This window comes from Pinus tabuliformis, chromosome 2_1 (genome assembly GCF_031772625.1).
Source record: "Pinus tabuliformis cultivar Carrire ecotype Pingquan chromosome 2_1, CPIR1, whole genome shotgun sequence".
NCBI lineage: Eukaryota > Viridiplantae > Streptophyta > Pinopsida > Pinales > Pinaceae > Pinus > Pinus tabuliformis.
In genome coordinates, this window is record NC_142299.1 from 344,492,845 (window position 1) to 344,564,933 (window position 72,089).

At 39.6% G+C, this 72,089-nt stretch overlaps 1 protein-coding gene across 1 annotated transcript; it reads right to left on the reverse strand.

Annotated features, from left to right (window-relative positions):
• Positions 1 to 5,596: 5,596 nt before the first annotated feature.
• On the reverse strand, positions 5,597 to 57,717 carry LOC149200269 (putative ATP-dependent helicase At3g02060, chloroplastic). The gene is made up of 8 exons (XM_089399545.1): positions 57,650 to 57,717; positions 45,865 to 46,026; positions 45,590 to 45,676; positions 44,910 to 45,083; positions 6,745 to 6,789; positions 6,383 to 6,553; positions 6,046 to 6,231; positions 5,597 to 5,766 (listed from the first exon to the last, which is right to left on the reverse strand). Exons 2-8 carry the CDS (start codon positions 45,997 to 45,999, stop codon positions 5,665 to 5,667), a joined length of 900 nt encoding a protein of 299 aa, XP_089255671.1. The 5' UTR covers positions 46,000 to 46,026; positions 57,650 to 57,717; the 3' UTR covers positions 5,597 to 5,664.
• Between the last annotated feature and the right edge of the window lie 14,372 nt (positions 57,718 to 72,089).

Consider the following 72,089-nt stretch of genomic DNA (forward strand, 5'->3'; position numbering starts at 1 on the left):
TTTGGAGAATTTTTAGTGAAGCCATAAGCCAAGAAACCTACATATCATCCTATGTTTCAAGTAATGGCCCTGATAATCCTTGACACATTTAGGAGCAAGCTTCAATGTTTGAACTAAGGGCATCTCATCCACAAGGCTTTCTTAGACATCAAGGAAGTACTTGTTGGGATCAACCTAATAGCAAATTAGGTACTGCTCAACGATTTTTTTGACCAAACAAAAGTATCTCTAAAAGAAGTTGATACACCTTTTCCCACCACTTTAGATGGAGAAATTTTTGGAGTTGCAATACATTTTGAAGTGCCAATTACAACTTTACTGTCTCTTGTAGTATTTTCACCCTCAAAAACTCTCTATGCAATAAATTATTTTCTACTATAAATTAATTTCTAAAAACTACAAACAGAAAATACTTCGACACCTTTAACCCAACAATTTGCAACAAAATTTAAAACAAAAATTTACTTCGAAAAAATCAAACAAGACAATAAAAGAAATCAACCCTCCAACTTTTCATCATTTAATTTCTCAGAGAAATCATGGTCTTCCTAACTAGAGAAAATGACCCTCATAACTTACAAGCAAATTACAACAAACCCTGAGATAAATTCTTCAAACAAAATCCACAACCCACCCAGTGTCCTCAAGCCCATGTGCAACTACACATGCGGCCTAGAAAACCTTGCCATGTTACACATGCAACTTGTACAACTACTTGGTCTACATAGAAAAACACTCTTAGCTCAAATGTGCGAAATCCTCACTGCAGAAAAAATTGATGGCCATCTCAGACATGCAAGTCCTTGCTAATTTCTTCAGCTACAAAAAATTATCCTTCTATGTTTTTCCTTCTTCTTCAACCCTCGTGAATGTATCTTAAAAAACATACAATATTACTCTAGCAAATTATTTAGAACTTCTCTTTCTGAATTTCTCTCTCACTTGTGTTATGTCTTCAACCTCTCCCTCAGGTTGTTTTTACAATTCTTCATAGTGAAATCCCTAATCTCCAAAGTAATTGTGGGATGGGATTAAATCTTAGATTTCTTTGTTCAACAATAGAGATTAGATCTAAGCTACATAAATAATTAATTGTTTATTCTTATAAAAACATATTTTGAAAGTCTACATTAATCGAATAATTAATGAATGTACTTTTCCTAAGTTAAAACTTAGGAAGGAGACCATATTAGTTGCTCCTCTTGAACAACCACCTAAAGAGGACTTCTAGATACAAGACCTTCCAAATGTATAGAAATCAGCAATGGCGAGAAGGCTATCCCAACATAAACATCATTAATTGACAATTAATGTATTCAATGTACTTCCTTAAATGCATGTTTAACAATAAACTCAATTATGTGAAATGATTATTCCAGGTTCCTTTTCAACTAAAGTAACATCTACCTACTCCATATTGTGCCAATATGAAACAATTTATGAATAATCAAAAACTTATTTAGAACATAATTTCCAAACTTCAACCCAATGTCAACTTAAATCACTTCAAAGAAATTTAATTACATAATCAATCAAAAATCATGATTTCTCTTTAAATAGAAAAGACAAAACAATCACCTTTCTTTTTGAAGGCAACTCATTGGAGATAGTGAAAGAATACAAATGGCTTAGAATTGACTTCCAATATAAATTCCATTAGAAAACTTGTAGGGCGAAAATGATATTGGGATGATGGAAAAGGGCCTCATACTTACTCCAAAACATGTCCAGAAAAGTTGAACTTTGGGATTGGAAAAAACCAAAAAATACCTTTTTGGTTCGCTGATCACACCAATTGTACTCTATAGTTGTGAAGTATGGGGAAGCAACATGTCAACTTAAAACGGGAGACACCTAGAAAGAATCCAGAAGCAACTAATTACTAGCAATCTAAAAGTTGAAGCCACAAGACTGTATGAAATTCTTTTAGCCAAAGCAAGTACTTTTTTGCTAGAGGAGACAACACTAATCAGGTTAATAAGTTATCTAAAGAAGGCTGAAAACACGGATAACCAATGATGGGCCTATATCACTATGGAGGAGTTAGACCGTAGGAAGAAAACATGGATGAAGCAAAACAAAAAATGGTTAAGTGCAGTATCAAACTACATGAATGTCGTAACACCAAGGAAGAAATTAAAAAATTGTGCTCAAAATGTTTAGGACCTCTATGTGGACCAATCACAGTGGGCATAAAAAGACATTATGTCAAAGAGTTTAACCCAACTTGTGACCATGGTGAGAAAACATATTAAGGGAAAATCAAAGTTGTTAGCTGCATAGCCTGGGACAAGATCACATCTCCTTAGATGTGAGACTGATACAAAGTACCCAAGGAAGTTTGGGAAGAGAGAACTTGCATATTCCACAATAAAGGTGTGTGGGAGACAACATGACACTAGGAAGAAATTAAAAAAACTGTGCTCAAAATGTTTAGGACCTCTATGTGGACCAATCACAGTGGGCATAAAAAGACATGTTATGTCAATGAGTTTAACCCAACTTGTGACCATGGTGAGAAAACATATTAAGGGAAAAGCAAGGTTGTTCGCTGCATAGCCCACAACAAGATCACATTTCCTTAGATGTGAGACTGATACAAAGTACCCAAGAAAGTTTGGGAAGAGAGAACTTGCATATTCTACAATAGAGGTGTGGGAGACAAAATGACACTCTATCATGAAATGTGCCGCTTAAAGTATATCCATTAAAACAGCGTAAAGGTCCACAACATCCACCATCTAGAGGATAAAATCAACCAGATTATTAGCCTTCTAGTCAAAATCCATATAGCAGAATTGACATCCAAATAAAAATGAAAGATGAGTTAGGGCGGTTATTTTCTTGGTCCCTGTTCAGCCTAGTGGACATCATTAAAATCAATCAATTAATCGTGGATGCGAATGAATGAATATGCCAAAATGATAAAACCCTCCTGCAAAATACCAAAGGACGATGACGCCGTAAAGAGAACCCTGAAATAACTCGACGTTTTACCGCCTGGTACTTCCCAACGGAGCCATTTCAGTCACGACACGACCCTGTACGGCTCACGAGTACTGTTTGGTCCATTAGGGCCAGGAGCTCTTAGTGATATCTATAGCCAGCTCGCCAATGGAATAATTAATCTAATGGAAAGCGAAACCAGAAGCTCCCGCTGAAAAGAAAGGGCATCAACTATCGCTGCCGAAGGTTGGAAAGGGTGATCTTAGAACCCGAGCTATAGCGAACAAAATGGCAATAAAAATGGGCGAAAACACCAGTCGGGTCTAAGCAAGCATGATACCGGGTCCTAATAATAAAAACATGCAATTTTTCAATACAGTTTTGTTAATTCCACAACTTCTAACTAAAAAAATTCTAAAAGCGCAGAAAAAAATTGGCGGGATGGAACCTTCGTAAGAAACAATGGCATTCCACTGAGGCGAATCTCTAATTGCAATATTTCCAGTGAATTTAAAGTTAAGCACGGTAGTACTTGGCGTTATCCCGCGTGGCTGGGATGGTGCCCTATTTACCTCCACACCGGGGTTCGACCCATGGATACATGATGCACTGCTGTTGCAGCTTTTGTAACCATCGAGACTTTGTATATAATGTAAATTGTGTTCTGGCGTTATTATGTGGGTTCGACCCACGGATACATGCGCATTGTAACCATCATTGTAACCATCGAGACTGACTTTGTATATAATGTAAATTGTGTGCTGGGGTGGGTTCGACACACGGATACATGATGGGCTGCGACTGTAACCATCGAGACTTTGAGACTTTGTATATAATGTAAATTGTGTTCTGGGGTTATTATGTGGGTTCGACCCACGATACATGCGCATTGGATACATGCGCATTGTAACCATCATTGTAACCATCGAGACTGACTTTGTATATAATGTAAATTGTGTGCTGGGGTGGGTTCGACACACGGATACATGATACATGATACATGATGGGCTGCTGTCGCAGCTTTTGTAACCATCTGAGACTTTGTATATAATGTAAATTGTGCTTTTGTAACCATCTGAGACTTTGTATATAATGTAAATTGTGTTTTGGTGTTAATATAATAGTTAATATAATGCTTCTGAAAAAAGACTTACCCTATCCTTTTTTTTTTAAGTTAAGCAGGTTAGTGATCACTAATGCTAAAATCTGCTGTAAGGCATATGTGTGCACATAAGTTACTTATGCGTTCAAATCACTAATGCTAAAATCTGCTGTAAGGCATATGTGTGCACATAAGTTACTTATGCGTTCAAATTTACTGCATATCTTGCAATTAGTTATTCCACAAAGGATTCCATTGTTTATATACCATGGTAGGGCAATCTTGCAATTAGTTATTTCACGAAGGACTCGATTATATTATTTGTACCGTCGTAGTAGTCACTTATATACCATGGTAGGGCAATCTTGCAATTAGTTATTTCACAAAGGACTCGATTATATTATTTATGCCATCGTAGTAGTCACTTATTGGTTCAAATTTACTGGAAATCTTGTAATTAATTATTCCACAAAGGATTGCATTGTTTAAACTTTATACCATGGTAGCAAAGTTATGGGGTTCCAATAAGGAAGTATACATTTCATAAACATAAAAATGTGCATTTTACCAAAATTTAGGAGAATTTCAATTTCAATAATGATGTGCATTAAATATAATATAATAATTTATTTTCTGAAAATCTTACAATTAATTTTATATTTATAAGATTTTTTAGGATTTAAAAAGAATTTTATCTAATAATAATATTATTATTTTCAGGTCACAGCCTGGCCAGACACCAAATTGATGTTTTACAGTCCATATTTATAACACAAGGAAGCCTGTCCATGCATCAAAGACATGCACCTTATCAAAGACCTAAAATGCATTTGACCATGCGATGTTATTACTAGACTGGATTGAAATTCCATAAAGAAAAAGCCAGTATAACTGAATCTTGCTACTATGATTTATACTGTGTGTGAAGGCTTCATCCATATTAATTATTTTTGCACTTTTAGAATTTTCTGTGAATTTACCGTATTACAGATTGTGGAGTTATGTAAAGCTGAAAGTTTTAGCTAGCTAAATAGCCTAGACTCTAGCTAACTACTGTTTTGATATCAAGCTTCTCCTTCTTCATTCAGGATTCAGGCTTTTGCTAAATGGTCTAGCTGACACACTGTTTTGATATCACGCTTTCCTTTTTCCTTCAGGATTCAGCTATGCATAACTCCACAACTTCTAGCACAGAAAATTTTAGAAGCGCAAAAAATTAACAGGAATGAATCCTTTGTACACGGTATAAACAATGTCATTCCATTGAGGAATAGTAAACGACATTGAGAAAATCACTAATTTCAATCTTTCCAGTAAATTAACACAAGTAATTTGAAATAACATTACTTCTGCTTTTTGATGGACTTTGGCCACTGGTGGGCATTCCTATTTATATTTAAATTTAAATATAGTTTTTTATGAGAGCACTAACCATAGACAAAAACAAGCATGGTTTATCTTAAGAAAAGGCATCCGCAACAATGAAATAGACATAAAATGCCTAGAAGAACAACTCATGGTAGGTGTAAGAAAAGACATCCACAAGAATGAATTTGAAAGAAAATGATTTATGTGGACAAAATGTGCATACAAATATGGTCACCGTGAGATCGTATTCAATATTTTACAAATGCTGGTAAACAATTGTGCATATCTACCAAGCAGTCAAATAGCCAGTGTAGCAGCCGCTCATTTGGTAGATCCAAAAGTAGTTGTGCCTGCATTCCGAAAATGTTAATAAGTCTCTCAAACTCAGAAGTTACGATTTGGGATTTAAGAAACCATAAAATATGCCCTGATAAAGCCATTTATAAATGTTATTTCAACTAATAAACATGTGATTTAGTATGCTTCTGAAAGTTTTTATAAATTATATCACAACTTTTCACCATGCGCAGTAAGGTAATGGTGGTATATATAACCAGTATAACGCAACAACATAAGATGGTTCAAATTCAAATAGTTTTGGAATGCATCGTGAATGGATACCAACAAACCTTAATATAGTTGTCTTCAAATGTTAGAGAAGAACAGAAAGAATCGGGTGACATGGCTTCTACAAACAATTTGAATGCTTCTTTTGTCATTTGTGTTCTCATTGCAATCGTTTTTCCAGCCTTCAGAATTTGACTAATCCCAAGATCTGCCGCTATTCGTTTCACATAAATCTTTTTCAATAGTAGCTGGCATGCAATCACATTAAAGGAACAATTAGAAAAAGATCTCCAAATGTGGTACATTTTATCCATTTCTGTAGTATGCCTCAACTTTTCCCTCCTCCTGGCTAAATTAATTTTGCACATGTGAATGGTGACCAGTCAATCAATAGTATACCTCCATAGATGGTGGTTCTTTTCCATATTGAAAACGCAACTTTTCTGTGAACTGTACAAGACTCCGTAAATCCTTCCGAGCAGCTGCCTCAGCTTCTTCAATTATTCTTGCTGGATCTCCCAGCTCATCCATATATTTGTAAGGCAAACGAGTGGTTACATCTACATCAAGCTGCCACAGAAAGACAAAGCAACAGAGCAGACATAAGTACCAACCTTTGCAAGCCACCTCTATCCCACAACTTGTCTGGGTTTAACATTCATAGTGTGATTCCAAACTAATGATATTGACAAAAGAAAATAGTTTCAAATTGCCACGTTGATATGTCTCTCTAACCAAGCCATATCAAGTTTCATTCTTACCTCAACATCTTCATATGGTACAGGCATCAATCGATGTTGTCCAACCTGGAAAGCAATCCACAATGCATCTGGTTTAGCTCTAGCCATTTTGACTATAACAATATACACAACCATGGAATTGGAGCTCATATAACATATTGTCAAGTTCCATGAAATAGTAGATAAGATCCAAATAAAACAGACTTACGTTAAATCTTAAGAGGCTTATCACCTCTAATTTTTATGCAAACTCTTGGCAGAAATTCAGTGTTATCCCTTCCCAATCTATTGCAAATATAAATGAACAGAGCCTTGGGAATTTGGCTGTCCATGCAAGTAACATGGAAACAACGAAATAAGAATTGCAAACACACTTTACTTTTTCTTTGTAGTAATGTTTTTCCTTTTTCTTCTGTTCTTCATGCCCCTTAAATATTTGACCTATGAAGTTACAAATTAGTAACTTATTGAGAATATTGTCTGTAATGGCCCCTTTTTGGAGCACTCTGTATTGTGCAGCCCACTTGCCATTTTGAATGAGAACCAGGTGTGGCGAGCAGTTCATATTCAGTGGGTAGTTTATGTTTGCATGGTTTCACTGATGCTTTATTACATTTTAGGGAATGAATGGATCATCTTCCTATTTTTTTTTGGAGGGTTCCTAAATTTTAGTAGGATAGGTGGTGTGAAGGACTTGTCTATGTGTTTGCCCTAGTGCTCTTTTGGACAAGTTGTTATTTGTATAATTGTAGTCTGGGAGATGGAGCTATGATCCTTAAAATGCTTAAAATTTCCTCTCAAAGAGAAAATCCTACATTTAAGGGAAAATAAGTGGAGCTTCAGGTGACCTAAGTTGGTCATATAGTGGCCCATTGGACATTATAATGAATCAACTTTTATGTGACTCCAAGAGTGTAGCCAAGTTATGATGGTTCCTCTGGGCAGGAGCATTGTAAAAATGACAATTGTCTTTGAATTGGAATTCCATACCTTAGGAATCCTAAGCTGTAACGATGTGCCTAATGCATTGTTACGAGTTGGGGAGGGTCTATACTCCTAAATATGCAACTTAAGTGTGTAACACAAGGCTTAATAAAAAGAGGTGAGGCTAAGATTTTGAACAGATTTAAGAACAAGGGGAAAAACTCAGTTGGGCATTTGATTTTCATATGCATCATTTTGAACTCTTCTTGCAAGGTGGAAGCTTGCAAGGTTTGGAGTAGCATTCCCATAGGGTTGAGTGAAAATATGAGGCTCTCAAGCCTGGTTTGGTTACTGGCATAATGCCTATAAGTAATAGATACTACATAAATAAAATAAATAAATAGTCTTAAAATAATAACAGGTATCAATAAATAAAGTAAAAGATAATAATAAATAATAATGTGAGGATAATAACTAAATAAAGAAACTGATTTATTAATAAAGGAATATAGTAAAAAAAGAAGATAATTACTAAATGGAATTAATGGAAAACTTAAATCAAGAAAAGGTTAAAAAGTTGTATGATGACAAGTGGAACCTATGATTGGAGCTTTTTGCATGGATGGACATAAATAATTCTATCTAATGAATGTGGAGAAGGGAGAGAGGTATCTCTTTGCTAGGGAAATGTTGGGAAGTAAGGATTAAAAGTTGGCATAGGTAATTGATTAAGAGCTCGGTGGGCTCTCAGTTGTGTTGACTGAGGGAATGGATGAGAAGAGTCATTCCCCACACTTAGTTGCAGTCAGCTGGATCAAATATTGGAGCACAATGGTTCTGCATTCACCTAATTTGTGAGTTGATCTGGCACTTTCGGGTAATACTCTCACCACTCTTTCCTTGTGTTGATTATGCAATAAGAATGAATCTCTATTTTTATCAGTTAATGTTTTGCAAATTGTTGTGTTCAAATTATGCATGTTAGATTTACTAGTTTGTTATATATGGTATCTAACCAGAGCCACTTGTTCCTCATGATGATTATGCAAAAAGAATGAAACTATCTTTGCTTTATTAGTTAATGGTTTTCAAATTATCGTATTCAAGTGAGGCTAGTTGGATTTGTTGGAAATTTCAGCAATACTGAGAAGGGGGTTGAATCAGTATTGAGCTCCTTTAAAACCTTTTTAAATCAATAAACCAGCATGCAAGAGATCATTAACAAGAGTACATCAAATTCACATGAAAACTCAGTAATGAGATTAAATTGATAAACTCATAATTTATTACATATACATGCGGAGATAACAATCTCCAAAATTTACGAGCTCCAACTCAAAGGAGGCTACAACCCCCTACGATTTTGTCAGCTGCAACTGACAAGGAGCACCAACTCCCTTGGGTTTTCCTGTACCAACAGGAAGGAGGCTACAACCCCCTGGAACACAAGCTTCAACAAAATTGTCCAAAACTGCCTTCCAATCCACTCTAAGTCTGCCTTTAAAATCTCATCAAATCTGTAATTAATCCAGTCTTCAAAACCTGTCAATGCTCATGCACAGTTAATGGGTCCGTGACACTTCAAATCTACTTCCAACCCTGCTCAAATCAGCCTTCAAGTCTGCTCCAAAACTCCTGCAAAATTCTGCACCAAAACAGTATCAAATAGCTTCAAGTTACCTCTAAGACAAGCCGAATATAGAGGTGTCACAGGGCCGAAAAGTTGGCTGCCTCAGAAGTCTGTCACAGGGTTGAATTTAGGCTGCCTCAGAGGTCTGTTACAGGGCTGAAGTCAGGCTGCCTCAGAGGTCTGTTACAAGGCCGCAATCATGCTGTCTATGGTTGGTTGCAGGGCCGAGATTTTGCCTAGAGTACCTGAGTTTCTTCCAATGTTTGCTCCACAAAAATGCTCCAAAATTTATCCAAAAAAACTCTCAGAAAACCCTAACCAGAACAAGAAAACAAGCTTTCAAAACTTCCCTTCAATTTGCTTAACTCCTTGGTTTATGATATATAAAACCTTTGCAGGTCTGAATTTGCTCTGTCTTACTTGACCGAAATACTGGGCAGAATGGGAGAGGGGACAACCTACTTATAGGCCTCATTGACCCCAACAGGGCCGACTTGATATGTGGGAGGGCCAACTTGACTAGGTCCAAAAATTCAATCTTCATCTTGAAAAAATCATTTCTCCTCAACCGAGAGAAGTTAGAGGGCAAGCCATAGCTCGTTCGAAAGGTCTTGGTGAACACTACAAGATGGTGTAATACATTCTTGTGTTTGTCTTGATATTGTCCACCAAAATCTGAATATACTTCAGGTGCTGCTTATGTCCCACTCACCTTTTGACATCAATGAAAACTTTCTTCCAACAATCTTCCCCTTTGTCATTGATGTCAATACTCATGCGCACTCTATCTCCATGCTTCACTTCCTTTCTCTAATTAATTTTCTAGAGCAAACAAGACTCGAACAATTTTGCAAACTGATAACTACTTCCAATGATACAATTTGACTTCTTTAGAGCATAATAATCATTAAGCAGTTACACATGAAAATTTTCAATTATCAACTTCAGTAGAGCAATAGAGATCACAGTACAACAATAAGACAAGAGACACCAAAAATTTAGGTCAATGACTAGGGAAAAACCCCACAAGGGGGAAAACCTAGAAATCTTTCCTTATGAGAGAGAGTTCAATTCATCATTTGTACATCAGTCAAAATAGCATACCTTTGATAAGATCACATAGACAAATACTGACCAACAAGATGACCTCCCACAAGTGCCAAACCAGCCCTCTAACAAAGCATTGATCCTCAACACAAATCTGTCCATAGGATGCAATAGGTCTGTCTACAAAATTGTTCATAGGACTGTCCACAAAAGAGTTCACAAGTTTGTCCATAATATGCCATTAGTCTATCCACAAGATTGTCCAACAATAGACCTCAGATTGTGCCACAAGGCTTCACATTGTATCTCAAAACATGCGCCTAAAACTTTGTATGGTTCCCCGGAGTGAGGTGCCTCAAATCTTCGCATAGTTCCACAAATATTATGGCCTCAGACTTCAAACTCCTTCCACAGTGACAAAGTGCCTCAGGCTCGCAAGTTTCCACAGAGAGAAAGTGCCTCAGGTCTACAAGTTTCCACAAAGAGTAAGTGCCTCAGGCTTGCAAGTTTCCACTAAAGATACATACCACAGATTCACATTTAACCACAAAAGATATATGTCTAAGATCTAAAATGTTATGTAGAGCTTAATGAGAGATTCAAAGTATGTTTTGGAGGAGAACTAATATGCTCTATTTATAGTTGTTCATCCATGCGAATAGGTGCATCTCTTGGGCAGACTGACTTGATCTTGGAGGGGCTGACTTGAGCAGTTGTCGGGTAATAATCCAATAATTATAAAATCATATTTTCTCTTTCATTTTTTCTAATGAAAATACTAAACCGAAGCTACCATTTTTCAACCCTCCCTCTTAGCCAAGGATGTACTTTTCATTCTCTCTCAAGATCAATCTCCTTGACCAATCCATTGGTCTCTCAATAACAACCCAAGGGAGAGATCAAATGTACAAGTCTCATCATAAGGAAAGATACATAGCATCAAACTCATCCCATAAGCCAAAACCCAATGGCATCAAAGTCAGTGCCCTACTGACCATGGGATCAATCAATGAGGCCAAACTCTCCAACCATATGAAATGGTTTCTCAGTCAAGCAGAATGATGCAAGAGAGTACACAAAATCAATCTTCTCGACCAAGTCCATTTGATCTCATAGTCAAAGACATTGACTTAAGGAGGAAGGAATCCTGATCTCAATGTCAAGGGTCAATCTCCCCGACCATATGGTCACTCAATCAAATGCAATGACCCAAGGGAGAGTACTCAAAATCAGTGCCCCTGACCAAGCCTATTGATCTCTCGAGGATCATGACCTAAGGGATCACTTCATGCCTTAGAACCAATCTCACTAGCCACACTCATTGGCTAAGGGAGTGATAATCTTCCCAACCATAATCTACAGCCTCTCAGCGACAGCCTAAGGAAGATTCTCATGATGCTATCAATCAATGTTCCCTCTCCAAGAGGGATTCTCAACCATTCCAGGCTTCTTTTAGAAACAAACTTCATCCGGGGTAGTGGCTTTGTGAAAAACATCAATGCTCATCAATAGAAATGTATTTAAGCCTCACAACTCTTCTTTGGACAACATCCTGGATACTTGATCTCAATGTGCTTCGACAGGACATGAAAGGGAAAATTCTCATAAAACTTTACACAACTTTGATTGTTATAATATATCATGGTCAATTTATATTGATTTGTGGTAGCATCGGATGTGTTATAGCCACAAAATTTGGTGGAGAGTTTGGGGCACATGAGATCTCCAATACCTAGAAAGGGTTTGGGTAGATTGTAAACAGATCAGGAGATATTAAAATAATTAATATTTTTAATGCAGTCCCTAAGTCTAAACTTAAGGAAAATAAAATATTAATGTGTATTAATATGAATCTGTGTTAGAATGGTCCAAAAGACATGGATCAAGCCAGAACTAATCTTTGTCGTTGATTAGGGACTTAATCTTGGCCATTGATATGTCAACAGGAAAAGTATAAGAGTAGGCTTGAGGGTCACTTGGAGAATACACTAGAGTGATCAGTCATTCTATTCTCTAGAGCGGTGTTTGCTAAGAGAGATAGAATCAGTGATCGGGAGAGCAGCTGAGGGGCATTGAGTACAGAGAAACAGAGAAGGCAAAGATTGTGTTGGGAGAGCAGCGCAACAGCCAAGGAGAGTGACGCAGAGCTAGCAAGGGCTCACGCAAGGCCACGCAGAGGCAGCCAAGTGCTGCACAGAGCACCAAAGAGGCCAGCGTGTCTGACGCAGAGGCCAAGGAAGCTTACGCAGGGCCTCCTGGGGCTGACGCGAGCCAAGAAAGGCTGACGCAGGGCTAGCGTGAGACAGAGAGGAGCTAACACAATCCAGATTGGGCAAACGTTGGGGTTGCAGAGCAGTTTTGTGCTAAGGAGCTACTGAAAGGATTTTTCGGGGTTTCAGCTAGGAGATTTCTCTCAAACTGTGAGGTATAGCTACTATGGAAATTCTCTGTTGGGTAGGCCAGTTTCGGCACCCAGATTGTACTCTGATATTGCTTAATATGAAAACCCTAAGATAGGTGCACTGGTTTTCCCACATTGGGTTTTTCCGGGGACATTGGTCCAAAAATAATGTTGTCATGTGGTGTGTTTGTTCTTGTTTCTTTTAGTTGCTGATCTGTAATATGTTGAGCATGCACTGGTGTTTATCTTCAGTATTTACTTTGTAAATAACTTGTTAAAGAAAAATAACAAGCAGGTAGAAATAAATCAGAAAAAGTGCATGAAGGGTTTCTAAAACTAAGTAAACTTAGAAACTTCAACAATTTCAACACCTAATCAAACAAACAAACCAACTAACAGTTTTCAAAGCCAAGCTGCTTCACCACAAGCTGAATAATCAACTACATACTTAGCTCCAATCGTGCTAAGTGCAACAGAGGTCTGCGCAATACTCATCCATCATATCCAGGCTAAGACAACATCCATAAGTGCTCTTCAAAACATCCAAACCAATCAGAATATGCATACCTATGCAACAGATAGTTCAGCGAGCCAATTAGTTAACAGTACCAAGTAAATCAAAGTTTCGCAACTTCTTCAAATTTGTAATCATGGGAGTGTCCGTGGACTCACAGTCCACAATGCCAAACTCTTGAAGGATCTCAACAAAGATTTCATCAATATTTTGTCATGCTTCTAATCTTAAGTAGTCATGCATTAGACCAAGATACTTCAATCAATTCCCTCTTACAGGACAGAGAGGTCATCAACCCCCTAGTCAGAAATAAAAATCGCAAACTCATCTTCAACAATGGATTAGAATTTCTCTTTGTAGAACCAAATAGCCATCAATTTGAGAGTACCATGCACAAGGTGTCTGTCTTGATATTTTTCTCCCTCTTACTTGTTGGAAAATGTAACTATGTTCGGTCTTCAATAATATACTTGAGTCACTATGTAATGTACTCGTCAAAAGAATAAAAAAAGAATTATTATTATTATTGTGACTTATTAAAACATGGGTTTCATGCTTGGGTCACCATGTTTTAGGTCAAAGTCCCCATTGAGGACTTATAGATTTTTTTTTGAGTCTATAGAATTATTGTACATTTAAAGAGACCCTTCTTGGGCTTTTGAATCATGTAAAAAGGTTTAGTATTGAATCAATATGAATTATGGAACCTCCACACCATGTCAGCCTAAGGGAAGATCAAGTCGGCCTAAGAACCTATTTGACCCCACAATAAGCCTATAAAAGGAAGGACATCGAATTCATTTGGTGCATCATTTCTCATCAAGTTCGAATTCTCTCTACTAGGCAGAAGTACGAAAATCTTGTCGCTGGGCAGAAGTGCGAAGTGGGTAGCTGAGAAAGTCTGTTGCTGGGAAGCCGAAGTGAATGCGAGTTTGAGTGAGTCTAAGGAGTCAAGTAAAATGTAAATTTTGGTGGTGATCTCTCTCTGTTTCGTGCTCTGGATTGGGAGATCGAAGTCTTCTAAGTTGGACTGTTGTTGAAAGTTGTTAGTTGTTTCTCAGTTGAAGATGTTGGGAAGAGGTCAATCTTCTAAAAGCTGACTTGGTGTGGAGAGAAGGTTTGGTCTTGGTCTAGGGTGAGGAGTCTTAAAGAATACTATTATAAGGAAGAGCTACTTTGACTGGATTTTGCGCTCAAGGGGGGTTTTGCCCTAGCATGTGCCTACATCTTGTGTCCATTTTTTTATGTATTGTTGCTTTTGGTAATTGCTTGATGAACTAAAGAAAGAAGATATAAAGAATCGTAATAATAAGAAACGTCACAAGTAATTATCAAGATCAAGAAAATCTTTGCTGCCTTTCTGATTTTCCAACATGGGATCAAAGCTTTGGTGAAGAAAGAAGAAAAAGACAGATCCATTCATAGGCACTATCTCAGGGAAGGAATCTATTATACTCAAGGAAGATGTCTAAGTCAATCAAGGGTGAGAACAAGCTTGAAGGAGCATCTAACTTCAGATCCTAGAAAAAGAGGATTGACTTAATCCTCGAGAAAAACGAGGTGCTGGATTGGGTAAAAGGAATTGTAAAGAAGCCTATTGAAGAAGTCAATAATGCCGACAAAGCGAAATTCAGGGATTTAAAATTGTTGGCTATGACTTTGATGGTAGAAGGGATAAAAGATAATCTTGTCCCATTCATAGCTAATATCGATCATGCTCAGGAGATGTATGAAGCCTTGTTGAAGTTGTTAACTATTATGAACATTGGTCAAGTAGCAAGTTTGAAGAATGAGCTGAGGAATACGAAAATGACTAAAGAAGATATTGTGGCAACCTTCTTTGTGAAGATAGTTAGACTCATGGATGATCTTTTGGCCATTTATGAGATTGTTTTGGACAAAGATCACTGCTCTATAAGGATTTCCATCCTCATGGGGTGCGTTTGCAGCAGGTCTCAACAGTTGGAGGAAGCTCCCAACAACTCCCAAAGATAAGTATCTCAAGTCTTTTCAGTTTTAGGTTCATGTCCTCATTTAGTTTTGATTATATTAAATAATAATCACCTTTCTCCCTCTATTGTCTTGACTAGGGAAAACATGTAATGGCCATCTCAAATTATAAGCAGCATAAGAATATTAGCATGCATATGATAGCTACATATGCATGCATCGCATGCACTGCGCTAGTATACATATTAACTTATTATGAAAATTGTCAAGAAAAAGATAAGCGAATTAATTATTGAAAGTTCTAAGTGAATACCTAACTCACATAAATATTAAATATATTGAGTGAGGTACTTAATGTATGTACCACCATCATAATATATATAACTATACAAAATAAAGGGGAAAGACAATGTATTGCACAAAATAAAAGGGAATATAATATATATGGTGCAAAAATAAATTAAATGTAATACATATTATACAAATAGCAAGGGAAATACAATACATAATATACAAAGGAATTATAATATAATATAAAGTCACAAGGACAGGAGTTATAATGTAAACAAGGAATACAATAAGATATGAATGTTTTATTAAAAGGATTTTGTTGTCAACCGTTAACGTAGGTGGCAGATGCCTGCTCAGACTTCAGCTAAAGCTTATCACCTTATATCTTCACTGGAGGAACCTCGAACAAGGGGTCACCATTTGGAGATAGAACATGATTCTATATAAGATGGGAAAGACATTTCAGAAAAGGGGAAAAAGGAACGCTGTGAAATTTGAGGAATAAGCCTGAGGCCAAAGAAATTTGTAAAATTGAGCAATTGAGCCTTTGTTCTTGGAGTTTTGGGCACGAGGCTAGACGACTTTGATTTCAAAGTCCTCTGGGTCTGGGAACCGAAGAGATTGATCCCAAATAGGCAGGGTGGATTCGGTCAATTTGGTAACAGAAGCAGATTAGGAGTAACAACAGCAAAATTTTCCAAACAAAATATCCAAGTAAGTATTTGCATTTAAATTTTTGGTTTCGATTAAAATTCTGGTTAATTGTAAAAATTAGGTCAACTCATTATTGTAAAATTAGGGCATTTCAAAACATCTGAAAGAAGGAGTATCTCTCAAGACAGGGTTAATCAAGAAACAAAGGTATGCTTTGAATACATTGATTGAAAGATTACTCATTTGATGATCTATTACTAACTTTGTTATGACTAGTTGTATTGAATCTTAGTGATTCTTGTTTGGGTGATTCATCTCTTGATAAATCTACCCACCCCACTCATATACTTGATAGACTATGTAGAACCCTAGACAGGTTCTGGAAACCCTAACCAAAGGGTATGCTATTGTGAATGTCTGAAATCCTAAAGTTGATTAGGGATATTGTGAAATGCTAGTTGAAGTTTTTATTGATGATGTCATGTTTGGTATTTTGGTATGATTAGGAAATCCTAACTTGTTAGGGTTGAGTGATAAGGTCTAAAATCTCGAAACCTTGAATTTTTGGTAATATAGGGTTTGTTGTGTTCTACATTGGAACCCTAGCACATTAGGGTTTGGTGGAATGTGTGTTCCACATTGGAACCCTAGCTCATTAGGGTTTGGTAGAATGTGTGTTCTACATTGGAACCGTAGCTTATTAGGGTTTGGTGGAATATGTGAGCATGACCCTTATAATGTCTTAGAATTGATTTACTTGGTATGTGAGTATTTGTCTGATTAGACCCTAGTGTAATCAAGATGATTGTGTGTTTAACTCTTATTGATATTTGTGAAGTTGGGTTTGACTAACACATGATTTGAAATATATTTGCATGATGATGAAATCTAGGCATGTATAGATGTGACCTCTTGGTTGAATCCCTAGCTTGGTCTAGGTCAAAATGTATTTATGTTATTGGACACATGATATGCTCATGTATGGTTATGAATCTTAGATATGTGTGCTGACCTAGTCATTGATGCTCATGAGTCTTAGGATTTAATGAAGTCCTTGTCTGAAATTCTAGGATGATGACATCTGGAAATCTAGGGTATTGTAGCTAAATCCTAGTGAAGTAAAATTGTCTAGTAATTGTTGGAAATGAAAATCTAGGGCTTTGCAATTAAATCCTAATCGTGACATCGTCTAGTGTGAAAAGTAACAATTTGAGGTCTATGCATGAAATGATTGTTGAGATTGTGAAAATGGAATACTAAGGTTTTGGAATTAAACCTTAGTCAAAGTAAAATATCTGGAATATGATGATTTGAGATTTGTATAAAGTTTGGTAAATCTATCAATTGTAGGGTTTTGGAGTTGAACCTTAGTTGAAGTAGAAACCTCTAATGAATGTTAACTATATGATAACTTGAGATGTGTGAAAGGTTTGTTGGTTGAGATTGATGATTGCTAAAATCTAGGGTTTGCAACTAACCCTAGTAATAGTTGGTCATGTTAGTGATTGATTGATGGTTGATTGAAAAATGTAGAGGTTTGGAACTAACCATAGTGGAAGATGGTCAGGTTAATGACTCAGTTGTGATTGACTTTGATTACTTTTGCATCAAATCTAGGATTTGTATGAATCCCTAGCGAGAAGTCTAACATATGTATTTTGAAAGGATGTTAGATTCTTTGTAGATCTATAATTTGAATTGTTTCTAGGGTTTGGTATATGTTGTAGTAAGGTATGTCATACCTTTGGAAGTAACATTGAAACCTTAGATGGAATGACTAGCGTTATGAAGTAGTCTATCTAGGGTATATAACAAAGTCCCTAGCAAAATGTTGAAGAGTATATGTCTCTTGTTTGGGTATTTGATATATATATGAAATGCTTTCGTGATTCTGATATGGCTAACATCATGCTTCTATAGTTTTGGTTGTACTTTCTATTTTAGTTGTGCAGGTACACAATCTTCAACTTGGTGAAGATGTTCATTGATGTGATAAGCATGATGGGGATGATAATAACTCTGATGAAATGGTGGGAAGCCATGAAAGATTCTCCAATTCGAAAAGGAATAAGTTGATCTCCTGAAGGAAGCATGAATAGAAGAGATCTCCCTAAGATTAAGAGGGAGTCTGGATAAAGAGGTGCTTCCTGGTTGAGAGGGAGGGCATAACTTGGTATTAATTGAAGAATGAATTTCGAAGGATATGTTGTTGCATGAGAAAGTAGGAAGGAAAGATATGTGATTGAGGAATCTTCTATCAAAAATTTTGTTGATAGCCCTACTATGGAAAATTGAGAAGCAACAACAAGTTGTTTGTAAGACCCCAGAGGTTTGTATTTGATTATGTACATGTGAAAGTATATTATTAATTGGGATTGTGTTTGTAGTATGTACCATTCATATTCTTTATCTTCAACAATCAACGCTAGATTGCAATCTTCCTTCTTTTTCTTTCCCCATATCATAGTTGGCTTCATTGTCTTTATGATTGAAGCATTTTCTCTTATAAACTTGCAATCATGTGCCTTGTGACCAAGATTATTGCACTTGTAGAATACAATGTTTTGATTCATCAATGGTTCAAATGCATTATAGTTTTTGTTAGAAGATCCAAGAACATTTCCTAATCTACGGTCATTTCTTGCATATCCATAACAATGTTGCATGAACCACCCCCCCAAGTTTAGGAGGCAGATTCGTGTCTTGGATCAGTTTAGGAGGTAGATTCGTGCCTAAGATGGATCCACTGGCTATCCTCGGGCAAAACAACAATTCTGAAAATCAAAACCGCATTTCCTCCCTTTTTTTCCGTTCCTGGGCTTCTAGAACCGTGACGCTTCTGAACCACGGTTCTGAAACGATTCCATAGGCCAAACTACAGGTCCACCACAATTCTAAAAATCACTCACACACTTCCGCGAAGCTTTTTTTGTTGTTGGAATTTCATAACTATTATGTGAGGAATTATTCTTTTTGGACACTCCCAAGATGTCGCCTTGATGCTCCCTAGACACTTTCTAGATGCTCCCTAATGGTAATGTTAAATTCTTAAAGTAAAAAGATGAAAGTGAAAGATTTAATTTTCATCCCTTTACTTAAATTTTTAACACTACCATGAAATGACTCAGGATGTTTAAGAGTGGTTCCAACCTCATCAAACTTCATATGGAGAAAAATAATTTTCATATCCCATTCAAAATTCAATAGACTTATCAATATTCAAGATTTCAGGATCAATGGGAATGTGGCATTTCATTAGATTATATCAAGTATGAGGGAATGTGATTGGCATTTAATCAAGAGCACCAAGCCCTATATGTACCCTAGTGTTGGTGGTGCTGATTGTTGAATTCCTTTGTCATGGCCTTACCAAAAATGTACCCTTCACTCAACTCAAAATCATTGATCATGCATGCTAATTTTTTCCTACCATATTATAAGGCTTGGATTAGGTCGTTTGATCAAAATTGGGCGATATCGAATAATATCCCTAGAGAACCAAAGTAGAGGCAAAGGCTAGACAAGAGGAGAGGAATCTAGATTATAGATGGTTGATGCATCTAGATGGTTAATGCTCGAGTAATTAATCATTGATGTACAATGGATGTCATATCTATCTTGATTTATGTACAAATATGCATGTTTTCATATCTTCTACAACTAATTTGGTATTTTGGATGTTTTTTTGAATATATATACATATATATAGAGAGAGAGAGAGACGCTTCGCTTTCGACGATTTTTGGAAAATGACGCTTCTAATGCTTCGCTTCCAAAAAACGCCCATGCTTCATGCAACAGTGGGTTAACCATTAGCCACCTCTATCAAGATTAGGAACACCTTTACAGGACTTGGTCTAGTTAGATATCAGAAGATGATCCTTGTTTGAAGTATTAATGAGCCCTTAACATCCAAATTTGGTCCACTTAAATGCATATATGATCTTAGTTTTTGATGGATGGTTGCTTTCACTAGAGTTCATGTTGTTCTTGTCAAGTGGTCCATGGTAGCCTTAGCCTTATAGGCACTCACTCCATAGGTACCTAGGCCTCTTCAAAGAGATAGATGGCTTAGCAGATGCAGCATTTAGAGAGTTCAACCTCCTGATGACTTGAGCAAATGTCTCATCTCTAAAAAAACCCTTAAGATCCAGGCCTTCGTTCTTCATGATGACACCATTGGATGCATGCCCGCAGGTTGGCATTAACAAAACCTAATGGGCAGGGCTTCATTCAGAGCCCAGTTGAGGATGGTCTCCAATTGAGAGACTCGGGGGGCTTGTTACACTTGGAGAAGCCCTAACGCTAGAGAGGACCTTGTTCTTCATGATGACACCATTGGATGCAGCATGCCAGCAGACTGGCATTAACAAAACCTCATGGGCAAGATTTGATTCAGGGCCCAATTGAGGATGGTCTCCCATTGAGAGACTTGAGAGGGCTTGTTACACTTGAAGAAGCCCTAACATTAGAGAGAGTAGGCTCTGTTTTGATAGTTGGAGACCCATGGAGCTGACATGATGGCACCCCAGCTGGACTTGGGACACCAGAGGGCGATTTAAGGTGGACACCTTCCTAAAATTTTGGATGATTCCAACATCATGGCACTTTTTCACACCTCATCACAACTAGACATAGCATTTGGAGCACTAACAAGGCATTGTTACCGCTCAAACTAGCAGGGGACCTAAAGGGGATCCCTAAAGGGAAAATGCTAGACCAAGGGCAACAAATGGAGACTTAGCCCACTGTCACCTCAGCTAAGGCGCCCTTCTATTTATGGTTTTTTACCAATGGGAGGAGACCCGGGACGTTATGGAGTCACCGATGACGGATAAATCAATGAATGGATGTGGAGTGACCCAAATAATCCCCTTCCCAGAAGAGTTTGAAAGATGGAGCTTGATTGCTTTCTAAGCAAGATACAATGTCTTCTAAGAAAAGGAAGGGAGTGTTGGAATTTCTATGTCTAACCCATTAGAAACCCTTCATGTACTTCTCTGATTTATTTCTGCCTACTTGTTATGATTAATTAACAAGTTATTTACCATGTAAATACTGAAAATAAATAAAAGTACATGCTCAACACATTACATATCATCAACTGAAGGAAACAAAACAAACACACAAGTGACACCGTTTTTTTGAACCAATGTCCCCGGAAAAACCCAATGCGGGTTATACGGTGCAGCTATCTGAGGGTTTTATTATTAAACAGTTTTTGAATACAATCTGGGTGCCAAAACCAACTCATCTAACAGAGAATAATCTCGGCAATAGTACCTCTTAGTCGAAGATAGATGTTCCGGCTGTAACCCCAGATAATCAATTTAGTAGCTTCACAGCTCCAATCTGTCCCACAAAACCCTAGCGTCAGCCTCTAGGGACAGCGTCAGCCCTTTCAGGCACATCGTTTTCCCAGCGTCACTCTGGCTTGGCTTGCATCAGCCTTTGGAGGCGATGCATCAGCCCTCTTGCCCTCTATGTCACCCATGCTAGCCCTCTAAGGTACTGCGTAGCTCCTAGCTGCCTGTGCGTGAGCCCTCGCTGGTTCTGCGTGAACCCTTGGCTAGTTTTGCGTACCTCACTCTCGACTACTGCGTTGATCCTCCTGGTGTTATCTCTGCCTCTCTGCTTTTCTGTTCACTGCCCCTCAGCTGCAACTTTGATCACTCTCTCAACTTCCTCAACAAACCCAGCCCCAGAGAGTCGAAATCTTGATCAACTTGGTGTGTTCTCCAAGTGACCCTCAAGCCTCCTCTTATACTTTTCTCATTGACAATTCAACGACCGAGATTAAGTCCCTAATCAACGACTAAGATTAGACCTGGCTTGATCCATGACTTTTGGACCACTCTAACTCAATTTTATATTAATTCACATTAATATTTTATTTTCCCTAAGTTTAGACTTAGGGACTCCATTAAAAATATTAATTATTTTCATATCTCCCAAACTGGTTAGATTCTGCCCAAACCATTTATGGGTATTGGAGATCTCATGTGCTTTAGCCTCTCCACCAATTTTCGTGGCTAGAGCACATCCGATGCTACCCCAAATCAACAGGGACGATTTGAGGGTTAGGTTTATGGGATATGACTTATGAAGGAGTTTCTTGATCCCCAAAATTCTTGTTCAATTTGGTATCCCGGATGGTTCTTGAAGAATTGTCTTCCAAAGGAACGAGACCACACGGGACCAAGTGGACCCAGTCTAGGTCAAGAGGAAGGAGTTTAGCAACCAATGGTGTCCTTAGCCTAGACAAGGTAGGGGAAAGGATCAAAGAAAGAATATTCACTTAAAGGTGTTGAATTGATCCAATAAGGTACTAGCCTTTGGGATGCTAGGGAAAAGTTTGATCTCGGAGCTAGGGCTTGGATTTTCTCACAAATCGATTGTTGAAATGGCCTCAAATTTGGAGGAGGTCTTGAAGAAACACTAGCACAGGAGGGGCTAAGAGATCGAACATTTTGGAGGGCTAGTTCACTAGGAAAATGATGCCCTACGTGACCCAACTTGGCTAGACCCAATAAAAGGTGAAAGAAATTGGTTTAAGGTGACCACCTTCTGGTAGATCAATGCCTTAGTCTTGGGGGAATGGAATCTATGATGAAAATGAGTGAGGACCTTTGGTTCTTGGTTGAGGCCTCAAGACTACTTTGCTAGCCTTCTAGGTTAAAGAGAAGCAATCTTGTAGCATTTATACTTCGATGTACAAAAGGTGATGGCTTATCAAGTTCAATTCATTCATGGAATTACCCCTAGGAGATTTCATTCACATTACATGGCCCATACATTAAGAGATGCTATAATAGAGACAAAATTCCACAATTTAAAGCAGTAAATGCATGCAGCAATTAGCCCTAAAAATAGTGAAAATCCCAGTCCAATGTATATGACAAAGTAAAACAAGAATAACATTAAAAGCATGTAATTCCATGTAATAGAATATATCCAACCATCCACAACTTGACAAGGGAGAAGCTCCAAGACAAGATAAACCAAATCCACACAACAAAATTCATCCATAAAGCTCCAATTCATCCTCCAAGAAAAGGTGTGAAATTCTCAAGAGAGAGAAGAGATCCAATCCAAAGTGAGGATGAGCAAATGAACTCATCTCACTTTTATTTATACACTAATGAAGAGTTCAAGTTAGCCTCCGTGGCCTACGTAAACCCAAAAATAAAATAATGTTCTAATAATCTAAGTTTTGGTGACAAGCCCACCAAACTAGCTCATAAATGAAAGAATAAGCCTCTCGAGAGGTCAAATAATAATCTATGCATGTCTTAGGGCCCTCTAAGAGGCTTAATGAGGTCCATGGGATAAAAAAACACTCCAAGGTGAAATTGTTTGTTGAACGAGTCCCAACATCCTAGGCCTGTTACAGATTCAAAACTCATCATTACTAGTATCACTTAATACAATTCCCCACACGGTGCGGAATCTGAGTACAAGAAAGATGATGAGAAAATAGAAGTAGAGTTTAAAAACTTTGTTCATTGATGATATCTGATGATACAAGTGTCCACTGGTACATTCTTGGGCATGGAGTCTTCATATAAACATCAGGTGACACTCCAATGGTCAACAGGGTAATAATGAATGGAAAGAGTGTAATATAGTAGGATAAGGGAGTAGGACCACACAACCAAAAACGGGGTTTCCTGTGAACCAAAAACGGGGTTTCCTGTGAAATACCATCCCTGGAACCAAATGGTCAGTAAAAGAGATCCCACGGGACTAGAATCCAAGGTTAATTCCTAAGAGGGGTCTAGGGGACAGAATCACAGACCTAGCCCATTCTTTCTGTCAAATCTCCCCCATTATTCCATGCCCAAAAGTGTCCATGCTAAGAAAACTACAATACTCGATTTCTAAATGACAAGGCATACCTTTGTGAAAATTCCTACACTCGAAGGAACCCCTACTACAGCAAATCTAAATCTACTTCACCTACTTGATTTTTTTTCATTACATTCATCAAGTTATTCCTCTGAATCTGAAGAAAATTACTTCTGTAGCCTACACTTATTAAATATTTGATCTCATGAAACAGAAAACAGAACAAAGAACAAGATACATAGGACACACTTATTTTTGGACACAATAGTCCCTGAAAAATGCAATGCGGGAAAATCGGTGCAGCAACTCTAAGGATTTATTATTATGCAGGAAAAATATTTGAATACAAATCAAGGATGCTCATCTAGCAATCCTTTACAGAGAAAATACTGGTGGAAAACCCAACAGAATTCTGACTCATCCGGCACAAAACTGGCTAACCCCGGCTATTTCTACATTGGCCTTGTGTAGGCCCTGCGTCAGCCTTTCAGGCTCTGCATCAACGTTGCATCACCTTCTCTGCCCTCTGTGTCAACTCTCTCGGCTGTTCTAGCAATTCGCAGCAGTTCCCGACGGTTACGACAATTTCAATTGTTCCGACAGTCCTGAATTCTGTGTGACAAGCAACTTTTATGCGTCAGCTCTCCTAGCTACTGCGTTGCCTCTATGTCAACTCTCGTGGCTATTTTGGCAGTTCCCGACAGTTTTGGTTGTTCCAACAGTTATGAATTCTGTGTGATATGCATCTTTTCTGTGTCACCTCTCCCGGCTACTGCGCTGCCTCTCTACAAGCTCTCTGTTTTGTATTTTCTGGAAAATCCTTCTCCAAGATTCTCTCTGCCCCTCAGCTGCAAGATCTCCCCAATCGATTTTCCTCTTGAAAAATTCTCACCTCGGAAAATGGATTTCATCAATCTCTCTGTGTTTCCAAATGAACCCCAAGTCTCTATTTTATACTTTTCATGTTGAGTCTTCAACGACCGAGATTAAGTCTCCAATCAATGGCTAATCTTAAAACATGACTTGATCTGCCTTCTAGATCATTATCACCCATATTTTGATTAATACCCATTAATATTTTAATTTCCCTAAGTTTAGACTTAGGAACTCCATTAAAAATATTAATTATTTTAATAAAATACAATTCGGGTTGAATTTCACCAAACGATTTCTAGGTTCTTTAGAACTTATGTGCCTTAGTCTCTCCACCAATTTTCAAAGGCTAGAGCACTTCTGATGCTAACAAAAACTAACACTCCCTCTTAGCGAGGAAAGTGCTCTGGCAACAATGTCCACCTGCATGTTGCTCTGTTTCTGAAGCACCTCCTTTCTGCACTGTCGCTGCCACCAACACTGTGCTGCAGCTGCTACTGTAATGTTGCCCATGACACTGCCACTATTACATCTGTAATGCAGCTCTCTCTCAAACGCTGCATTTTCTATGCTGCTAGCACTACCACTGCTAACACTGCATCCGTAATGAAACACATTTGTTGAGAGAAGCAACTAAAAAACATCTAAAATTAGTTGAACTTAACTATGTTCAGCATAATACAATGAATGTTGGAATCTGATTGCTACTGACCCTCTGAATCTTCTACGATGATGCTAACTTCTACACTGTGCCGTCTGCACTGCTGCCAACACTGCTCTGCGTAGGCCTCAAGATCATATTCCTCTAGAACAGCTAAGATCTTGGTCTTCCATATGACATTGTTGGAGGCTCTGTCCAACCTGTCCTGATCTCTGAGCCCATGCAATGCCATCTCACCCAATTGTCGAACTGACTCCTCTAGTCACTGCTTAGCACTGCTCAGTTGCTCAGCAAGTGAGAAATTTGAACTTTCTGGCAGAAAGTTCTCTGAGGAGAAAATTCCCCTTCTATGTGTCTTCGTTCTTTTCCAGCAAATTTTTTCCCTGGCAGAAACTGCATCCTTCAAGTACTGCGTTGAGGCTGTGCGTCACTCCCTCTGCCTCTGCAAACTTACGAACTGAAAATCGTACCTCTCTGTCGTCTCACTCAGAGAGAGATTTCCTCGGATCTGCTTCCCGGCAAGGACTGCGCAATCCCTTCAAGGGGATTTGAATTGCTGCCAAGTGCAGCTTCCGACCTCATTGCTCAGCATTGGATCTGCTCTTCCTGTTTCAAAATCAATGTTATGATACCATGTGAAAATTCCTACACTCGAAGGAATCCCTACTACAGCAAATCTGAATATACTTCACCTACTTGATTTTTTTAAATTACATTCATCAAGTTATTCTTTTGAATACTGAAGCAAATTACTTCTACAGCCTACACTTATTAAATATTTGATCTCATGAAATAGAAAAGAGAGCAAAGAACAAGATACATAGGATACACTCATTTTTGGACACAATAGTCCCCAGAAAAACCCAATGCGGGAAAATCGGTCTAGCAGCTCTGAGGGTTTATTATTATGTAGGAGAAATATTTGAATACAAACCAAGGATGCTCATCTAGCCACCCTTAATAGAGAAAATACTAGTGGAAAATCTGAGTGAGTTTTACCTCACTTCACCCGGCAAAATTTCGACTGATTCAGCACAAGACTGGCTAACCCCGGTTATTTCTGCGCTAGCCCTGCGTAGGCCCTACGTCAGCCTTTCAGGCTCTGTGTCAACCCTGCGTCACCTTCTTTGCCCTTTGCATCAGCTCTCCCAGTTGTTCTGACGATTCACGGCAGTTTTAGTTGTTCCGATAGTTATGGATTCTGCATGATAGGTAGCTTTCTGCGTCAGCTCTCTCGGCTGTTCCGGCAATTCTGGATTCTGCATGACAGGTAGCATTTCTGCGTCACCTCTCCCGGCTACTGTGTTGCCTCTCTGCAAGCTTTGTCCGCCTCTCTGTTCTGTATTTTCCGGAAAGTCCTTCTCTCGGATTCTCTCTACCCCTCAACAACAAGATCTCCCCAATCGATTCTCCTCTTGAGAACTTCTCATCTCAGAAAATCGATTTCCTCAATCTCTCTGTGTGTTTCTAAATGAACCCCAAGCCTCCATTTTATACTTTTACTGTTGAGTCTTCAATGGCCGAGATTAAGTCTCTAATCAATGGCTAAGATTAAAACATGACTTGATCCGCCTTCTAGATCATTCTCACCCATATTTTGATTGATACCCATTAATATTTTAATTTCCCTAAGTTTAGACTTAGGAACTCCATTAAAAATATTAATTATTTTAATAAAATACAATTCGGGTGGATTTCACCAAACGGTTTATGGATTCTTTAGAACTCATGTGCCTTAGCTAGAGCACTTCCGATGCTACCAATTTTCAAGGCTAGAGCACTTCCGATGCTACCAAAAACTAACAACCTTTAGATTCGGGAGGCCCACCTTCAAACATACGATCATGGTAGATGGGCGAGGGACCACATGGCTGGCTCTGGTGGCAGAGAAGATGGCACAATGAACTAGCTAGTGGTTGCAAGGGGTTGCTGGCTGTTGACTGAGGACCATCTTGGAGAAAAATTTTCTCTTAGGGATATTACCCACAAAATGGTGGATAAAATTTGGCTCCAACTGAGATGTGATCTCTTAAAGAAGTGGGCGAAGCTACTCGAATGGGAGGTCACGAGAACTCCAACAATCTCTTGGTTACCGTAGACCTGTCACCTGCACATATAATAGATGGAAAACACAGGGCAACATGTTTTCGCAGCATCTCATGATTGCACATGCTAATATGATAGGCCATAAAATCAATAGAAAATAAAATATGCATCAGATGATGTTATTTCTAATGCAAAAATCAACATGCAATGCATCCTACCCTAACATGCATGTGATAATGCTAATGCTAGGCGTAATCATAAAGCCTGTGCAACCAACATATCATCATATCAATATACATATGCCTACCAGTATGACTACTCATGTAGCAAACCCCAAAGCGAATGCAAATCCAAACACATGGAGGATGATGTGGGCGGGAGGTGGGAAAACATGATGCCCACACATGGATGATTATGTGAGAAGAGGTGAGAAAAGGATGTAATCTAGTCCATGAGATCTTCTCTTACAACCAAAATATAGAGATGTCAACAACGAAGCATATAAACCTTTGATGGATGGCAACCTCTGGTATTTTACTTCCACCATTGTTCTTATTATTTACGTCATGGTTTAAGGCCTTTATTGGGTTATGATTAGTGGGAAAGGGAGGCTGACAAGATGAAGAAACACAAGTAGTTTGGCCATGATGATTACACTGGAGAGGGGAGACTATGGAGTGATCAAAACCCTGAGGGTGTGTCCCAGGAGGAAAAGTATAATCGATGAAGGGCTTTTCCTTGACACTATACTTGAGCGGGGGGGAGGGCTCACAGCTACTTGACATTATATGACCAGGGGTGAGGGAATCACTTGATGAAGACTCAAGATAATGACCAATAGGAAAAACAAAGAAAGAAATATTGCATTCAACGAGTTGTGCTTTCCCAAGGTCATAATCTAAAGGCTCAAGTGATTTGAACATAGAATCATACTCAGGAGAAGTGGGAGCCTTATCAATTCCCTTAGTATCAAAGACCGGGTCTCTCTTAAAAGGAAAGTTGATCACTTCCAACTGCCCCTCTTTATGCAAAGGAAAATGAAGATTCTCCTTCCCAACGGTATCAATGGATATGTCATCATAAATAGTGCCTGAGGGGAAGGGAAGGCCAATCTCATCCTCATCCTCCTTGTTGGTGTCATAAATGGGAACACAATCAAATTGAGGACCAATAATTTCCCATTTCTCTTTTTCAATGTGGAAATAATCTTCAATGTCATCTTTCAAGGGGCTAATGGGATCATCTCTCTCAAGGTTTTCAAAAGAGGATTCATTGGGAGTAATACCTTTAAGGAAGGTAGGGGTTGGTCTCAATTTCACTTTCCATAAATTCATCCTTCCCAACACATTTGTCCTCAAAATCATCATTTTCATCATGTGGACCCAATGAGGACTTGTCTTCTTGCTCATTATTTAGATCCTCAATGTCTTGATGAGGCTCAATGAGGGCTTCCTCTTGGATGTTTAATGCAAGGTATACTTGAAAGTGACTAAGAAAGCATTTAACGAACTCCTCAATAGATGAGATGCTCTTGGGTTCATGATCATGGAGCCATGAGTTATGACCACCGAGAGATCCCATAAACAACAACATAAGGACATCTTGGTGAACCACTTTCTCCTTCAAAGTATGTGCATTGAATCTTTCCACATGGTAATTTGCAGAGAGTGGATCACCATCAAACATGGGCACCCCACATACCATCCATCCCGAACATGATTAGGATGTCCAGGGATGTTAGCAATGTCCAAAGCGGGAAATTTACAAAAGAATGACAACCTATTTGACGTATACATGAAACATATGTAGGAGTCGCTAGGGTGAAATTAAAGATGCCTAGAAAAATGCTTTCTTCACCTTACAAGCATCGACTTTAAAGTTCAATGAAGAACTAGGGCTTCGTTCTTCCAATGGAGTCACCAATAATGATATGTCACTATCTCGTATGGGGAACAAAGCAACCTTTCGCGTCCCCGACAATGGTACCAAAATGTTACCGCTCAAACTAGCAGGGGACCTAAGGGGTATCCCTAAAGGGAAAATGCTAGGACAAGGGCAACAAATGGAGACTTAGCCCATTGTCACCTCAGTTATGAATCCTTTCTATTTACGTTCTTTCATTGATGGGAGGAGACCTGGTATGTATGGAGTCACCAATGAAGGATAAGTCAATGAATCTGAGTGACCCAACCAAACCCTTTCCCAAAAGAGTTTGAAGGATGGAGCTTGCTTGCTTTCTAAGTAAGGTACTATGTCTTCTAGGGAAAGGAAGAGAGGATTTCAGAGTTAGGTTTGTAAGATCAGATTTGTGAAGGAGTTCCCCAATCCCTAGAATCCTTGTTAGAATTGGTATCCGAGATGGTTCTTGACGAATGGTCTTCCAAAGGAGTGGAACCACACGGGGCCAAGTGCACCCAGTCTAGGGTATGAGGAAAGTATGTAACAACCAATGATATTCTTACCCTAGACAAGGTGGAGGAAAGGATCAAAGAAAGAATTTCACTTGAAGATGTTATTTTGACCCTATGAGGTACTAGCCTTGGGGATAGAAGGCAAAGTTTTGATCCCGGAGCTAGGGCTTAGCTTTTCTCCCAACTCCACCGTCGGAATGGCTTCAAAATTGGAGAGCTTGAGGAAAGCCCAACACAGGAAACCCAAGGAGATCAAATTTTTTTATGGCTAGCTTGTCGAGAAATTGATGCCCTAGGTACCCCAACTTGGCTAGACCTGGGAGGAGGTGAAAGAATATGAGTTTTAGTGACCACCCTTGGTAGATCAGTGCCTTAATTTTTGGGAGAATGGAGTCTATGATGAATATTAGTAGGATTTATTGTTTCCCAATCAAGGAGGCCTCAAGATCACTTTGATAGCCTTCTAGGTCAAGAGAAGCAACCTTGCAGCTTTTATACTTCAATGTGCAAGAGGAATGGCTTATCAAGGTCGAATTCTTTGATAGAATTAACCCTAGGAGATTCGCTCATATTACATGGCCCATAAATTGAGAGATGCTATAATAGGGACAAATTCCACAATTTTAAGCAGTAAATGCATGCAGCAATTAACCCTAGAACAACAAAAATCCCAGTCCAACCTATATGACAAAAGTAAACAAGAATACATCAAAAAGCATGTACTTACATGTAACAGAGTATATCCAACCATTCACAATAGACAATAGAGAAGCTCCAAGAGAAGATAGACCAATATCCACACATCAATATTCATCCATAAAGCTCCAATTCATCCACTAGAAAAAGTGCGGAAATCTCAAGAGAGAGAAGTGATCCTAACCAAAGTGATGATGAGAAATGAACTCATCTCACTTGTATTTATACACAACTTAGGAGTTCGAATTAGCATCCTTGGCTTACATAAGCCCCAAAAGTAAAATAATGTTCTAATAATTCAACTTTTGGTGACAAGCCCACCAAACTTACTCATAAATGGAAAAGTAAGCCTCTCAAGAGGTCAAATAATAATAGTTCTATGCATGAGCGGACATTCCTTGCAGCTTCAAGAGTCTTTCTTCTTCTATTCCCATCATGCCAAGTAAGTTCTTTGATGCTTTTCTCACTTCAACTTTTCCATCAAACATGTGAATGGAGTGTCCTTGTTGACGAATATGAACTAGGGGCAGCAGGTTCTCTGCAGCTCTGGAAGGTAGAGAACATCATGAAGAGGAAAGTCAAGGAGTCCAGGGAGTTTGAGTCTAATGGTGCCAAGTCCAAATGGCTTGAGTTTTGACTTGTCTGCAAAATAGAATGCTCCATCTACATTATTACTAAAATCTTCAAAGAAATCTTTCTGAAAGGTCACATGGAAAGTTGAACCTATGTCAACCAACCATGCATCTTTACACGAAGCAAATGAAGTATTCAAAAATTCTTCAGTTATTCCAATAGTGTAGTATGCCACAATATAATGAGCAAATTTAGGTGTTTTACGTTTCCCTGAATGTGGTGTTTTACCTTTCTCTTCATTTCTTTCTTACTTAATTATGTCCCAAGAGAGCTTTCATGTGGATGCATCATGTCCATTTTTGTTGTAGCAAATATAATGGAGATCAAGTCTTCCTCCTTTACAATGTTTTCCCCCCTGCCCTTGTTATTCTTCATTCCACGTCCCCTTCTGCCACCTCTTCCTCTACAAGAATCTTGTGGCTAATTCTTCTCTTTTTGTGCAAGGCACACAACTTCTTCAAAAGATTGAGAAACTGTGCTCCTCTTCCCAAAATCTCTCTCTTTCTGCGAACTTCTCCACAAGAGTGTCGAAAGTAATCTCTTTAAGTTGGCCACTAGCTTGTAATGATTCAAGATAATGAAAATATGTGGGATATAGTGCATTGAATATGGTTGTGAGAGGAACATCAATTTCAACTTCGGTGGCTTCTACATCATGCATAATAGCTCTGATTTCAAAGGCTAGCAAAAGAGGATTATCATCTTTCAATTCTATTTTGAAAAGTTTGATCATTAGTTGCACTACTTCAAGCTCTAGGTGTGAGTCATATAAGTCTTTCAACTTCTTTAAAGCATTAAAGGCATTGGTAATTGGTGCAATATGATGACTCACTTCTTCATTAACTGATGCAACAATCAAGGCATAGGCCTTGTTGTTCTTTTTCTCTCATATGGCGAGCTCTTTGTCTGTTGTGGGCTTTGCAGGCAGATTGTCACCTTCTCCTTCACATACAACTTTCAATAATTCATTGAAAATGAGGATATGCTTTATCTTTTTGGACCATTCATGGTTGTTCTCTTTGCCATTAAGAACTACTCCAACTATTCGAATGAGAGAATGTATTATTAAATAAATTTTAACCTAGCCCTGAATAGTCAAAATACTTGCACCAATAGCCGTTGATAATATATATATATATATATATACAAACAACAAAGACCCATCATATAACTTGGCTCCAATTCTCATTAATCAAAATAACCCAAAAAAAAATGATGCAGCCTCTCGAATTCAAACAACCATTTTGCTCCACTTTGAAATAAAGCAATTCCCATATATTGCAAAGAGTATAGAGTATACAACACAGAGAGTATACAACCAACAAGGCATACAAGTAACACAAAGAGTAGAGTATATAACAGGAAATAAACCAACACAACAGACAAATAATGTTCAACGCATCATATAATCAACTGTCATAATAACCAACCTACACACGTATGCATCAAACCACAAGCATGAACCACAAGCAAAAAGAGATTGTTATTATATATTGTATAAACCATTACTACCAACTCGCACATAAACCAAGTTGCACATATATAATCAACTCCTATAGAAATAAAGGGCTCTTTAATGAATTACGGCTTACACCACATAGCTTTGTTGCGCTACTGTGATGAAGCATAAAGAGACATTGTCAGTTGTCACCTTACTACAAGTTTCTTATGTTGTCATATACTTACTGATCTGTCGGATATTCAACCATAGCTCTTCTACTTCCTCTAATGATGAAATCGCCTAAAATGCAGATATGGAACAACCGAAAAGATAAATTTACAGGAAAAAGTAATAGTAGTAGTAACAAAGGATAATTTTGGAGGACAAACAACAATATGAGAGGCAATTTGAGTGAGATGGGGCTATCAACGAATGATTTCCTGAGACTGGAAATGCTTGATTTGAAAATCTATAAAGCAAGCATGAAGCCTCACAAGCAAGCCGTGGAACCTCACGTTCGAATTGGATCGAATGGCTCAGGAAGCCTCACAGACAAGGCATGGAGCAGGTCAAACAGTGTGTAGGTATTCAAAGAGGAGCGTTTGGTAGCACAGAGCGAAACCGTTGAGCAAGAGAGAGCACACAGGTTCTATTTGTTTGTGGGGACAAGTCTGTGTAGGAGCAAGAAAAATGGTAGTAGATAAAGAGTTACAAGGTTGAGGAATGGTAAAATGGGACCTGTGGACCTATGCTTTGATACCATGTCAAGCCAAGTATGTAATGGCCGTACTGAGTTAAGGGCCATTACTGAACTGTGAAACTGTAAAGATAGCTGAAACTGTGAAACTGTAAAGATAGCTGAAACTGTGAAACTGTAAAGATTGTTGAAACTGTGAAATTGTATTTAATTGATTTGATGGAGTACTTACCTGATCTGCTACGGCTATTGCGATGAGGATGCTGCAGAACTTCTCTCGTTACCGAATGACCAAAACCACCCAGCCAAACCAAGTATACCTAGATACTCAATCCAGTATGCTTCTCAACCGATGCATACCGTTCCCCCGTGCCCAGAGACTCCAAAACAAGTAAGGCTCAATAGTTCCGTAGTTCCGAATTTTTAAGTAGTATGGATAAATTTCCTCTCCTTCCTCCTTCAACAGCACCCGGTTCAGTTTTTCCACTCACAGTGAATACCACCTTCCCCATCCACAGGCATCGAACCCCCCCTTTGGAATCCTCCTTCCTCCCTTTAAATAGCAGAGGTTCCTCCCTCTCTACGCATCTATTCACCGCCTTAATGGAAGGATAAGATTTTGTTAGGCGGTGGCTGCTTTGTCATGATATCTACCTTTAATTGAATCAGATCCTCACCATATCGAATGGTGTCATATTAATTATGACAATTGGTACTTTATTTTATAAAATAGTATAAGACCATGATGATTTTAAATATTACAATTTATTTTATGTTTTATAAAATGTCAAGTTTAATCATAAGGTTTATGGGTTTAGTTTATTAGTACACATTTTGGGTTATATATGTAACATATGAATAAACTCAACTATATTTCTTACTGAGTGTATATTTCTTCCATTTACGAGAATTAGGTATTTAATTTACACCTTTTGATAATTAATTCATTTATCTCATATTTAGACATTCTCCATGAATAGTCGATATATAGTCGATGTGTGTATATATATATATATACTAGTGCAATGTATATGATGCTACATATGCATGCCTCACATGCATGCTAATATTGCCATGTTGCTCGTGATTTGAGATGGGTTGTTACATACACCCCTCCTTCAAAAGAACTTCGTCCCGAAGTTAAGGGTTTATAAAGTATATTGATAATTCCTTTAGGGTATGTAAGGTTTGTATTATGTGATTGAATTTTCATTTATGATCGTGAGGACACTTTAAAATTTGTGATATTGACCGCTGATAGATTTCTAATTTTAATGGTCATGCCTTGCCCAAACCAGGTTCCCAAGCTATTCTAAAATCATCCTATCCTTCCTAATCTCTTCCGCTCCCATCCTATCCGTCCTCTACTGGAGTATGCCATGGCGTCAACTATACTGACCTAACCATGCATAAACTCTAAGGATGGCAGCGTCGACTATATCGACCTGATTTCCCAGTAGGCATCCGGCAATCATCATCACACGTCTAGGGGAGCGTGACTCGCACAATCCTCCCATGACCCCAGGTTTTAGAGGATAAACGGTGGGCAACACCTCCACCCCTCCCAGTAGAATCAGGGTTAATACCCTATCATGGAATCTCTTTGGGCCTTAATTGTTCTGAAGTTTCTGTCATCCCGTGGTCATTTTGGTAACGGATTTTATCTGCAATCATAAATACTTGTCCATGCATTTGTAACATGTGCATTAATATTTTCAAAAACACATAGCTTATGTATATTTCATACATGTCATCTAAAGTATAACATACCTTGCCATAATCTATTCATGTCATTAGCTTTCATATTTACAATATAATCATTCTTTCGTGTATTTGTTTGTGCATAAAACTCATGACTTTAAATTGCTAACTGACACTTGATATTTGATCTTACGAGCACATATTGTTATGTTCCAAACTTTCATTGATCTGTATGTGTTTGCTCCAGTAACAACTAACTGGGTTATTGTCTTACTTGGTAACAAAATGCATCATATGGACAGTCATTAGCAAAGACACATCTCAATTCCTTCTTTTTAACAATACTGTTATTTGTTGTGTTCTTTTATATATAAATTGATTGAAATATCTAGCTCAAGTATGGTATGCAACACATTTGGGGAACATATTTTGAACTCAACATTTCCTTTAACAATAATACACCGAACAATGCTCTATGTTTAAATGGTAGTACTCTTTCAATACCTTGGCCCTATGGGTTGAATTTATGCTCATGGAACCTTTGCTCAGGTTGTATTCATCACTTATCTTATTGCTAAATTAGGTCTGAATGTTGCGTAGTATCCGATCCTATTGACTGTTTCACTACCCAAGAGTTGATATTCATGCCAAGTGAATTACTGTTTCCAGATCCTTTGCCAGCATACATTCCAGGATCCGAACTTAAGTTCTATGCATTATACCAATTATTTATATGCCTCTATATGAATGAGTTAATGGCTGATGCAATTCTGAGTTAGTTCCTCATCACACGGTGTTTAGTAGCAGTGTATTCCTGGTTGAATAATTGTGAATGGTATATATAACCGCTTGAGCTCAATTGGCTGGTTCTGTTATCATTTAACTGGAAGTATAGTGGAAAAATGTTTACCTACAGCTAACAGAACTGTAACCTTTACACAAAACTCAGAAATTTATTAGAAACGAAGAGAATATACAGGAGGGAATTCTACATCTTTTACTGTGGTATTGATAATAACATGGCTAAATTATGTATAACAGCTGGGGTAATTTTGAGTAAGGAAGATATTATATGTGACTCTTTAGAGGCCTCATTGAATGTTATTTGACCACAGTATATATATATTTTCTGAAGTAAAAACTATTAAGAAAACACCTACAGAAGTTTTCATACGAACTTGAAGAAAGGTCTCATAGAAGAACTTTATACAAACTCAATTATTAAGGAGGAATATCTACGAGTTTGTAGTAGAGTAGAATTTTCATCACATCTCAGCAAAATATCTTAGAGATTGAAATGTCCCGAACAATAACTACAGGAGCCAATAACAAAAGACTGTATTAACTGTATTCAAATGCACCAGCAGTAGAATGTGTGAGGTTTAAGGTTTATGTGATGGTTCTGTTCATGTATGAGGTAGGCATGCAACAACAGAACTAGCCTTCAAACAATTGTTAAAGATGTTCCTAAATCGCGTCAATCCAACAGTGAAGAATATATCATTACAGAGCACCATTGATTATAAAAGGCAAGAGCAGATTCTAACCATTCAACAACTTGTGGTTTCTATGCAAGATAGAAGAAGACAGGTTGAGGAGTGAGTCCCCTAGTAATTATAAAGGAGGATGACTAAACAAAATGAATATTTAGAAGTTTGTAAGAATATAAACATCATTACCACTTGATTGTCACTGGAGTATAAATAATAGTAAAACGAATCCATCCAAGCCAAATTTACAATTACAAGAGACTAATAATAATTAAAAGCATAATATCAAAACATTCAAGAAAGTACTTATCTCTAGAGAATAAGTCAACTCCTTTTCGTTCAACTCTTCAAGGAGTTAATCTCGTCCATATTATCATCAGCAGGAAAGGCCAGTTTGCATCATCAGGTGGAATATCCTTCAACCACTCTAGATCAATGCTGCCAATGTCTGTGTGAGGCATCTCAAGAAACCGTTTTATTCTTCCTGCAAGAACGTTGTTCATCCCTCGGTCCTTGATGGCATCTGCAGTATCTTCAAGATCAGCATATCTGACTGCATCCCAATTCACAGCATCCTTGGTATTTGAGTCCCTTTCTCTTTTAATCTACAATTTTCTACATTTATATTCGTCGATATAGTTTCCCAATCAAATTTGTTCTTGCTTTCTGATATATTCAGGTGAATATTGAAGAAATCTGTTATATTTCTTCATTTTCCTTCCATTATTCTCAGTTTTCAGATATGAAACATATAGATATGGCCCATTCTACATCTTAAATCCCTAGGGAGGCAGTCAAGACCTTTCGCATGGAACTGCAGACTCTCTCTCTCTCTCTCTATATATATATATATACTGATTTCTTCATGCCACCTCAAGATAGTCAAAATTTGCTCAATGGACTATTCAGTTTCACCTTAGGTATACTTGGGATTAGTTTATTTAAAAACAGGGATTTCGAATTGAAGTACAGAAGCACAAAACTACATGTATTGACCTTATACAGTGCATAATTTAGGAAATATTGTGTATACTTTTCAGCACATGACACTAAGATTAAGGAATAGAAGTCATTCCCAAATACATCTAATCAGTAGATCGTAAAACTCCAATTTGGTCTAGTACACACTTCTATGCCCTTTATATATACAACATATATTCTTTTCAATTGTAAGAGCTGGGTTTTCAATTAATGGTAAGCTCACACTAAGAAATAATCCTGTCTAAAATAGAAGTAAATATCGAAGCCATCACAGTGATTCTTATAATTCAAAACTGAGTCTTATTTTAAGAGAGTCTGGTACAAGGAATGAGGAGTAGGTACTTATCAGTTTTAGCAAAAGCAATTCACCTCAAGCAAAATAAGGATAATAAATGATGTCCCCATAAGAATTTCCAAAATAGTTTTAAAGTTCAGCACGCTGACAGCTGCATTTAGCGCCTTTATCAAAGAAGCCCTTTAGTGCTGTATATGTCCATCAGGAATATTACATTCTGACCCTTTTTTCTGATTAGATTACATGGGGATCCAAGTGAAAATGGTATAAGAAACAATACCTAAACCCTGTGGGTTGTTATGGTTGTATCCAGCATGGAATCATGTCCTAAAGGCTAATATTATTAGTTATATTTTCAAACTGATGAACAGTTTTATAATTTAATTTTCTATGTTTCTGATTCATAATATTTTTTTGATGTGTGTGTGTATATATTATATATATGCCATATCCTAGCTGTATCACAGTCAAATGGTTCAAAAAAATTGGTGTATCTCTATTTGGATCCAGATCCATATCGGTATCCATTTCAACTTTTCATGCAACCTAGACCCTAACTATAGATATCATAATCTATTTAAATAGCGAGAAATCAATCCATCAAGAAAGGTAAAATCTTCCTTTCAAATACATTATTAAGACATTAAATACAAGAATGCACAAAATTACAGTGTTGCAAGAGGATAAGGACCAATGTTGAAATGGGAATGAAGCCATCTGGATTCTGAACAGAAAGCACCCTAAATATACTACAGAACTATAGAGGCCTGTTTTTAGTTTCCAAGCAACTTAGCTTCAGTCCCCTGTCAACAAGGTTATTTCAAAATATCCAGCATATGTAGATGAGTATCTTTTTGCATGCAACTTAACTTAATTCCCCTTATCACATATAAAATTCAAACCCAACTGAATTGAAGATGTACCTATTTGTGAAACATGCCCCTCATCACCAAGATTAATAAACTAAACATTCCCTTTTAGTAATTATAAGTACCTGCGCAAGGAAACCTCCAAGAGCTGGACCAATAGGTGATACATCTATATCAGGTGATAGACAATCTAAGGCATAGTAGTAGGCATCTTAGCCACCCTTTCATTTTGTCTGAAAAACTCATCAGAAGAACACTTGTAATCTGAAGAAACTCAATCCGTGGTATTGGGTCAGTTTCCCTTCAGGCTTCAATATGTCAACACCCTTCGTCCTTTGATTCAAACTACAAAAGCTCCTTAAAATCAATTCCAATTTCCCAGTATTGAATACTTTTCCTCGATGTTGCAAATAATCAATGGGCAAATTGGCACCAATGCCATTTACAGTAGTGTTCAGCATGTCACCAGCTTTGAACTGCCCGCTTGGAAGAGGTTTCTTATTGGGTTGTGTTCTATTTTCATAGTAAATTCCTTCAAGACAACCCTGTGGTTCAACCAAATCCTCCCAATCCAATGTATTAATTTGATGAATTGTCAAATCTTCAGGAATTCTCATGCCAGCATTTCCAGGATCAAGATTTCCTGCCTTATTTACATTATCCAGTGGAGGAACTCCATCACTACCAGGAGTTTTGAAGCCTGAAGCTTGCATTAGATGCGTATATGTAGAAGCATCATCCCCAGAATCAAGCTCCTCAGAGGATATCCATGAAGCAGGTTTCTCAGAGTAACCTGAACTTGAACTTGAATTTTCTGGGGTCATTGGTAACATAATGGCTTACAAATCCGATTTGATAAATGTGAGGTACCCATTGTAGTTCTACCTCCTTGGGGTGATATACTGCTTTTGGTATTAACCTCTGATACTTCTCGATAATGTACAAGGACAATGTGCTCATATGCTCTATCAAGTAACCAATAACTCCTACGAACAAATTTGGGATTGTCCTCGCCATGTGCATAGTAAACATGTATTCTCTCTTCATTGCCAACTCCAATTCATCTTTGCCTCTGGGTACTGCAGCTTAGCTTTAAGCAGCGAAACCCATTTCATTGATTTCCCTGCTCGTAGTACCGATATAACATTTGAAGTCCCTCGACGTTAACCATCCACCGAAACTCCCCGTGAGATCAAACCAGAGCTCATACACTGCACGATGACTCAGTCAATAGTTTCCCCTGAACAATGCTCCCCAGCTTTACTCACACTACCACTTCTCCAAAACAAAACATAACCTAATGACCCGATAAATACCGAATTTCAATCCGAAAAGGCTGAGCTTGTTCAATCCCCTGAATCAAAATTCCCCTCGACCAATTTTATCTCATTTACCAAGGTATTATTGTTTCTTCAATTTCCCAAACATAAGCTTCTCTGGATCTCGCAAATCAAATCAGCAAAATCGCGATTTCAATTTATTGCTTATAATTAGCTTAGCACCAAATTGCTCAATCAAACAAGCTTCTTCAGAGTCGGTGCAAATGACATCCACTAGAGGTTAGGTGAGATCCAGAATCGAAGGATCGCATTGGCTTTAAAAAGTATTACCGCGACATGTTCCGTGTAGATCGAGCTGAGCAATGCCTGGTCCAAGAATAGAGCTTGTCATCTGCGGCCGAGACGGAGTCTCCCGAGTTGACTGTTTTCGATCGATCCAGGAACAATTCAAATCAGGCCCAATTTTTTTGCAGAACAAGTCCGGATGGGGAACTGTCATTTCCATTAATACATTTCTTATTCTTCTAATAATTAAAAACTCCATAGCGGTCGAGTCCAAACTTATCAGTCAACACCTGCCCACCTTTAAATTCACGTGGGTCAGATTTTATAAAGGCGGTGAAGGCCCGAGAGCGCTCCACCGTTACACCACCGCATACTCCTTTATCGGCCGGTGGTTAACATACGTCAAAGGTTTAAGCAATTAATATCATCGTTTGACACCAACGCCCCCTGAGAAATGAGTTTCGACGCGTCGGATGTTTAGAAACGATGTGTGAGCAACGTGGCTACTGGCTTTTGCGAACCTTCATGTATAATTGCTCTCCGGCAGACATGTTATTTAAGCTGTCTCCAAAACCGTCTATTATCCTTATGTTTTCCATCACATCACGAACGCCAGATTTGGGTGCTGCTATGTTTTATCATCGATCTCTTGACTTGTCCCGTTCTCTTCGTTTCCATTGTTTACCATGCTCAGCAGCCAGAATCCTGCAAGGTAGTGTTCCGACGCGAGCCATAGGGCGAGGATGTGCTTGTTCCTGTAATCGATCGTCTCCATCTTCCTCGCTCTAATAGGGTCCGGAGCAGGGGTGCTGCGGTTAAAAGAAGCCTCTGTCGTTTGATATCTTATTCGAAAAATGGCAGCGGCAACCTTCCTCCAACGCAAGGGTTTGAATGTGACGTTTTACTTGAATCCCGCAGCAGTCCACCAGACAGAGCCGTCCTAGTGAACAAGACACCACCGTCCCAATAAAACTGGTCTGACCGCAAAATTCAATGGCGGAGACATCATTTGTGATCCGCCCAGATCTTCAATCCATCCATTGCCAGGAGCTTTGCACGCCAGTTTCATCACTTGGGAATCGCGAGCCTTGTGCCCATTCTTTAGTTAAATTCGCAGTCCTTCTTCAGTCTTGGGAAAAACATCTTTAATCCACCTTTCTCTGCTAACATTTGTATTCTCTTATCGGGTGTATTGGAGGCTGTGCTTGTATCGGCTTCAGCAGTGATGATTGCTGATGGTGCACCTTCTGCAGCCCATTCCTGACGCAACCGAGCTAGATAATGTTCTTTGACCTTTTCCAGTCTCAATCGCCCTCCTTTCCAGACGCATCCATTATACGAGCTGAAAAGCTTGCTGAGAGCCTTGTCTGAGAATGGTTCAAAATCCATATAACCGAAGTTACGATCATTTGATCGGATGATTTCCACGCCATGCACCCGACCCAGTGAGGAAAATGTTGCCTCCAAATCATTGGGCGTGACTGAAGCTCCCAACCCACCAACAAGGATCCGGCTTTTCAATGAGCAGCCATCTGAGTTGGGATTTTCTATTGCTCCTCCACCTCCTGTGTAGTCCCGGTGATCATTCATTCTATTAATAATGGCTGGATGAACAGTGCAACAATGTGCTCTCTTACATATTCCTCTCTGCAATATATTACTGTTATAAAGCAATTCCAGAATTCTGAAAACTTCAATTGCATAAGCAGTCAGTGCCTTATTTTAGGAGATATAAGCTTTGGGACTGTTCTGGCACCAATTTGCATCATATAAATTTGTCTGAAACATAACTACTGCCGCATTGTCAAGGAGATGATTTTTGCACCACTTTGAATTTATCATAGTAGCTTCGTATCTCAGTCCAGAAGGCTCAGATCGCAATAATTTAGATCACAGTCCATGACAACTTGTGTAGGAAAATATTTTGGAGAAGCATAACAGTATTGCTTAGATGATTGCAAAACAACAGTTTCTGGATTACTTGTAATTAATAGCTTACAGTTCTGGTTACCTAACGTTTTGCAGAGTGCTAACAGACAGTTTTAGTCAGATTTATTATTGAATGCATGATTTAAATGGCTTTACCACCACCTTATTTTGATAAATTTAAATCTTTTAACAAACTTAACAGGTCCGAAAGTTGAACCAGCTCCGATACCATATGTAATGGTCGTACTAAGTTAAGGGCCATTACTGAACTGTGAAACTGTAAAGATAGTTGAAACTGTGAAACTGTAAAGATAGCTGAAACTGTGAAACTGTAAAGATAGCTGAAACTGTGAAACTGTAAAGATTGTTGAAACTGTGAAACTGTATTTAATTGATTTGATGGAGTACTTACCTGATCTGCTACGGCTGTTGCGATGAGGATGCTGCAGAACTTCTCTCGTTACCGAATGACCAAAACCACCCAGCCAAACCGAGTATACCTAGATACTCAATCCAGTATGCTTCTCAACCGATGCATACCGTTCCCCCGTGCCCAGAGACTCCAAAACAAGTAAGGCTCAATAGTTCCGTAGTTTCGAATTTTTAAGTAGTATGGATAAATTTCCTCTCCTTCCTCCTTCAACAGCACCCGGTTCAGTTTTTCCACTCACAGTGAATACCACCTTCCCCATCCACAGGCATCGAACCCCCCCTTTGGAATCCTCCTTCCTCCCTTTAAATAGCAGAGGTTCCTCCCTCTCTACGCATCTGTTCACCGCCTTAATGGAAGGATAAGATTTTGTTAGGCGGTGGCTGCTTTGTCATGATATCTACCTTTAATTGAATCAGATCCTCACCATATCGAATGGTGTCATATTAATTATGACAGTTGGTACTTTATTTTATAAAATAGTATAAGACCATGATGATTTTAAATATTACAATTTATTTTATGTTTTATAAAATGTCAAGTTTAATCATAAGGTTTATGGGTTTAGTTTATCAGTACACATTTTGGGTTATATATGTAACATATGAATAAACTCAACTATATTTCTTACTGAGTGTATATTTCTTCCATTTACGAGAATTAGGTATTTAATTTACACCTTTTGATAATTAATTCATTTATCTCATATTTAGACATTCTCCATGAATAGTCGATATATAGTCGATGTGTATATATATATATATACTAGTGCAATGTATATGATGCATGCATATGTAGCTACCATATGCATGCCTCACATGCATGCTAATATTGCCATGTTGCTCGTGATTTGAGATGGGTTGTTACAAAGTATATGGTAACTCCAGAAAAATTGGTTTTTCTATTAAGAAGAACAGTAATACATATACATTAAAGGAGAGACCCTTGGGATTCACATTCCAAGGTATCTTTGTTTTCTTATTTTGTATTCCGTAGCATTAGGTGTCAATATGAGCCTCCGCCTCGTTGTTGTTCTTTGGTCTAGTTCTTGTCTTGTGAGCTCCCTTCACAAGTCCTTCTAGATTTTGAGGCAACATGTACCACATAGACATAAAGTTGTGCTCCCTAGTGATAAATCATCGATAAAACCCAGAGAATGAGCCTTAGCGAAGAATTGTAACATTTGAGCATTTATAGGCTAATAACTATATAGTCAACCTAAGGTCTTTGGATTTACTTACAATATCCTAAACCAATTAGGTGTGTTCATATTGGAAAAAGTGGAAATATGAGGATTGAGGGGTTATTATGAAATAAAATTTAGGGAATTATAAGCAAAAAGTGTCATGAGCCTCCTAGGAGATGGAATGAAGTGAAAGTGTTTTAATGTGTATTTCACCTATGTAAAGGGTAGAGATGTGATGTGATACACAAACTAACTAGGTAAAATGATGAAGTATGATGTGAAGTGGGTTGCACAAAGGGTAAAAAGTAAAAATATGCTTGTAAAATACAAATTACGTGGGTCAAATTACAGAAGTGTTATGGAACATGAATGGAACTAGTAAAACAATAGGCAGATAACCACCATGCTAGAGATTACAACTTACAACTAATACATGAACTGACCATGCAACACAATGTCAAAGTGACTAGAACATGACTAGTTGACCACCATGAAATCTGTCCATGAAGAGCATAATGCACAACTAAAGCAGCTGCCACCATCATTCCAACCTTTGGAAGGCTAGAATTGACACACTATCCTGCAAAAAGTTTGAATCATGTGATCAACATCACAAGTGCAATCCCCATGGAATATGGTGGGTAACACTGATCTAAGACTTTAATTTCAAGGAAAAGGAGCAAAGATAAAGACAATTAACTTCTTTGGTTAAATCTGAGCCAACACCTTGAACACCGGGTTTCATGGGCGTTCAGAATTGACATTTTGGTCTGCAATCCCTGGCAACTAACAGCAAGAAACTCTCTGAAGTGAAATATTAGGAACAACCATCAACTATATCAATCATTCTACATTTGTATGGCTTCATATTTTGAGGCTTCTAATTCCCAAATATGAAAATGAATGTATAAATATTTGTTTTACACCTTTTGTCACATGCAAAATTGAAATATCTCAATCAGTAAACCTCAATATTAGGTCACTAGCCTGTGAAAAGTCCACATCAGAGGAAGGAAACATTACCTTTGACAAGCTTTCAAAAAACATCTCAAAATAGAGATCAATCCCAACATTTGCAATATCTCCACTTTGTTGCTCACCAAAGATGCTTCCAAAACCTCGGATACCCATGTCTTTCTCTGCAAGCTGAAAACCTTGACCAAGCTCATGGCACTCTTCAAGTGCTCTTAACCTTTCCTGTATTTTAAATCAATAGTATATTTAGAGCAAATGGAAAATGATAAGTACCCACAACTTTTAACAATACACTCATCAGCTTTACATAAAGCAGTAATTCCAATCAGGTGAAATATAATCCCAGTCTCTGGAAAAGCATGCCATTACTTCTCCCTAGTTAATATATAATATTTCCAAAGACAAGCAGTGGTTCCAATTGGTTACCAACAATAGGTACATAAGACAATAAAAAATGATGAGCTGGAGTGATCTGCCAAACTTTAAAACCAGATTCAAGGTCTGACTGCACTGAACTTTTCTATGACATGGCAAGAGATTAACAAGAAAAACATCAGAATAGACACTTGACCTCAGGGCATAACTTCTAATGAATGCTAATCTGCTTTAGACTCAGAAGACGCATCCATACACAGTCAGTTCACTAAACAAAATTTACTTTACAAGTTCTCACTAAATGAAAAACACTTTTGGAATAAAGCCAAAATATGAATTGAAAGAGTGCTCACCAAAGCAACTTCTGAAAGACGTGACTTATTAGGATAAAATAAGTAAGCATGTGCCTGTTTGTCTGCTCTTCCAACTCTTCCACGAAGCTGTTTCAAAAAAATGTTTGATGCTTGTCATTGTTAAAAGAATGTCAAGAAAACACTACTGGGGCACAAATCACCACAATACACTCTGACTTCCTTGGCAACCTTAGGCATAAACTGCTAGATGTAAAATTTCCTGTAGCTGTATGTATACATCTTGCATGAGAGAGAGAGAGAGAGAGAGACTGCACCTGATACATTTGTGCAAGTCCAAAAAGGTGAGAGTCTTGAACAATAATAGTGTTTGCATTTTGAATATCGAGTCCACTTTCAACTATATTTGTGGATATAAGAATTTGGATTACACCCTCAGCAAATTTTTCCATAGTCTCTTCCAAAACCTTAGAGTATTGCTGCAAAACAAATCACACTGAAATGTGAATTAGATATCATTCGTAGAACAAAAGAAATAATATTTCTCATAGACTTAGCATGTACATCGAAGCCACCTCCATAATAATAGAAGATGGAAGTTGTGTACATAAGTTGATCCCCACAATTAACAATACCAACATCTTGGATGGAAAGCATAGCCCTATTCAAAAATAGGTCACGTACAAATAACTTGCCTCATGGGTAGACTTATCCTGAAATGGCCTAGGCCTATAGCTAGACAATGAATGGTCACCAATTTCACAGAAGATTATTAGAACATTGTTGTCAATACCAACATCTTGGATGGAAAGCATAGCCCTATTAAAAAATAGGTCACATAAAAATGACTTGGCTCATGGGTAGACATTAAAATGGCTTAGGCATATAGCTAGACAATTAATCATCATCAATTTCACAAAAGATTACTGAAACATCATTGTAAGCATGACAGACAATACCATTTATCCAACAAACCTTATTTCAACATGATGAATAAAATAAATCGGAAGCAACCATAACTGGGCTTTTCTAGTGTCTTATGAAGATCCAAATCTTAAACATGAGAATGATTCAGCATGACGTTCTGGTTAGGGCAGCTTACTGTCCACTGTGATTTTATCTAATTGAACCAAGAGTTATCCCTTCCACGGTGGCTATCACTGACATGCATGAATATCATCTTCATTGGCCATAAGGACTGATCTGAACCCATGAAAGGACTCTCGGCTCCCTTGACTGAGAAGATTGTACTAACTGCGGTTCTGCCTGAGATGAATCATGGATATGGCCTCATGAGGAGAGATGATTTTCACATAAGCAAGCCCAGACAACACTGTACTATCTCGGCCTGCTAAGCTGCTACCAAATTCGGACTAAATGACTTGGCCCATGCTCAGATCAGCGGTTGTCCTCCTTGACACAGAGATAAACCCAAACAAAACCCTCCTTCGTCCTTCCACAGAAAACTCGGCTATCTCAGACTTCAATCTAAGGAAAAGAGATGTACCTAATGATGGAGCAAGTACCACAATATATACAATTCGGTGGAGGTCATGGGACATGACAATTGGGCTTGATGAGCCGACATAAAGATGAGGCCGACCTTATAAATTTACTTGAGAGAGAACATAAATTCAAAACTCCACTTCCGCTTGTCCAAATGAGACAATCTTTATATCGATTTTGGTCCTCTCGAAGAGAGGAATTCAATGCTGCAATAATCTTCCCCACAGGAGCTGTCCAAAGTGAAATTTGGCCCTAGATTCCAATTTTAACATATGGGCTTGGAGAAACTTCACCGAATTTGTCATGCGAGCACAGAGATAAACATGTCATGCGAGCTACAAGGACTTGCTATATGAAACCCAAAGATAAAATTTATCATATGAGCTACATAAGAGATAGCCTCAGTCCCTTCGAAATCTGCCACAAAAGTGTGAGTTTCATTGTTCAAAGTGGAGGACGATTAACACCAATTTATCGTTGTCTCTATAAGTGAAAAGTCGTGTCACTTGGGTGATCCAACTTTAGAGAATGGAGGGAAAATATTTAAATTCAAACTTGCTCTCAATAATATTCAAATATATTTTCAATGTGCCTTAATAATTGATTGCTCAAGATAATTTTCCATATTTAAATAATGAAAGAAGTGCCACGACAAATTTGCACATATTAGAAATAATATTTCTTTTATCAATTTGAATCCTCCTTTAGGGCGAGATGGGCTCCTTTTTGGGTCTTAGGGTTTCTATGGGAAATCCATCCCATAGCTGCCCCAATTTTCAACACCTTGAGATCCATCTCATCTACCTTGACCTATGGATGACTTGGGGTTATGCGTATCACTTGGAGGGCTTGTTGCATATGCCTTCGAACTTTAGCTTGATGATTTGGCACGCTTCTAATTGGCCACTCCATTTTTTTAGCTATTTGTTCCCATGATGAAGGCTTGAGGAGGCTATTTGCACATTTCCATGCCATATGTTGGAGATGTCCATTTGAGGAGTTGGATTGCACACTTATGCATGTATTTGGATGAGGTCACCTTGCACACTTCTCCATGGTGGTATTCACTCTATTTGAGCATATATTGTTCCTCTATCACTACTTCTAACAAGGAATCATGAACATGCGCCAATCCATAGACTGAAATTATAGTACCAATCCCATGCTCTTTTTTCTTGCATTGAATAAACAAACATTTTCATCAAAATATCTTCACAGACAATGTTTGTCTTTACCACATAATTCATAGAAGATTCAAGGCACCTTGGAGCCAACCAACAACTTCCATCAAACTGGGACATGGGTAGTTGTGAGGCTGTTAATTTTAGGTATGTTCTATGCTTAAGAGCAATTTACTTCAACTTTCTTGTTAGCCCAATATCAATGACCAGATTAGCAATCACATTAGCTTGATAGTAAAATGCAGATAGAACAAAAACATAAACAGTGGAAGACAAGCCAAGACAAGAGGACACAAGATGTGGCACCAGCCAAGGACAAACACCAATGTGGGGAAACCCTTGATCAAATCTTCTTATATTCTTCAATAGTTCAACAAAGAGAGATAGATAGTACAAATATACAAATCAGATATTTTATGACAACAGCAATAAGTCCATCATTCTGCTAATGATGATTGTTCTAAGATGCAACCTTGAATTCTAATGACAGTCTTCAAAGATTAAGAGTGTTGTAGCATATCCTTTTAGTAGATCAGCAATCTAGTAGCCCTCCACATAACACTGCTAAATCATTCCTTTGATTGCTTGTTGCTCCCGCAATTCTTCCACACTGTCAGCAAACTAAGCCCTTCTAGGACTGTGGTCCACCAAGGAGAGTCTCCCCTTGATCCACGTTGCCTCCTGCAAACAATGTACACCTCAATGCCGCCTTGGAACAACCTTAGTTGCTTGCTATGGCTTGCAGCCTAGCAAAGCAGCTAGTTGTCGTCGGTGTCTCCTCCAACAGGCCCAAACAGTTACCCCAAACAACAATATCTAGCCCACTCCTAAACACGGCCTAATACCCAGCAAACTCGGCCTTGAGAGCAGACTTCGCACTGCTTCTCCTTATGACAGCGGATTCCCAACCTTGCTGACAGTCCTCAACGCATGCTTTATAACCGTCTTATTTGGCATGCTATCACCTACTGCACACATAGATTTCCATGCTTATTATAAGGGTCCTTCTTACTGCGACTAGGTCTCCTTCTCTGCTGCAGATTATGGCTACACCTTACAGCAAATTAGGGCTTCCTTTTTACATCATATGGGAGCTCCTCTTAACAGCAAATTAGGGCTCCTCCTCTAGTTGTGTATTAGGGTCTAATTGTTGCGGAAGTAGGGCCTCCCTTAACTTCGGATTAGAGCTCCTCTTGAAAACGTATAGAGCCTACCTTAGCTGTGGATTGGAGCCTTCCCTTTGACTGCGGATAGGTCCACTTGACTGTGAGTTAAGGGCTCCTTTTGACAGCAGATTAGGGCTCCCTGTTTGCTTCGTATTGGAGCTCTTCTTGACAGCGGATAGGACCTCCCTTGACTGTGTCTTAGTCTCCTTTATAACTACAGCTAAGCCTCCTCTTCTCCTGCATCAAAATCTTCCTTTAAGTCTGCGGCTGATCTCTTCCTTCATTGCAGCTAGGGCACCAATATGACAGCGGCTAGGGCTTCACTCTAGGACTACAACTAGATCCAGGGTCTCCCTCTTGACCTATCTTTCCACCAAACCCAAACGAGTGGAGAGAGATCATGAGAGAAGTGTGCCTCAAATGACTTGAGGTCACATCTATTTATAATGCAACGTTGAGGTTGAGTTGGGGGTAATTTGCTTGTTGGCCGACCTTGACAAATTGTCAGTAACACAAATAAATTCATATCTCCATAAATACATGTCGGAATCGGATGATATTTAGATCAATCCTACACCTCTCGAAGAGAGGAATCCAAAAAAAAATATCAGTTGCCATAAATAAGATGACCCACATGGAGTTTGGCCCTAGTTGCCAATTTTAACACTCCTCAACTAGGGAGAATTCCATCTACTAATCCATCTGTCAATCAGTACTATCTTTTCCATCAATACACTGCTCTGCACAGCTCTGCTCTGTTGAACTATGAAGAAGAAGTGATCGAGAATGTATCATACCATTCTCTATTGACCCGAAGTCAATCCCAGATAAAAGAGAGTGTCTCATACCACTCTTACTGATCTAAAATCGGTTCCAAATAAAGAGAGTGTCTTATACCACTCTTACTAACTCGAAGTCAGTTCCAATTGATCCCAAATCAATATCATCCTAGCATAGGGAGTACGGTAGTACACGATGCGTCCATTGGTAGTACTATGGTCCCTATCCTCATTTCCCTACTCATTGGCCAAATGAGAGGTGCTTCCCATGAGTCCCAAACTGCATGGGTAGGGTGTCTCAGCAGGAGAAGGATGTACCACTCATCCTACCTACATGTCGCCGGGGATATCCCAGGGGAAGACTAAACCACTCACCTTGTACACAATAAATCACTAGGGGAAGGCTAGACCACTCACCCTATGATTGTGTCTAGCGGGAGAAGGATGAACCACTCTTCCTACCTACATAGCAAACAACTAGGTGTTGATTTGGGGTAGCATCGATGTGCTCTAGCCACAAAAATTGGTGGAGAGGCTAAGGCACATGAGGTCTCCAATACCCAGAAAGGGTTTGGGTAGATTCTAAATAGTTTGGGAGATATTGAAATAATTAATGTTTTTAATGGAGTCCCTAAGTCTAAACTTAGGGAAAATAAAATATTAATGTGAATTAATATAAAACTATGTTAGAATGGTCCAAAAGTCATGGATCAAGCCAGATCTAATCTTATTCGTTGATTAGGGACTTAATCTCAGTCGTTGACTTGTCAACGAGAAAAGTATAAGAGGAGGTTTGAAGGTCACTTGGAGAACACACCAAGAGATCAAGATTTCGACTTTCTAGGGCTGGGTTTGCTGAGAAAGTTGAGAGAGTGATCAGAGTTGCAGCTGAGGGGTAGTGAATACAGAAGCAAAGAGGCAGAGATAGCACTGAGAGGATCAGTGCAGTAGCCGGAGAGAGGGACGCAAAAACAGCGAAGGGTTCATGCAAAGCTAGCTAGGGCTCACGCAGAGGTAGGTAGGAGCTGTGCAATGCCTCAGAGGGCCAGCATGAGTGATGCAGAGGGCCAGAGAACTGACGCAGTGCCTCGAGAAGCTGTCGCAGGCCAAGTCAGAGTGACATTGGGCTAACACTGGGCCAGAGAGAGCTGACGCTGGGGTTTTGTGGGGCAGATTGGAGTTGTGGAGCTGCCGGAGTGTTTATCCGAGGTTTTAGCGGGAATATCTGCTTCCGAGTAGAGAGGTACTACTGCCAAGATTTTTCTCTTTGGGTGAGCCGAATTTGGTACCCAGATTGTATTATGAAACTGCTTAATAAATCAAACCCTCAAATCGTTGCACTAGTTTTCCTGCATTGGGTTTTTCTGGGGACATAACTCCAAAAACAACGGTGTCACTTGTGTACTTGTTTCTATTTCCTTCAGTTGATGATCTGTAATGTGTTGAGCATGTACTTGTATTTATTTCCAGTATTTACATGGTAAATAACTTGTTAATTAACAAAACAAGTAGGTAGGAATAAATTAGTAAAGTACATGAAGAGTTTCTAACGGATAGACTTAGAAATTCCAACATGGTATCAGAGCGTGGTTGCAGATCACAGGCGAAGCAGCAACAGCAGAAAACAGCTGTCCCGAGTGACAGAAGCTGTTCCTAGCAGAAAAGTAGCAAGGAAGGGGTGACGTAGTGTCTGCATCATCAAGTTCGAGCAAAGAAGAGGCAGCGCAAAGGCTGAGGGAGCCAAAGACAGGCTAACGCAGAGCCATGCAAAGGCCAGGAGGGCTAACGCAGTTGGCTGAGGAAGCTGATTTGCCATTGCTGGGATTGCGCAGAGCCTAGGAGCTCTAACCTTCAGTCCCCAGTGACAAAAGTTGTTCCTAATAGAGTAGCAGCAAGGAAGGGTTGACACAGTGTCTGCGTCATCAAGGTTGAGCAAAGCAGAGGATCAACGCAGTGGTAGAGAGGAGCATATTTGACTTACGTAGTGCCCGATCATCCTTCTCAGTCAGGAAGGATTGACGCCCGTGGCCAGGAGCTGCGAATTTTGTCGGTGTCAGGATTGCGCAGAGCTTAGGAGCTCTAACCTTCAATTTGCTGGGGTTTAGGAGGTTGTGGGTAAGTTGCAAAGCAGAGCTGGTGGGGTACTGTAGTCATAACAGTACCTAACAATGCAAGGCCAAGGAGGAGGGAGTTGCTACCGAGGATTTCTAGCCAAGAAATCCAGATCAATGGTGCAGTTGCACTAAGGATCAAAGTGGGGGCATCTCAACATTGGCAAAGGGGTTTCCAAGAGGGAAATCAAAGCTCAGAGGGAGTCATACCAAGAACTTCCAAGAGGGAAGTAGAGGAGCAACGAGATGGTAGTGAACAGGCTAAGAGACTAAAACAGACTGGACGGAGCCTCAAACTTCATAGTCTGGAAGGCCAGAATCTTATCCATTCTAGACAGGAATCGTGTCAAGCACTTCACCTTAAGGACGATAGCTATCCCAATTGACCCAGCTGATAACGACAAGTACGAAGAGGCAATGGCGAGGGCCAAGAGCATCATTCTTGACGGGGTCAAGGACCATGTGGTACCACATATTGCCGAAAATGACACGGCAATTGAGATGTGGGAGGTCCTGAAGAAATTGTACCAGCATACTTCTATGCAGAGAAGGATGTTACTAGAAAATCCGCTGCAATCATACCAGATGTAGAAGGGAGAACAGATCAACCCCTTCCTCGGTCGATTGAAGGAGATCCAAGATCAGTTGACTTCCATAGGAACCACGCCGGATCAAGAACTAATGGTGAGAACAGCCCTCACCGCAGTCTTAGAAGACTGGGAGGTGTTTGTCCAGAGCATACTAAGCAGGGAAACCCTTCCAGATTGGGAGGAAATGTGGTCGGCTCTTCGCCAAGAAGAGATCAAAAGGCTGGGCAAGGCGGGAAGCAGCAGCAAGGGGATCAGAATCAAGGAGGAGGAGGTGGATGTTGCCCTAGCATTTGAGGGAAAGCAGGAGAAACAGAAGAAGAAGGACCTGTCCAAGGTCAAATGATTCAACTGTGGGGAGTTGGGTCATTATTCGACCCAGTGTTCAAGGAAGAAGAGCAAGGAAGAGGCCTCCGAGACCAATGCTGCACTAATAAGGGCAGAGAAGGAAGTGGAGAAAGACGATGATTGTGCCATGAGTGCACACGCACCACTTGGGCAGAAGTGGGGAGACATTGAGTTGTAGTCAGACGGACTACACGCGATGAGGGGCAAGATCCTCGAGGTACCCTGCCTCTTGGATTAGACCTTGCTACGGGAGCGCCGAAGAGAAGTAGCAGTACTAGCGGATGTTAGACGGATGCAGATGGAGCGACAGAGGGAGCTACAGTGTAGGATTCCTAGGACAATGTGAGGCAGCAATGCGAGAAGCACGGGAGTGTTGCACCAGTGCAAGATGGCACAGAGAGGTGTGCAACAGTGCGAGATACATGGAGTTGTTGCAGCAATGCAAAGGTCAAAGAGGGAGCACTTGTCAGCAACAGAGGGAGTTTCAGCATCGAGGGTGTCTCTAACCTGACAGAAATGTCAGAGTTGGGAGATCAGTTACTTCTTAGTAACTGGGTTGCAGTGCAGCAGTTAGCAGTGACAGTGCTATGGGTAGCACGATGCAACAGAATGAGAGGGAGTTGCAGTACGGATGCAGCAGTGACAGTGGCAGTGGCAGGGCCATGGGTAGCAGTACAGGATGCAATAGTGCAGATGATGGGTAGCAGTCCTAGCATCAGCATAGGGACTGATGCCGAATGATTAGGGTGATACTCAGTGAGGAGTATTACTAGAGCACAGTCCTCACTAAGAGGGAGTGTTGATTTGGGGTAGCATCAGATGTGCTCTAGCCACGAAAATTGGTGGAGAGGCTAAGGCACATGAGATCTCTAATACATAGAAAGGGTTTGGACAGATTCTAAACAGTTTGGGAGATATTAAAATAATTAATATTTTAATGGAGTCCCTAAGTCTAAACTTAGGGAAAATAAAATATCAATGTGAATTAATATAAAACTGTGTTAAAATGGTCCAAAAGTCATGAATCAAGCCAGATCTAATCTTAGTCGTTGATTAGGGACTTAATCTCAGCCGTTGATTTGTCAACGAGAAAAGTATAAGAGGAGGCTTGAGGGTTACTTGGAGAACACGCTAAGAGATCAAGATTTCGACTTTCTAGGGTTGGGTTTGCTGAGAAATTTGAGAGAGTGATCAGAGTTGCAACTAAGGGGCAGTGAATACAGAAGCAGAGAGGCAGAGATAGCACCAGGAGGATTAGCGCAGTAGCCGGAGAGAGGGACGCAGAACCAGCCAAGGGTTCACACAGAGCCATCCACGGCTCACGCGGAGCCAGCCAGGAGCTACGCAGTGCCTCAGAGGGCCAGCGTGATTGACACAAAGGGCCAAAGGACTGACACAATGCCTCGATAGGTTGACGTAGGCCAAGTTAGAGTGATGTTGGGCTAACACTGGGCCAGAGAGAGCTGACGCAGTCCCTAGAGGCTAATGTTGGGGTTTCGTGGGGCAGATTGGAGCTGTGGAGCTGCCGAAGTGTTTATCCGAGGTTTCAGCCGAAATATCTTCTTTTGAGTAGAGAGGTACTACTGTCGAGATTTTTCTCTGTTGGGTGAGCCGGATTTGGCACCCAGATTGTATTCTGAAACTGCTTAATAAATCAAACCCTCATATAGTTGCATCGGTTTTTCCGCATTGGGTCTTTCCGGGGACATTAGTCCAAAAACAATGGTGTTACTTATTTGCTTGTTTTTGTTTCCTTCAGTTGATGATCTGTAATGTGTTGAGCATGTACTTGTATTTATTTCCAGTATTTACATGGTAAATTAAAATAACTTGTTGATTAACAGAACAAGTAGGTAGGAATAAATCAGTAAAGTACATGAAGGGTTACTAACAGATAGACTTAGAAATTCCAACACTAGGGGAAGGTTGAACCACTCTTCCTGCCTACATAGAAAACCACTAGGGGAAGGTTGAACCACTCACCCTATGGTTGCTCATTGCTCCAAGAAGTAACCCATGCCCCCCGGAGCTCCCAGAGCTCAATATCCATATCATACAGGGCTCTCATAAGGGGGTCTCTCCACAACTCCTAGTCGTTCTCAGAAAGTCAAGAATTTTACCTTTCCCAGGAGCTTCATCAGAATATCGGCGACATTCTCACCAACCCAATGAGATGGAGCCTTATTGCTCCTCGTTGTACCATATCCCAGATAAAGTGGTACCTGATGTCGATATGCTAGGAGCAATCATGAAACATGGGATTCTCTGATAATCAGGTCCCACTCTGGTTGTCGTAGAGGATCATGGTGGTATCCAGCACATCTCTAAACAACTCACTAAAGAGATTCCTCAACTAGACAGCTTCACAGGAGGCCAAACTCTCAGCTATGTATTTGGCCTCAACGGTGCTCAAAGCAACCGACTTCTGCTTCTTGTTCATCCAGGATATCGAAGCAGAACCCAAAGAGAAACAACACCTAGAAGTTCTCTTGTGATCCATCACATTGCCTGCCCAATCAGCATCAGAATAACCATGCAGTCCCTCATCTTTGGCAGTGTCTCAGTCCATGAGTGATTGTGCAGCGAAGATATCTCAGAAGATTCTTGGCACCAATCCAATGTGTGTGATGAGGCTCAACCATATATTGGCTCAACATGCTAACTGCAAAACATATATCCAGATGGGAGTTCACCAAGAACATCAATGCTACTATGAGTTGATGAAACTCAGAGGCATTTCCCAATTCAGGTCCGGCAACACTACCGCATAACTTCTTCAAGTTAAGCCCCATCGGGGTAGTCACAATCTTGTAGACCACCATCCCAAATCTTTCCAATATCACCTCTATTTATAATGCAACGTTGAGGTTGAGCTGGGGGTAATTTGCTCGCTGGCCGACCTTCACAAATTGTCAATAACACAAATGAATTCATATCTCTATAAATACATGTCGGAATCAGATGATCTTTAGATCAATCCTACACCTCTCAGAGAGAGGAATCCAAGAAAAATATCAGCGGGCCATAAATAAGATGACCCAAATGGAGTTTGGCCCTAGTTGCCAATTTTAACAAAGGCCATTTGGCTTCATAAGTTGATAGAATAATTGAACAATCAAGTGTTGGAACCCATTGTAGTGTGACAATCAAAACTGCATCAAGCTCTCTAATAATCTAGTGTTTCAGGATCACTCCAAACACATCAACATTTAGTAACATTTCCTTAGAAAGTTCTAAAGGGATTAATGGTTCTCGAGTACCTTCCTTCAAATTTCAAGGTGGCAAACATTTTGAATAAGCCCCTAGCTAAGTGGTGGAGAAAACCTTCCTCAAAAAGAAGTGCTAATTTTCTTACCAATTGCTCCAAGTTGTTCTTCCTAGTAGAGGTACACTTCAGCAGATCCAAAGTAGCAACAATACCTTCATCCTCAGTTATGTAGGCATAGTGAGTGAGCACGGCGGGAACCTGCCCTTCATGCATGTTGCTAACTCCAAATGGAAAAGGTCCCTATGTGAGGAAGACGTAGTGCATGTGGAAGGTTGATTATATTTGGAAGGTGCAAAACCCTAGGCAAGTTGGTGCATGAGTTCATGCGTGCAATTCACTTTAATGAACATTCTAATCAAGGCAATATTTTCCTTGCAAGAGAGCTTTATATTGTACGAGATCACATGCATAAGAAGGATGCACTAGGGTTAGGGTCTGATCTCTTCCCTCAAGGTGTATCACATGCATGTCTACATTCAATATATTTCCACTGTTTCTCTTATTCTATAAAAGAGACTCTAGGTATACCACTATTGTAGCTAGACAGTGTTAGTTCGTGAGCTATGCATTCAAATTTCTTCTTTCATTTAATAGAAGATAGATGTCATTGAGTGTTCCACATCTGTACTTGGTGGTCGTATTTTCAGACCTGTGTTTGTAGATCTAGCATTCAGATTTTACCATTTTGATGGGAGCTTATCAGTTTTCATATTCCTAGATTATACTTGTATTTCTTAGGCATACCTTCTTACCACGTCATAACTACAATTTAGTTTCACACAGAATGGATTATATCAATCTTTCATATGTTGATTTCTTACTCTTCATTTAATCTCTTGAAATGAAAAGACTGCAAACGTCTTCTCTATTAGAGTCTTCAATAGCTACAATATGCTAGTAAACCTGGATGGAAGATGTAGCTTTGAACAATTTGCAAGACTTTCTAAGATATCCCTCAAAATTAGTGAAGGAATTCCCTTATTCATCGTTAAAATGGAATAACGCAATTGAAAAACAAGAAATACTGCAATCATAACCATTTTCCAAATAAAAAAACATCAATCATCTAAAGTTTAAACATTTTAATAGACACTACTTCTTACAGAAAACTGCAGGCCTTTCTATATAAATCCATCAGAAAAATCATAATGTATACCCGTCCATGAGCTATGCCTATTTCCACATCTGGAAACGAGAGTGATAGAAACTCCTCGACTTTATCAAGCCCTGCAAAGTAAATAGGATGTATGCTATCAGCCTAGAGTGTCGTTAAACACAAGGAAAATCAATGCATGCAAAGTAGATGAAAGAAAAAAGGAAAATATGTACACATGCAAATAAAGCAGCCTACAGAACTGATGAGTGAATGCATGTTAAATACAACAAAGGATACTGGGTATTATGTAAAGCAATGTTGCAATATCTCTAAAGCCTTATAACAAAAGAACTAACTTTAACCTAGGGTTATAAGGTACTACAAACTGTTTTTAGAAACTCAGTCACTATGCGTAAATGCAACTTTTCTGGCCCTTTGTTGTTCCGCATTGATAATGTCTTCCGTTAGCTTGTGGTCCCATATGTATGATTCAGAGGAAACTAACTCAATCCTACTTGTGTGTGTGTGCGTGGATAGGCCCAGCCTCATTTCTAATGTATCACTGGAAATATAGGCCTAGCCTCATTTCTAATGTATCACTGGAGATATTGAACTTTTTATTTTGAGTGGAGTTTCCCTTGTTGGTTTCTCCAATATAATTCTTGCATTCTTGCATTGGGCTATCTTTTTCTTTACTAAGGTTATTCAATGAGTGATGGTTAAGGTATGGAGAAATTCTGGTTTATTATGATTATCGCTCAATACCACTTTGAATCCAACATGTTATAAAGGCTTGGCAATATACGGAGTAAAACCAAGGTCCTGTAATTGTTGCAAGCTTGATATGAAACTTGTATGAATGGTTGCAGCACCTTTGATGGGATAAGATATCGGTGGTGCTAAATCATGGTGATGGGGGATTTTGTGTAAAAAGATAAAATATTGACCTTCCTTGCAGTCACCATGTGTTCTCTCTGTGGATTTATCTGAGTGTTTTGCATTATTTTGGTCCTTGATCTGCATATATTGAGTGAAGAGTTTTTATGATCATCCTACTGTTGTTCAAAAATCGCGAGGTTTTTGCTATCTTGTAGTACACCTTTGGTGGTTTATTATTCAAGGTTTAAACACTGTTGATCTGTGCATAAGGATGAAAACAGACTTCTAGGCATGTTTCAGAGCTAATGTATAAGTTGAGGCTGTAGCTTATCTTCTGTCACCTTAAATATGAAAGTCTGCAACCTACACATGAACCCTGGAGTATTCTCAATATCAAGATCCATATGCAAATGTGAATGGTAGAAAAAAAGCCACAAGTCACATATTTAAAGTATTCTTCATATTCACTGACTTGATTGCACTATTGATAGTGCTGGTATTTTCGAGATACGTTCTCTTGCCACACCTGATGACAATACACACATATAGCAGCAACTTCAGGGATGTCAATAATAGGCAGTAAGCTCCTTTATATATGGTCTTGCTTACATGTATTAAATCTATGTTTGTGATCTGTACCAGTTTACTGTTTCTGTATGTTGAGAATTCAATAGGGCAGTAAGTAGGTTAATTCTCTTGACTTGATAATTGTTTGTGTTACCTTTTTACTTATTAGCTTTGTTCCTTACTATTACAATTTGCAATACATCAAACAGCTACCAAAACAATAAGAACAGTGACACAATATATACGCTGCAAGCTAGGGCAAAAACCCCTCCTCTTGAGAGGAAAACCCATAAATCTCTTCTCTTCTTATAGATGTTTCAATTGACAAATACCATGACCTAGTGACTCAGACAAATACCCTCCATGATCAAGAGCAACTCGGCCTCCAGCTGCAAATACTTCAACCTCCCACTGTAGGTCCAAAATTCTGGCCCACGACAACTACTGCAATTGCTACTGCTGCTCTTGGAGACTTCAATCTCCCTTGAATAGCCTTCTCCTCCCTTCGCTTGCCTTTCCTTGAGTCTTAGGGCTACTAAGACACCCTAAGAGATCTTCGCTTGCCTTCTTTTCTCTTCTTCGCCCAAGATCGAACCAGAGATAGTCCCAGCATAGAAACCCTAATTTCGACCTTCTCAAGAGAGAGATCTAGCCCAAGCACTTCGACTTCTTCAACTTCCTCTTCTTCATACCCTCTTATTCGACTTCTTCTCTTCCTCTTCTTCGCATAGAATGAGATGAGTGGATGTGTACCTCTCTATATATAGGCTCTTCTAAGGGGGAGACGTTGCTCTTCATGTAGGCCAACTTAACAGCTCATTAGGCCGACTTGATCTTGGAGGTATTTCGACACTTTAAAGATAAAATAAATTTTTCTTTACTAGATACAATGTGCCCATAGGGTCTTCAATATATGACAATGACTCTACAATCCCTAGAAGCAATGTTGTGAACAGCGGCATCGGGATAAAATCAGCAAGGGTCTGGAAAACCAAAAAATCGTAAAAATCGAGAAAATATTGGCAAAAACTCGGCAAACATCGGCAAAATTAAGATACCATAAAAATATCTTTAAAAATCGGCAAGCATCGGCCATGCCAAAAAATCGTGATTTTGAGATAAAATCGGGATGTTATTGAGATGTTCGCAATGCTGCCTAGTAGCACTCAATGGGTGCTTGACCTATAAAATAAAAGAACTTGGGCATGAAACCCATGCTCCAATAATAATTTCTTTTGATTTTATTATTTACAGGAATACATTTCATACTTATGAAGACCGAACCTAGTTACACATTCTTCAACACTCCCTCTTAACTAGGGAGGTATTCATAAGAGGTACATGGTCATTCTCAATCTGAAGGGATCTCATAAAAAGAGTCGGATTGGTAACCCATTTGTCTAGCATCATATCAACCAACATTGTTTACATAGCAAGGCCTTGACTAACAGCTCTATCCACATGATCAAAGCACAATGTTGGTGAGACCAATTATTCATAGACACCATAATCACTGTCTCACAAGGTTCATACTCCACCTAGGTGTTCACAGAGTATGACCTTCCTTTGGACTATTTTTATCTTGGATAGCTAGTCCTCAAAGAATATCGGTCCACACTACTCTTGTCTTGAATGCCTTACCACATTCTCAAAGAGTATCGAATGCCGGATGGTTATCCAATCCTCCATTCTTTCTTCGAGGTGAAGACAAGAATACAGTGTCTATCTCTCCCTCTCAATTAGGGAGGATACATCAAGCTTGTCCCTCAAATACACAAGCTTCTTGTTTGGAAGTGACTTCGTTAATATATCAGCGACCTGCTCATCAAAGGAGATGTATTGTAGCTTCAACACACCATTTTGTACTAGCGCTCGAATATAGTGATACTTGTTGTTTATATGCTCTGTCTTTCCAAGAAACACTGGATCTTCAGACAAACGTATACAACTAGTGTTATCACAACGTATCACTGTAGGGTTCATCGGCCCTTCAAACATATCGAAAAGCAGTTTACTCAACCATACTGCTTTGTTGCTTACTTCACAGGCTACAACATATTCAGCTTCAGCACTACTCAAAGCCACTGAATCTTTCTTTCTACTCATCCATGAGATCATAGAGGATCCCAAACTAAAACATCCTCCTGTAGTGCTTCTTCCATCCTGCCCACTGCCTCTACAGTTGGAATCTGCATATCCAACTAATTGGACATCATTCCTTCTATCATATTTTAGACAGTAGTGGATGGTTCCTTGTAAATATCTCAGAATATGTTTTGTTGTTGTTGAAGTTTCTAAGTTTACTTAGTTAGAAACCCTCCAAGCACTTTATCTGATTTATTAGAAACTTAGTTAGAAACCCTCCAGGCACTTTATCTGATTTATTCCTACCTACTTGTTATTTTACTTAACAAGTTATTTACAATGTAGATATTGAAAATAAACACTAGTGCATGCTCAACATATTACAGATCAACACTAAAGGAAACAGAAACAATCACACCATATGACACCATTATTTTTGTACCAATGTCCCCAGAAAACCCCAATGTAGGAAAATCGGTGCAGCTATATGAGGGTTTTCTTATTAAGAAATATCAGAGTACAATCTGAGTGCCGAAACTGGCCTACCCAGCAAAGAATTTCCTTGGTAGTAATACCTTTAAGTTTCTGACAAATCTCCTGGCTGAAACCCCATATAATCCTTCTGGAAGCTCCTCAGCACCAATCAGAAACTCGAGCGTCAGCCTCTCTCTAGACTGCGTCAGCCCCTCTCTGCCCAACGTTGGCCCTGCGTCACCCCGGATGGGTCTGCGTCAGCCCTCTAGCCCTCTGCGTCAGCAACGCTAGCCTCTCTGAGGCTTTGCGTAGCTCTCGGCTGCCTCTTCGTGGCCCTGAGTGAGCCCTGGTTGGCTCTGCGTCACACTCATCAACTACTGCGCTGCTCTCCCAGCACTATCTCTACCTCTCTATCTCTTTGTACTCAATGCCCCTTAGCTGCAACTCCCGATCACTAATTCTATCTCTCTTAGCAAACCCTACTCTAGAGAATAGAATGACTGATCACTCTGGTGTATTCTCCAAGTGACCCTCAAGCCTCCTCTTATACTTTTCCTGTCGACATATCAACGGCCGCGATTAAGTCCCTAATCAACGACTAAGATTAGATCTGGTTTAATCCCTGTCTTTTGGACCATTCTAACACAGTTTCATATTAATACACATCAATATTTTATTTTCCTTAAGTTTAGACTTAGGGACTCCATTAAAAATACTAATTATTTTAATATCACCTGAACTGTTTAGAATCTGCCCAAACACTTTCTGGGTATTGGAGATCTCATGTGCCCCAACCTCTCCACCAAATTTCGTGGCTAGAGCACATCCGATGCTACCCCAAATCAACACTCCCTCTTAGGGAGGACTGTGCTCTTGCAATACTCCTCACTGAGTATTACTCTGATCATCCAGCATCAGTACATGTGTTGATGCTAGGCCTTCCTGCCCAACATCCTCTGCACTGCTGCATCCTATACTGCTACCCATGGTTCTGCCACTGCCACTGCTGCATCTGTACAACAGCTCCCTCTACATCCGTGTTGTTGCTGGTCCTTTCTCCCAACACTGCATCCACACTACACCTCCTCTCATCATGCTGCATCGTGCTGCCCACTGCTGCACTGCAACTCAGTTACTAAGAAGTAAGTAACTGATCTCCCAATCTGACCTCCCTGTTGGGCTAGAGACACCCACTGATGCTGAAGCTCCCTCTACCGCTGACAAGTGCTCCCTCTCTGACCTCTGCACTGCAGCAACAACTCCCTTCATCTCGCACCATTGCACACTGTTCACACCTAATCTTCAATGGTTGGGTAAACAGGAACGTGAACAGTCATCAAGAAGATGAACTGATCCGTCCATTTTATGTATATAAACAATAGTTGTCTAATGAAATAATCAGTCAGTTTTCTTCTGCCCATTTTGGAGTTACCCTGGCCTGACATGGTATCAGAGCGCAGGTCCCAGATTCCTTGTAACTCCCTTACCTCTGTCCTGAGCGCTCCTCTGTCCTGAGCGCTCCTCTGTCCTGCGTGTCATTAATTCTCTGAGCATCGGTTAACAGTCATTGATTGTCCTGCATTTCATCCGTTTCGCTGCCTCTCCACCGCTGCCTCTCATTGATTGTCCTGCGCATCTGCGGAGTAAACGTTTCCAAGCAAGTCTTTCTTGCTGTCCGAAGAATCACCAGAAAAAAAAAAAAAAAAAAGCCTCTGTCATTTTCCCTGAGGCCGAGGCCGGACTGTATTTTCCTCACTGGTCCTTAGCTGTCTCTGGCTGTGGAGGCTCGTCCAAGTATCTAAATACATCGACTGTGTGAAATTCCGTCTTTTCCATTCAATACGCCCGAGAGTCCACAGTCTTTATCTCTGCTGTATAGTCACTATAGTCTAGTGAGATAATCTTATCATTTATCGCCGCCATGGTTGTTGTACAGCTCATCTCTCCATTTGGTTCTGGACGGCCAAGCTTGCTCGAATCCTGATAAAACCTGAATACCATTTGGTGGCGCCACTCCGATCTATCTATGCTCAACGCTTTTTTGAGACACCAACAGTCTTGGCACTGGGATCGATCCATAGACGTGACGCCTTTTTTCTGTGTATTCGTTACTATATTGCAGTAATCTACCCCGAGATTTGACAGTTGTTTTCGTGCTTCGTCTCGTTCTGTGCGAGTAGCTGCCAACATCCCCTGCGACCAGTGGTCTTTGTGTGTTGTCCACGCACCCGAAGGCCCCAGTAGTGACGAAGACCGCGGTTGGCACCATAATTGTCAAGTAGTCTTCACTACGATGATTTTTAGTCCTGAATTTCTTCCAACGAACCGCAATACACACTATCAACGCTGTTGTTGTTATTAAAGGTCCGCTTATCATTATTCTGAGGACAAGGTTCATCGCTCCTGATCGACGATTTGCTGCAGAAATGGCAGAAGAGGTCGGAGAAGGATTCGCATTGCAGAAGAGGACTGTATAAGCTGTGGGAGAGCAAACCGGTTACATCAAACAAATCCAACAACTCGATAGTGCTGCCACCGACAAATGCACAACGTAGAATTAAGATCGAAATGAGATGTTGGTGGTTCACCTTTCGAATAGATCCCTGTACGTGATGGAACGACTTTCAAGAGAGCTGGGGACTGTAATGATTTAGCGCAGAGCAGAATCGTTTGTCCAGAGAACGCCAAGAGTTGTTTGGCATCTACGATAAGAAGAGCAGATCTCCGAATTTGCTTCTGCCCGCGTAGGTCTTGGCTTTTGATTTGAATGCTTATAATATTGCACAATTTTTTATCATTTGAATGGTAATGCTGCTTTGAAAAGTTAAAGCATTAAAGTGATATATTGAAGTGATCCCTTGCGCATTTTTCAAAACATAGTAGTATTGCAGTGATATGTACAATGAAACGCTGATGCTTTTAGCAAATATTAGAGGGATTTGAAGGCTGTAACATAAGGATTTTTTTAGCAGAAGTAATTTTTTACAGAATGCATTCAATCATCTCTATGGTAGGAATAGTTCTCACTGGCAAGGAGAACTATTCTGAATGGTCTCGGATGGTAAAACACACCCTCATCTACAATGAGTTGTGGAAAGGAGTGTGTGTCGGAGAAGAAGACAAAGACCCTGTGCAGCCTACATCAGATAAAGAACTTATCATTTGGGAAAACAAGAACAGCAAAGCCTATGCATTGATCGCAGCATCTGTAAATGAAGAAGTAAGTCGTCATATTTCATTGTATTCCACTGCCTTTGAAGCTTTACAAAAGCTGAAAGAACTCTATGATTCACATTCTGCACTTGAAGTTGTTCAGCTCATGATTAAACTCTTCACTCTTGAACTGAAAAATAATGATCCTCTTGCTCTTGCATCTGAAATAAAGTCTATAATGCATGATATTAAATCCACTAAGGTTGAGCTGGATATCTCTCTTATTGCCTTTCTCAAAGCACTTTATCCTACCTACTCCAATTATCTTGAGTCATTACAAGCAAATGGAAATGTTAAAGATATAACCTTTGACTCTCTTGTGAAAAAGTTTGTTGAAAGAGAGAAAGCCTTTGGAAAGAAGACAGTCCCTGAATCTTCTGAAGAGACTGTTTGCCTTGCTCATAAAGAAAAGCATCCTGCTCAAAATTCTACAAGAGGAAGAGGTGGACGAAGAGGAAGAGGAAGATACTTCAGAGGCAGGGGGGGCAGACATTCTCAAGGAGAAAAGGCAGATCTGCATTGCATTCGCTTCAAACGAAATGGATCACATGATGCTTCTACATGCAAGCTACCATGGGACAAAATTGAGCAGAGAAGAAACCAGCAGAAAGGTAAAACTGATGACACAGACAAAGGTAAAGCACCTGAATCCGCTCACTATATTGAGGCACAATGTAACATTGGAGTAAATGAAGATTTGTTTAATGCTTCACTTGCTTCTTCGAAAAATGATTGGTTGCTTGATTCAGGAGCAACCTGTCATATGACTCATAGGAAAGATTTTTTTGAAGATTTCACTGACAATGTTGATGGAGCAGTATACTTTGCAGATCAGTCAAAAATCAAGCCATCAGGGCTTGGCACAATCAAGCTTAAACTGCCTGGTCTTCCAGAATTTCTTCTGGATCATGTTCTATATCTCCCACAGCTCAAGAGAAACTTGCTGTCCCTGGTCCACATCCGCCAGCAAGGACACTCCATTCATATGTTTGATGGCAAGCTTGAGGTAAGAAAGGCATCTGACCACTCACTTGTCATGAGGGGTATAGAAGAAGAAAGACTTCTTAAACTGCAAGGAACCTCTGCTCATGCACAACATTTCTCATATATTTCTCATCATGAAGAAGGTACACTTCCGTCAAGTTTATTATGGCATGCTAGATTTGGACATTTAAACTATGATAGTCTCCGCTTGTTGAAGAAAAATGGTGTTGCTAGTTTGCCTACAATTCCTAGAAAACATAAGCAATGTGATGCTTGCATTCTAGGAAAGCATAGCAAACAGTCTTTTCATGATTCACATTCAAGAGCACATACGAAACTTGAACTCATTCATTCAGATTTATGTGGTCCAATGCCTGTTCCTTCTGCAAATGGAAATAAATATATCATGACATTTATTGATGATTACACCAGAATGTGTTGGGTTTATTTATTGAAGAACAAATCTAATGCTTTTCAAACATTCAAGAATTTTCATAAGTGGATTGAAAATGATGCACAATCTCATATTGGGTCTATTCGCACTGATAATGGAAAAGAATATACATCAAATGAATTTGAAAACTATCTTCGCCAACATGGGATCAAACATCAAACAACTGTACCTTATAATCCCCAACAGAATGGTGTAGCAGAAAGAATGAATAGAACAATCTTGAATATGGTACGATCCATGCTTTTCTTCAAAAATATAAAGATAATGTTTTGGGCTGATGCTGTTCTATGTGCTGCATATATAAAGAATAGATGTCCATCTAGTGCTATAAGAAACAAGACTCCTTATGAATTGTGGTATGGACATGTTCCTTCGGTAAAACATCTCAGGATTTTTGGTTCCACCTATTATGCTTTAATACCAAAGGTACATAGAAACAAACTTGGTGCTAGAAGTCGTAAGTGTATCTTCCTGGGATATTCAAACACCTCTAAAGCATATTGTCTCTATGATGAAGTAAATAAAAAGTTTGTTGTATCTAGAGATGTCATTTTTCTTGAATCATCCAAATCTGATAGTGTTGTTGAGCGGCAACTTGATCGCTTGGATAGATTCACAAAAACGAAATCATTTCAAGAGTTTGATAATCAGATTCCACATCTTGAAGGGGGGATTCCTATACTAGATCAACATGTGGAATCTTCTTCTGAAGAACAATCTCCCTTGCATGAAACTCCAACACCGGATGATCCTTTAAGTGATGTAATTGATAGAATTGGGAGACTCAATCTTGAATCAGTCCCAACTCAATCAACAGAGCAGCCTGGACCATCTCAGAAAGGTCCCCCAAAGTGGCTGACAAAGACACTTGAAAGTCTTCATCCTGATGAAATTGGAAAAACAGGAACCAGAAATACAAACCGACAAGATGGAGGTGATGTAGATAACTCTAATTCACCTGTTGATATGGATGTTACTTATGATTGTGAATTGAACTTGTCTACAGATTTTGAACCAACTTCCTTCAAAGAAGCTGCTTCTCATGATGAATGGAAAGAAGCGATGCAAAAGGAGTATGATGCCCTCATAAAGAATGGCACTTGGAAGCTGGTTGATCCTCCATTTGGAACCAAACCAATTGGCTGCAAGTGGGTCTACAAGAACAAGTACAAAGCTGATGGCTCACTTGACAAGCACAAAGCTAGGCTTGTGGCAAAAGGTTTTGCACAGAAGGAAGGGGTCGATTATGAGGAAACTTTTGCCCCCACAGCAAAATGGGCCACCATCCGGACACTCTTTGCACTAGCTGCTCAGAACGGTTGGAAAGTCCATCAAATGGATGTAAAAACTGCATTCTTGAATGGAGATCTAAAAGAGAATGTTTTTATGTCCCAGCGTGAAGGATTTGCTGTGAAAGGACATGAACACAAAGTATGCAAACTTGTGAAGTCCTTGTATGGCCTCAAACAAGCACCACGAGCCTGGTATGAAAAACTAACTGAGCATCTTCTGAAACTCAACTTCAAACATTTTGATCTTGATGATGCAACTTTATTTGTCAAGAAAGTTGGCAAAACAGTTGTATATCTTGTGGTATATGTAGATGATTTTTTAATGACAGGGAACAATGAAAGCTATATTGCATCCATAAAGAAAGAATTAGGAAAAAGTTTTGAAATGACTGATTTGGGCTATGTTCATTACTATCTTGGCATTGAAGTAACCCAACATCCAAAATCCATATTTCTTTCTCAAAAGAAATACATTGGAGATTTGTTAAACAGATTTGCCATGACAGAGTGCAATCCTCTTTCTACTCCAATGGAACAAAACTTGAAGCTCACATCTATTGAAGGAAAGGAATTTGAGGATGCAACAAAGTATAGACAGCTTGTAGGAAGTCTCATCTACCTCACTACTACCAGACCAGACATTTCATTTGTTGTTGGAATCCTCTCCAGGTTTATGCAAAAGCCTTGTGAGGGACATTGGTCTGCTGCAAAAAGAGTTCTAAGGTACTTGAAGGGAACTCAAGACCTTGGAATCAAGTATACACAGGTGGACGACTTCAGCTTGATTGGATACTCTGATTCAGACTTCGATGGAGACAAAGAAACTAGGGTATCTAGTTCAGGATATGCTATGAGTCTTGGATCAGGAGCTGTCTCCAGGAGATCACGCAAACAATCAGTTCCAGCAGATTCCACAACAGAAGCAGAATACGTGGCAGCAGCTGAAGCAACGAAAGAAATTGTGTGGCTCAGGAAAATTCTTGAAGATTTGCAGGTAAAACAAGTACAATCAACTCCACTCATGATTGATAACACCTCTGCAATAAAATTGGCCAAGAACCCAAAGTTCCATGATCGTACTAAGCACATCAATACTAAATATCATCTGATCCGACATCATGTTGAGGCCAAAACAATCCATCTCCGTCATTGTTCCACAAATGAGCAAATTGCAGACATCTTCACCAAAGTGCTTGGAAGAGAAAAGCTTGAAAGATTCAGAACGATGCTTGGGCTCACCAACATCCCTTCAGATTAAGGGGGGGAATGTTCACACCTAATCTTCAACGGTTGGGTAAACAGGAACGTGAACAGTCATCAAGAAGATGAACTGATCCGTCCATTTTATGTATATAAACAATAGTTGTCTAATGAAATAATCAGTCAGTTTTCTTCTGCCCATTTTGGAGTTACCCTGGCCTGACACACACCTCTGTGCCATCCTGCACTGGTGCAACACTCCTATACCTCTCGCACTACTGCAGCGTGCTAGCCTCACACTGCCTCGGGACTCCTGCACTATAGCTCTCTCTTCTGCTTCATCCGCATCCATCTCTACCCACATCATCCAATCCTGCTACTCCTCTTCGGGGCTCCCGTAACAAAGTCTAATCCAAAGGGCTGGGTACCTCAAGGATCCTGCCCCTCATCGCCTGTAGTCCGCCTGACTACAACTCGATGTCTCCCCACTTCTTCTCAAGTGGCGCATGTGCACTCATGGCACAATCATCATCTATCAAAACTTCATTCTCTACCCGTGTTGGCGCTGCCTTATTCTCGGAAGACTCTCCCTTACTCTTCTTCCTCAGACACTGGGTCACATAATGACCCAGCTCCCCATAATGGAAGCACTTGATCTTGGAGAGATCCAACTTCTTTTGCTTTTCCTACTTTCCCTTAGATGCTAGGGTAGCATCTTCCTCCTCCTGCTTGACTTTGATCCCCTTGTTGCTGCTACCCGTCTTTGACTGTCGTCTAATCTCTTCCTGGTGAAAAGCCACCCACAACTCGTCCCAAGGTGGGAGAGTCCCTCTGCCCAGTATACTCTGGACAAATACCTCCCAGTCTTCTGAGACAGCATTCAACGTTGTCCTCACCATCAACTCTTGATCTGGCCTGGCTTCTATAGCAGTCAACTGATCTCGGATCTCATTTAGTCCTTCGAGGAAGGTGTCAATCAGTTCTCCCTTCTTCATCTGATACAACTTCAACTGATTCTCAAGTAACATTCTTCTATGCACAAAAGTATGCTAGTACAATTTCTTAAGGGCCTCCCACATCTCATATGTTGTTTCCTTCTCGGCAATGTGTGGTACTACATGGTCCTTGACCCCGTCAAGGATGATGCTCTTGGCCCTCGCCATTGCCTCTTCGTACTTGTCGTTATCATTGGGGTCGACTGGGATAGCTATTACCTTCAAGGCGAAGTTCTTGACACGATTTCTGTCAAGTAAGGATAAGATTCTGGCCTTCCAGACTGCGAAGTTCAACGCTCCGTCCAGTCTATCCTGGTCTCTTACTCCGTGTAGTGCCATGATGCTCCTCTAAGTCCCTCCTGAAAGTTCTCTGTTCAACTCCTCTGAGTCTCTACTTCCCATCTAAAATTTCTCTTCTAGACTCCCTCTGAGTCCAGATTTCCCTCCTGGAAATCCTTCTGCTGCTATCGAGATGCCCCCTACTCTGATCATCTTATGCAACTGCACCACTGATCCAGGTTCCTCGACTAGAAACCCTCGATAGAAACTACTCTTGGCCTTGTTTTGCCAGGTACTGTTCTGACTACAATACCTCATTAGCTCCACTCTACAATATTCCCTCAGCCTTCTAAACCCGGCCTCCTCAGCCAACTGCGTCAACCCTCCCAGCTTCTGCGTGGCACTGCCTGAGGCTCCCTTTGCCTTCCTTACCCTTTGCGCTGCCTCTTCCCGACTCACCCTTGATGATGCAGGCACTGCGTCACCCTTGTTGTTGCTCTGCTAGAAATAGCTTCTATCACCTTGGGACAGTTGTTTTCTGCTGCTATTGCTCCGCTCAACTGATGTCCTTAGTCCTCCTATGATCTGCAATCACGCTTTAATACCATGCTGAAGTTTCTAAGTTTACTTAGTTAGAAACCCTCCATGCACTTTATGTGATTTATTCCTACCTACTTGTTATTTTACTTAACAAGTTATTTACAATGTAAATACTGAAAATAAACACTAGTGCATGCTCAACATATTACAGATCAACAACTAAAGGAAACAAAAACAATCACACCATATGACACCATTATTTTTGGACCAATGTCCCCGGAAAAACCTAATGTGGGAAAACAGGTGCAACTATCTGAGGGTTTTCTTATTACGCAATATCAAAGTACAATCTGGGTGTCGAAACTGGCCTACCCAACAAAGAATTTCCTTGTCAGTAATACCTCTCAGTTTCTAACAAATCTCCTGGCTGAAACCCCGAATAATCCTTCCGAAGCTCCTTAGCACCAATCTGCCCTAAAAACCCCAGCGTTAGCCCCTCTCTGGACTGCATCAACCCCTCTCTGCACAACGTTGGCCCTGCGTCACCTCGGATGGGTTTGCGTCAGCCTTAGGAGACCTTGCGTCAGCCCTCTAGCCCTCTGCGTCAGCAACGCTGACCTCTTTGAGGCTCTGCGCAACTCCCCGCTGCCTCTGTGTGAGCCTTGGCTAGCTCTGCATCACACTCCTCGGCTACTGCATTGCTCTCCCGACACTATCTCTGCCTCTCTATCTCTCTGTACTCAATGCCCCTCAGCTGCAACTCCCGATCACTAATTCTCTCTCTTAGCAAACCTCGCTCTAGATAATAAAATGACTGATCACTCTGGCGTATTGTCCAAGTAACCCTCAAGCCTCCTCTTATACTTTTCCTGTTGACATATCAACGACCGAGATTAAGTCCCTAATCAACAGCTAAGATTAGATCTGGCTTGATCCATGTCTTTTGGACCATTCTAACATAGTTTCATATTAATACACATTAATATTTTATTTTCCCTAAGTTTAAACTTAGGGACACCATTAAAAATATTAATTATTCTAATATCTCCTGAACTGTTTAGAATCTGTCCAAACCCTTTCAAGGTATTGGAGATCTCATGTGCCCCAACCTCTCCACCAAATTTCATGGCTAGAGCACATCCGATGCTACCCCAAATCAACAGCTACTACCCAATGATCATGCTTTGGCTCCACTTAGAATTGATTGAGTACAGTCACTGCAAAGCATATGTCTGGACAAGTATTCATCAAGTACATCAATGAACCAATGAGTTTCCTATAGTTGGAAGTATCCACAGAGCTAGATTCAGAGCTCCTTAGTCTCTTCAAGTTTGTGATCATCGAAGTAGTCATAGGTTTGCAGTCCATCATTTCAAACCTTTTCAGTAACTCGATCACTTACTTTCCTTGATCCAAATAAACTTCATTAGGTCCTTGCCAGACTTCTAGTCCTAAATAGTAATGCATCAGCCCTAGATTAATGTAAAGGTTGGAATCAACAGAGCTTTTTGTGAAGCCTATCCTTTGAAGGTATGCAT

What these genes read in the sequence shown, in the direction of transcription:
- LOC149200269 (XM_089399545.1), bottom strand. Translation starts at nt 45,999, where the DNA reads ATGGAAAAATTTGCTGAGGGTGTAATCCAAATTCTTATATCCACAAAT. An exon ending in GTCTTTCAGAAGTTGCTTTG is followed by an intron (nt 45,084 to 45,589) that starts GTGAGCACTCTT and finishes TTTAAAATACAG; the next exon opens with GAAAGGTTAAGAGCACTTGA. An exon ending in TACCATATGAAGATGTTGAG is followed by an intron (nt 6,554 to 6,744) that starts GTAAGAATGAAA and finishes TTTCTGTGGCAG; the next exon opens with CTTGATGTAGATGTAACCAC.